At 44.0% G+C, this 72,089-nt stretch overlaps 1 protein-coding gene across 4 annotated transcripts; it reads left to right on the top strand.

Moving 5' to 3' along the window:
* Window positions 1-23,939: 23,939 nt before the first annotated feature.
* LOC147631980 (pentatricopeptide repeat-containing protein At3g53360, mitochondrial-like) lies at window positions 23,940-68,892 on the top strand. 4 transcript variants are annotated; one of them, XM_086808516.1, is made up of 4 exons: window positions 23,940-24,101; window positions 27,423-27,516; window positions 27,634-30,069; window positions 68,573-68,892. In XM_086808516.1, the coding sequence occupies exons 1-3, from the start codon at window positions 24,086-24,088 to the stop codon at window positions 29,720-29,722; spliced, it is 2,199 nt and encodes a 732-aa protein (XP_086664642.1). In that variant the 5' UTR covers window positions 23,940-24,085; the 3' UTR covers window positions 29,723-30,069; window positions 68,573-68,892. The 4 variants fall into 4 exon arrangements, with proteins under 4 accessions (XP_086664642.1, XP_086664645.1, XP_086664641.1 ...); XM_086808519.1 differs by having other exon boundaries at window positions 24,009-24,101; window positions 27,639-30,069; XM_086808515.1 differs by lacking the exon at window positions 23,940-24,101 and having other exon boundaries at window positions 27,252-27,516; window positions 27,639-30,069.
* Window positions 68,893-72,089: the final 3,197 nt, after the last annotated feature.

Raw genomic sequence — 72,089 nt, 5'->3', positions numbered from 1 at the left:
CTGCACGCAAAACTGAGAACCCAAACGTACCGTCTGATGCACACAACTTGATACACGCAGTCGCTGCGGCACAGGCATTTCAACAAGTGCAAAAACGTATCAAAAAGAAGCATACAAGCATGGACAGAGAGGTAGAGACCCGACAGGAAGATGTACAGCCGGATGTGTTTTCAGGACTGGACAATATTGAGGATGTCTCCAAGCAGCCTGGAGACACCGGCTCATTTAGAGCCACGCGTACACCATTCCCCCGACCTCTCTCAGAGGCTGAGCAGTAGGAGCGTGTGCTGGAAGAGCAACAACGCCAGATAGATGAGGAGGAGCATAGAAGAAGAGAGCAACAGCAAGCCCTATTCTCTCAGCAGCTAGAAGAGGAGCTAAGGGTCGCATTTGAGAAAGACTAGGAAGCACTTCTGTGTATTGAGCAAGAGCAGTATCAACAGGCTGCTAACTTCTATGAAGCAGAGGAAATAAGCCATCGTGAAGAGCAGGATAGGCTCTTAGCACAAACACTACATGAGGAACTTGAGAGGCGTCAGCCCCCGTCTCCACCTAAAAAACAAATAATAAAGATTCGTGTCAAGAGAAAGAAGGAACGTGCAAACATGCAGAAAGAGGTGGAGATGGAAGAGGAGGATCGACGACAAGTAGAGGAGAAAAGGGAGAGGGAAAGACTGGAGCAGGAGGAGCAAAGGGAGAGGGAAAGACTAGAGCAGGAGGTGTAAAGGGAGAGGGAAAGACGGGAACAAAGAATTCAAGAAGCACGCAGATTAAAACAAGAACAAGAAAAGAAGAAGGCATAAGCAAGTAAAAGAAGACTAAATCTAGGCCCCTTTTGCAAGAGTTGTAAAAGAAGTCATCGATAAGTACAGTGACAGGGTCACTCGGGTACAAAGTACGGCACTGGAGGCCCTACAAGAGGCGTCCGAAACAATTTTGGTCTCTCTGTTTTAAGATTCGGTGCTGTGCCATGCTCATGCCAAAAGGGTGACCCTAAAGCCTGTTGACATGGCACTTGCACTACGTTTACGTCAGGATAAAGCGCTCCATATAAGGAAGGCTTTATAGGATAGGATTAAGCTTTTAGGCGGCGGCCTTTGTGCCTTTTGTAATCTCGACATTGTAATACATTTTTCTGAATCTATAAGATATTGTCAATGACTCGTTAGCCAACGTATTCATTTGTTTCAACTGTGTTATAAAAGCAGACATTTCATTTCTTGTACTATTGTTTGAATGGGTAAAACTGTTGATCATGTATTAAGAGCCTTAGTTAAACAGAAACAAAATTTATATTATTGATAAGGTGATTGTGAAACATTATCTTGTTATACGTGGTATTGTTGTTGGCATTGAACAAAGGATCCTTACAAAGTGCAGAAACAAAATTAAATTAAATTTATTTTAGGTCCCAAAAAAAGGCTTACAGCTCAATAAGGCCTTAGAAAAACTCAGGGACAAAAAAAAAGTTATTTGGGGCTCAAAATCACCTGGTGAAGTCTGGCATTGGATAGAACATTTTTAAAAAAAGCAACAGTTTTCTTTTTTTTTATGTTTCTAGGCAGAGTAATCATCAAAAAAAGTGCACACAATGCATTAATTTGTGAAAAAATGATCAAAACAAGGCTGTGCGCGCTACGGCGCGAATTCAAGCCTGGCCTGTACTTTGAAAGGCATAAATTCGCGCTGTAGCGCACAGCCTTTTTTTTTTAATTTTTGGACTCTTTCCAGCATTATGTGCACTTTTTTGATGAAAAATATGCTTATAAACATCAAAAAACATAAAAAAATTTTGATTTTTTTAAAATTGTTCAGATTTTGTACTGCCAGATTTCAGCTGGATGTTAAGTGACATTCAAAGAACAAATATTTGATCATTATCAATGAAATTTCCTACACATTCACATGCTTGCCAAAAGTTTATAGGGCACAGTGCTGACACAACAAATAAACAAGAGAAATGGTTCAGACTTCTTAGAAACATTACAATTAAAAAAGTATACATTTTGTATTGATTTCGTAGAAAGAAAATTAGAAGATTTCTGAGAGCTTCTTTAGCTTCATCACTCTGCGTGGCTTTCTCACCTAGGCTATTAGCTATAATAATAGGATTGGTTACACCTTTCGAGATTGATGTAGCATAATGGCTTAGCACATGGCCGGTGTAGTTGCCTACAAATGTATAGATAGCTGCCTCCCTGCTAATAAGTATACATTTGTTTGCATTATTTTCTAGCCCATCTTCGGTGAGAACCCCACTTAGAGCTTTACACTTGATGAGCTCTGCTTGTGCCTCCTCAGAGTACTCTAAATGGATTACTCGAATAAATGATGGAGAGAGGCTAGGAAGGTAATGAATCAGGGAGGTGTCTCGTCCATCGGACTCCACCTCCATGTGCAGCAAACTTGTCAAAAATATAAGCTTTCTACAAGAGAAAAAAATCAGGTGTTAGTAATAACTCACTTATAAATACGAAGGCACAACTTTGATTTAACCCCACCTCAATGTCATCATCACATTGGCTAATGCGTGGGTTGCATATGTCTATACTGCTTCCACGCTGCTCAACTGATGTATCTACATGCAAGCGCTTATGTGGTTGAAATGCTTCTTGAGGGACACTTTCATACTCTGCTGCTACATTTTCTATAGCAACAAGAGCATTGGAAACAGTTTCCTCAATTGTACGTTCTGTATCATAACCTTGGAATGCTAGCGCTTTGGTAAGATCATGGTCATCAAAATCAATCAGTACACCTGCAGTCTGTTGCTCAAGTGTGTCTTCTTTGCAAAAACCAGACCCAATTGCTAATATGCTTAGGGCCTCATCCTCCCTTAACCCCAAGGATTTACAAATGTCATCAAGGAAAAGAAATTCCTTGTTATCCATGATGATGGGATTCAAAGTGGTTACATCCAACTCAGGGATCTCTTCCACAATTTCATCCCCTTCGAGGTCACGATGAGGCTCTTCATCCTTAGTTGACCCTTGTTGGAGAATCACCAAGGCCATGGACGCTTCAGCTTCTTTTGAGAGAAAACCTCTTCCACCTCGCCTTTGGATTCCTTCACAAGAGCTACTTCTTTACCTTCTTTTTTTCTGTATCCCTGGCTTCTTGCAGAAACAGTGCTAAGGTCATATCCCATGAAAGGAAGGTGGTGCCTACATTACCAACCTGCAATTCATAAACGGTGTCATCATCTTCGACCCTATAATTGCTAGATGTAATCCCTTTCAAAAATCGGTTGAGCCTGAATCGGAACGACTTGTCACCATGGTACAAATGCCTGATTAAGTCCACTGGAACCCATTTAGTGGTGGATTCAGGCAATTGCACGACATATTGTGCCACTACATCATTCATGTACTGGACCTGCTCTTGAAAAGCCTCTGCATGAAGGTCTATAGTTTTTTGCATATCGATCACCCCCTCAAAAATGGCGATGTTCTCACCTGCACCTGCTGAGAGCCCAATTTTCTCAAGCTTTGCGCGTAGCGAGTTAGAGCTTGAAGCCATGGCGGGATATTGAAGGGAAATAGAAACTGCAAGATCTTAAGAATGAAATGAGCTTTATAGAGCAAAACCTATTCTTATAAAGCATTCCACTATAACATTTAATAAATTTATAGAACATACTTAAAAATTTTAAAATTAACAAAATTAAAATCCAAATTGCAGTGAAATACAGAGGACATTGGGACTATGGTGCAATCAATAATTTTGTATTCAAAAGTACACCGCTACAAATTATCGCCCAAAATCACTCAAAATGTTACCTAAGTCTGCAACTTAGCAGTCTTTCAAGCTAAGGACCCTAGGGGGCTCTAATGACACATAGAGTGTATGTTTCTCTGACCTGTGACGCATGGGTCGATTAGAAACAACAAACTTGAATTGGTTCCTTACATTAAAGGACATTACAATACGATCTCTCCATTGTGGTGGGGTCTGGAATGGGCCATTCCGGGCTATTTAGTGCAGGAGGAGAAATTGGCTCAAGTGCTCCAAACCTTCCCCTCTGTGGCACAACATATGTTGCAGCAATGAAAAATACTCCTCTATTTGCAAGTTCGGAACTTGTTTCCCCAGCATACATAAGCCTACCTAGATCAACATGACATGCTTCGAAGGTCCCTGTAAAACATTCTAGAGGCTGCCATTCCACACATGTTTGAAGGGAAAACATCTGCATACAATAGAATACATTGGAGTTCTTGATATTCACATAGTCTTCATGCAAGCATTTCTCTAAAGCAAAGAAACATTAAACAAGTTCTGAAACTTACAGTTGGTTGGGAACCGTGGTGAGTTCTCATCTTCAAGATGTATTTGGCTTGAGGTGTAAACATGTTGCACCTTTGCAAGCCGCTTTCCATCCTTGTTGCAAACTTTGAATTCTAAGATCCTTCCTTTCCAGTGATGGCTTGTGGAAGCCATGTGCCTTCGAGGAACCTTGTGTGCACCCCTCAAACTGGGCTGCATTGTTATCCACATGGACCGCTTAAAAACGATAGGAATCCAATAACCTTCATCATCCTGTACTTTGGAAATAGCCATGGACTCAATAGTGGATGATGGCCTGCGTACACACTGAAGAGCCATAGATGGCCCAAAATGAAAAGAAAGTGAATGTTAAGAATATGGCAAAAAAACAAATACCTGCTCAGAAAGAGAGAGAGAGAGAGCTAGCTAAAGCTTCAAAGAAGTTTGCTGCAAATCCATACACACACACACAATACACACACACACACACACACACACACATGCACACACACACACAGAAAGCTAAACCTTCAAAAGAAAGCAAATGAGAGATTGCATTAGGTGCCTGCTTGCACACATAGAGAGAGAGAGAGAGAGAGAAAGAGGCTGATAACAGAGCTTTCTCTGAGTAGGTGGTAGCAGAGAGCTTTCCTCAAGTTGGAGATGAAGATAGGGCTGCAAGTGAGGGTGTAGTGAGTGGTAGATGGGGAAAGTGGGTTAGTCTAAAAGGGAGGAGAGAGAAACACGCCCCTGCTTTTGGAGGGAAGAGGGAAGTGAGGGGGGGGTAACTTTTTGAAACTTTTCCTTTAAAAAAATATTTTAAAAAAAGATATTGAAGATTTTCTTTGCTGGCAGATCTGAAAAAGGTAAGATTCTACCTTTGACCACAAGATTTAGGGTCTTAATCAACCCAACGTTTTTGTACACATGTATTTTTCCTATTGGCCTTCACACTAATCATCTCCTTAATCTCATGGCAGCTTAAAGGGTCCCCATAGACCTCAACCTTCCCCTAATGATCATTGACACATGCATGTATACATTCATAATCCATACCATGTGCCATTAATACTATCCTAGCATGCGCCCTTGTGTTTGGCATCTTGTCTGAAGAAAGCACCTTTTTCATGAGTCTACAAAGTGATCGAACCATTTGTCCTACTATTGGGCAACATTGTCCCTTTTTCTTTTGTTATCTCTATTTTGTTTTGAAGTGTAAGCCATTGGAGTATTGATCCTTTAGTATTGTGCTACTCCCTTGGTTTAAGGTACTTCTTTCATATGGCTTGTTTATTACAGAGTGCAGTTTGGACTATGAGTCCTTTGTTGGGCTGTAGTGGTCCTTGCTAGTGGTGGTGATTCATGTCCTGTTCATCTTTTTTCTAAGGTATGTTCTTATTTTTTATATGTAGTTGGACATGTATGATATACTTTTGTGTTATATTATCTTACATCTTAGCTATATCATGCTGAAAGAGTTTTTTAATTTTAATTGATGAAGAGCATGTATTATATCTATGGAAGTTCTTTAAAGGTATAAATGGTAACAGTGTTTTGTTACACAACTTACATCATTGCTCTTATATTTATAACATGCATATTTTTTAGTAAATTGTGCACCTCTTACAAACGTGAGCACATATATCTAGTAGAAAATGGATTGTATACAACACCTCAAATCCACATGTGTCACAATGTGAGGATTCTCCAATTGATATACCTACGTGTCTAGACAGAACATCTGCTCAAGTGCACAACATTGGAAAAAATGTCCTAGACTCGAGTGGCCATTTTGTAATAATTTGTGTGGAAAATTCATAGAGTCGGAATGTAATTATTATCATGCACATAAATCAGGAGGCGCCCCACGTATTTGGGACCATTTTTTGGAACTTTAAGAAAAATGTGATCATCCGATCAGTGCATGAAAATGACTAAGACAATTGATAGAGGAGACTGTCAAGGGAAAAAGACTCAAAGTGTCCTTTGCAAATTCTCATCCTCTTTCACATACACCTCAACCTCCTTCTAAGGCTTTTTCGCCAGCCATGCTCTCAAAATGCTAGATATGCAAAACAAGAAGCTATAAATGTGAATGTACGTGGCCAAGATTAAAGAGAATGTAATAGAAGAATGGAGAGAACAACATTATCATAGCACTTTGGGTCACATGGTGCTAGTAGTAGTGTTTGTGTAACAAGAGGCAAGCTTCGGGCAGTAACGCTTTCCTGCAATGGCGCTAGAAGAGGCTCAACTATCATTGGCCAATGCAATATATTTACTGGACCTTCAATGTCTGTGGTTGATCTAGAGGAGTGGAAATTAGCATGGAAAAAGATAAGAGAGTATGATGGTGGTTTTAGTCCTCCCTCATGTAATGAAGTAGGTTTGGGTGCACATGCACATGGGAAATGGGGCCTAGGCACTTAGTCTTAGGGACATTTACATATGTACTTTTAGGGGGGCCCTATATAAGGCATAGGGTTCATGGACATTGTACCCTTTTTTATCATTATACTTTCATGAGTACTCTTACTCTTTGGAGCTCTAAGCTTTCATGGTGGACTTCTCGGGCTCTTGAGAAGCTATGTGTGTACTCCATTATGAGCTCAATAGGTGCTACTCGCTATGATGAGTGGGACATGTGTGTACTCCATGCTAATGAGTGCAATCCTTAGACCCGAGGTTCTAGTATTAGATGTGCTGGGTTACTCCTCTAGATTTGTTACATGTGGAGAGATTTCGGATATGACCATCACTCCTAGTTTTCATAGCATTCCTGGCAACATTCGGGTGGATCGAGTTGTTGTGATTAAGTAATCCAACATAGTGCATGAGAGTAGAGATTAGTTCATAGAGGTGAGACATTGTAGGAGTATGCATATCGATCATATTTGTATCATATCCTATGACATTTACTTCGAGAGTTTTACAGTTTATCTAGGTATTTCTTTAGATCCAGTGCTATCGGAGATTGATCTATCATGGGATTTAGCTCATATAGGGACACCAGTGATGGAGTTTGTCTATACCTTTGGGGGATGACCTTAGTGGCCTTGGTGCTTCCATTGATAGAGTGAGTTGACTGATACCACTTATATCTCTTATGTAAACACCTTGTCAATGCTTAGTGATGATGATATTTACGATGATCCAGCTTTTATTTTAGAGGGACACACACATATAGAGTGTCTTGCACATAGAGATATTGTGCATGGGATGGATCATACTCATACATACATTGATATGGTGGATTATGCATTCGACTTTTTGAGAGTGGTGCTACATGTGACGGTGGCTTGAGTTCACATCTGCTACCACCGTTCTACTGCCATAACCACCCCAGGCTACAATCCATCTTAGGCTCAAAGATCAATTAGAACTCCAAAATTTAGGTCTTAATGAAAATTCTAAGGTATTTAGTTGTCTCAAAAAAAATTAACTTTAAGGATTTTTATAGTTAATTAAACAATCATAGAGTAGGACCAAATCCTGCACACATGTTTTGTACAATGTTATGCTTTATTGGTGCATTCTATGAGAGCCAATCACATATACACCTATCATTTTAGACACTTTATTTTAGCTAAAAGTTTATAAGTTTTGAACCGTATTCATTACTATAGAATAAGAGACAACTCCATGTATTTTAAACATCTCATAAGGCTTTAAGTGGAATATCTAGTCATTTTATATAATACTATTTTCATAAATTTCTCACTAGATGATGCAGATATAAGCAAGGGTTCATATACGATGTTTTGTTATTATTGTAGTTTTGAAATTTAAGGCTATCACTTTGTTTTCTAACTAAATTAAAATATTTAGATATGAATTCTTGACTGCTTACTAAATTAAAATATTTAGATATGAATTCTTGACTGCTTACTTTAGTGGAGACATTGATTTACTAGTATAACTTAAGTAAATCAACATATAAGCTCACACTATTATCATATTTTGGGTGTCAAAGACTCAACAACTAAAATGAGATTCTAAGAAGAAAATTTAATTGAATTAAATTATTAAGTGAAATATCTAGTCATTTTATATAATGATAAATACTATTTTCATAAGTTTTTCACTAAATGATCCAAATATAAGCAAGAGTTCATATACGATGTTTTGTTATCAATGTAGTTTTGAAAGTAGAGACTATCACTTTATTTTCTAACTAAATTGACATGTTTAGATATGAATTCTTGACTGATTACTTTGATGGAGACATTGATTTATTAGTATAGCTAAACTACATTGATTTATTATTATCAATGTAGTTTTGAAAGTTGAGACTATCACTTTATTGTCTAACTAAATTGACATGTTTAGATATGAATTCTTGACTGATTACTTTGATGGAGACATTGATTTATTAGTATAGCTAAAGTAAATCACCATATAAGCTCACACTATTATCGTATTTTGGGTGTCAAAGACTTAACAAAACTAAAAAGAGATTCCAAGAAGGAAATTTTATTGAATTAATTATTAATATAATAATTTTTTTGTCATGAAAAATATCTCTCTTATCTCTTAAACATGATGTAAGGTTTAGGAGAAATTTATAATAAGTCGAGATCATTAGAAACCTACTTTGTAAATTTGTAACCTATCTAGATTATAATGCTCAATATACCTCTACTAATGGTGATTTATCAATTATAATTAAGATTATTTTTCTCATTTTAATAATTTTCTATGGTTTGCCACATGCATGAAGACATGCCTTAAAAGAGAAATGCTAAAATATTTCTCCCATTCACAAGATATGATTTTTTATACAAAGTGTTAAGCTTATACCTGAGCTACGTATATACATATTCCGTCTTATCTGGCACTAATAGACATGTCATGGGATCGAGTAGATTCCATAATCAATTTTTAGTCAATGGTGTGGTTACAAATGGTAGAAATAAGTGACAATAAAAGCATGCACTAGAAGTAATATTAACCAAATATGGCTAACACATTGTCTCAATAAGCACCCAAAAAGCTTTTTTCTTATTACTGAATTAATTTGGGTTTATAAACCATAGGAGGAAAGTTTTTTTTCTAAGGTGCATTAAGCGTTGTTAGCTAAGGATTATTTGAATGAAGTTTTCTTAAAGACATAATTAGAAAGAGTTGAGTTTGGTTATTTCTATAATTAGAAAGATGGGTATATGTGGTAGGCATGCATCTCTCTCCCACCATGCTCATCGGCTGCACCTTATCAAGATCAAACCCTCTCAGCTTTTTACAAGCTGTATAGGAGAGTTGTTGAGTTTTGTGCCTGATGTGGTGCACTCCATGCCCCCCCAGTTTTTAGAGCTCAGGGTCATACACAACCTCGTGATCCATACTCATCAACAATATCCCACTTGGATTCTCGTAGTACGAGCCCGGCAAATACCTCAGTGCGCACAGTAGAGACAGTTTGAAGAATTCTGTGACATAGGAAACCTACATCACCAGTCCAGAATCTATTTGAAAGAGGTAGAGAGAAAGAGACAGAGATAGCACCTCTGAGGATTTTTTGAACGGGGTGGTCTATTGGTTCTTCCAAACTTTTAAGTAGGTTACAAAGAAGGATCAAAAGTTTTATAGGAGAGAAGAGAGAAAATCTGACCTACAAGAAGTATGGCTTTGTTTGCTAAAGTTCAAGCTCAGTAATATTCAATGCCCGGCTGAAGTGGACAACGAATTAATATCACAATTGAATAAAAGCGTCAATATCACACATCGTCTCACTAACCTACCTAAGCCCTAACTAAACCTAACTGCTCACACCGAGTGCATTGACCCAACCACTCCAACCTATTGACTGGATCCACCTCGGCCCCCTTCTACTTTAGATCCAACCCCTGCCTTAGGATCTAGCTACCCATCGCCCTCGTGAGCAGGTTATCGCAGCCCAGAACTGCCTCAAACCTGCCACCTGCCCCCGCGAGTGGGTTGTGGCATTGCTTGTCTATCAATCTGCTCCCACACCCAAACTCATGCCCCTTTCAATCCCACTTTTCCCTCTCAAATGAATTGCTCCCCTCATAGACCCACCATACCCCTGTCTCATTACAGAGCAACACGGATGGCAATGTAGCAGATGAGCACATCGATGAATCTCAAGCAAAGAGATCCTCCAACTTGGACCAAACTTGATGAGCAGTAAGAGTTTGCATGGCCGGTGATACCTCCTTTGTAATGGTCCACACAAGCACTGAATGTGCCTTCGAATCACAATTCTCCCAATCTTGTAATTCCGCAAGGAATTCATCCTCTTGAAACTAGGTCCAGGTCCTCAAGTTCCGGGCTTTTTCTCATTGCCCTGAACAATCTCCCATAAACCCTTATGGGTAAACCAAATCCACGTATTCAGCTTCCAATAGACATAGTTGATTCCATCCAACTTGTCATCCTTGTTTGTACAAGGAAGGAGCCATATCCATAACAACAAAGCACACAAATCTCAGCACTCCAAGACTCCCCTCGAGCACTTTCCAACGAAATGAGGCACTAGGACCAATCAGCCCTCTCTCAAATCTGTGAGAGAAAGAGACTGGACAGTAGCAAAAGAGTTCACCAAAACTCACCGAAAACACCCAATCGAGAGGGAGGGAAAGCCGGGGAAGAAGAAAAGATTTTGGGACCGCTTGTCAAGATGCACCACATGCGAAGAAACACCTTCCACTGCAGTATGAAACAACCTTCACACCTCACACTACTATTGTAAATGCATGTAGAAACAAAAATGCAGCCAATAGAAGCTTGCAACTTGATGCTTGGTAACCAAGCAGAGGAGTAGGGCAGCCTAAAGAGGAAAACACAGATGTGAGATGCCTTCAAGAGAAAGAAAACGGAGCTCTGATGAGAAAATGCAGCCACTGTTTTGATCACAAGAAAATGCAACAGAGGGAAGGATCAAAATCGCAATGTAGAAGGCCGCTGGGTACCTAAGCGACTGATACCATGTTGGAGTATGCACATGCGAAAGCATAGACAATAAGAGAGAGGGAGGGAGCCAAGGAGATAGAGAGTTTGTGGACAAGATCACCTTTTATAATAGCATGAAGCTTTACAATGGCAATAGCCAGCACAAGAGGGGAGCTGTACAAAAGTGCAAGGATTGGATGGATCAAGTGAATAGAGGAGGCCTCTTTATATAGTGATGTAGAGTAGTTGGCCGACTGCTCATAGAAATAGGCTGACAGCCACACAACCTACGCATGGAGGAAAAAATGAATAAAACCTCATAAATAGACATTCCCCGATACACTGAGATGCACAATTTCTAACAAAGCAGTGACAATGTAGTACATGTTGTGTAGTACATTTTTTGTTTTTATATCAACCAATTTCAACAAGAGGATATGTTTATTGTGAAAAGTATACATATTATAACTTTCCAACTAGTAATAAACATTGTCTTCATGGTAGTAGAAACAGTCCTAAATGGATATAAGCTTTACTATTCCTATTTGAGAAAACGATGATGACAAATGATGTCAGACTCAAATTCTTGAGCATTACTTTGATTTGCATAGAGTTTCTATTTGAACTTTAGCCCATAGGTGGGAAAGAAAGAAAAAAAGTTTGTATTTGAACTTTAGCCTATAGAGTTTGTATTTGAACTTTAGCATAGAGAGTTTGTATTTGAACTTTGATTTGCATAGAGAGTTTGTATTTGAACTTTAGCCCATAGATGGAAGAAAGAAGAAAGAAAGAAATCTATATTAATGTCTACAAAAGACCTCAAGGGTCTATCAGACCAAATGTAGTCTACAAAGACCTTAAGGGTCTATGCATAGTCATAGGGGATGCAAGGGACGGGAGCTTGGGACGCGGGGACGCTGTCTTGGGATGCAGCAGCAATGGGGATGGTTGGATGTCCCCCTAGAGGCGTCCCTCACAAGAGATGGGGGACGGAGACGGCTACTAGCCCGGGACAGTGTGGGGGACGAGCTTGTGCCGTCGCACCCTGCAATGGTCTTTTTTGGCCATTTTCTACCCATTTAGGTGGCCGTTTGAGGACGCCTTTGGCCTTGGCCTTTGAGGCTTGGCCCTTGCCTCTCTCTCTTGCCTTGGCCTTTGAGGCTTGGCCCTTGGGCCTTGCCTCTCTCTCTTGCCTATCTATATAAGAACAAGCACACACACACACACACACACCTTTAAGCAACTTTCAAGTTTCAAGTCTCTTGAGTCTTTGGCACTTTGCTCATTTCTCAAGCCTCAAGCTTCAAGCGGCAAGCCACACTCTATTGACTAGTCTCTAGTATCTACTCTCTCTAGTCTGTGTCTCTCTCTCAAGCTTCTTCCAACTTCCAAGTTCCAAACCTCTCACACAAGGCTCAAGCCTCAACCACTCTAGTCTCTACTCTCTTAGCTCTACTATCTAGTCTCTACTCTCTAGACTCTCTCCCTCAAGCCTCTTCCAACTTCCAAACCTCTAGGCTCTCACACAAGAACTCTAGTCTCTCTCCCTCAAGCCTCTCTCCCTCTCCCTCAAGCCTCTCTCCCTCTCTCAAAGCTCAAGCCATCTTCAACCATGGCATCCTCCTCACGTGTCGGGGTTTCCCGTAGAAGGAAGATAGGATGGACATGGTGGGAGGAGATTAACTACACCCCATCCGCTCATGGAGGCAGTTCTCGGCCATGGGCATGCAAGCTTTGCTCATACCGGTGAACGGGTGGTGCGGACAAAGTGTAAGCCCACCTCTTGCTTGAGAGTGAGCATGAGGTGCGATTTTGCACAAATGTCACGCCTGAAAAGAGACGGGAACTTCTTGACAAGCTTGTCATCTACGAGGTGGTCGAAGCGGCAAGGACACCACGAGTGGCCGTGGATCCTGCAACGATGGGGAGAGGAACTCAAGCCTCTACGATGGAGTCATGTGGTGGATCGGGAGCATGCACACCATCACCTTCACCATCGAGTCAAAATGTTGCTCCATCCATGACACCGGCACCCTCCATCTCCACGGCCTCTCAACCCTTGTGTGGCCCACGGAAACAATCTACATTTGGAGAGAATTGGAACCCCAAGTTGAAGGAGGAGGTGGATATGGTAGTGGCCTCCTTCTTCTTCCACGACCACGTTGCCTTTCAAGCAGCTAGGTAAGTGCAATCGATCATTGCCAATTCATCATTCATATTTTCATCATCCTAGTCCACTTCTCATTAGTAAATTGCTTTCTTGAATAAGTCGGAATACTTCAAGGTCATGCTTAAGAAGATTGAGGAGTATGGCTCAACCTATATGCCCCTCTCATCCGCCGAGAGCTTGCACACTACATTGCTCGAGAAGGAGAAGCACATTGTAGAGCAAACGGCTGACAACACAAAGTGGCAATGGGAGAAGAATTGAGTCTCCCTCATTGTGGATAGATGGAGAGACACGCGCAAGAGGAGTATTCATGGCGTGGTTGCATATTCCGTGGAGAGATGTACTTCATCTCATCTCATGATGCATCCGGCACCGGGAAGAGTGCGGATGTACTTGCAACGGAGTGGGCTACCACCATGGAGATCATTGGCCCCAAGTATGTAGTGGGCTTTGTTGTTGCGGATGGGGAGCCTTCCAATAGGGCGGTGGGAGCTATGCTCCAAGGTATGAATGGACATGTCACGATGTCCTTTTGTATGGCTCATTGCCTAAACAACCTCCTCAAGGACATAGAGGCATTGCCATGGATCAGCCTGCTCATTGAGGAGGCCAACACCATGGTCTCCTTTGTCCTCAACCACCAAAGACTTCAGCATGAGTTCAACAAGAGGTCCTCTCTCTCTCTCCTCAAATATTTCAACACCCGGTTTGCCTACAACTTCCTCATGTCCTCATGTTGGGCCGATTGAAGGATTGTAGCAGTGCTTTAAGGGGGCTTTTCCTTAGCGAACGAGTTTGTCGGCATGCAAGAGTCCCGTACAAACACTGGCCAAGAGTGTAGGTTACGGGCGGATGACAGCTCTTGGTGGGAGAGTGTGAAGACCACAGATGCTATGGTGAGGCCCATAGTCCACCTATTGAGGATTGTAGACGCTATGCAACCATGCATAGGCAAGGTCTATGAGGCCATGGATCACATGATAGAGAAGTTGAAAGAATTCGTGCTTGACAAAGACAAATATGAGGAGATCCATGTCTTGTGTCCAGGAAGGTGAAATTCCTACTACTCTCCATTACATGAAGTAGCTTATGTAGTAAACCCAGAATTCGAAGGCAACAAGGAGGAGAGTTACCGGGAGGTGAGCGCTGGATGGAGGATCATCTTAGACCATCTTGTGCCTGATGCATTGGTTAGACACAAGATTAGGGACCAGCTTTACATGTACATGTCATTTCATGGCTCCTATGGCTGTCATGATGCACATATCGACTGCTCCAAAGTTGGTGCTGCTCTATGGTGGGAGGAATTTGGTTTGGATGGACCAGAGCTACATCAACTGGCCATCTGCATACTTAGCCAGGCCGTGAGCTCCTCTTGCTTGGAACAACTTTGGAGCACCTTCTACAGCCACATTGCCTCTAAGAAGAGGAACCGACTCGGGGTAGAGCATGCCAATGACCTTGTCTTCGTTAGCGCGAACTTTCAAATGCTTTGCAAGAGCATGACTAAGGAGGCAGATCCCTTCATCAAGTGGGAGATAAGTCAACAAGAAGAGCAATGAGAGGATGAGGTGCAGTAGCAGCATGCTAGTGAGGATGAGAGTGAGGATGAGCTTGATGCTCCTTTGGCACAAGCATCCATGACCATGAGGTGAGCACTTCACGTGGATGATCGTTCATGGATCATGATTAATGGCCTCGTTCATGGATCATGATTAATGGCCCACGGGCCTTACTACTTAGCTCTAGCCTCCTCTAGGCTTTATCACTTTTTGTCATTGACTCATTTGAGTCCTTCCATGTATTGTGCCTCCTTAAGGCTTAGTCCTAACTCTTGAGTCTGAGTCATAACTCATTTTGTATCTACTTAATCATTAATACAATCAACCGTCAACGCCTTCACTGTTTGATCGGCGTATTTTGTTAATATGACTCAAAAGCTTACCATTTTAGTGTAAATTTGTGCTCATTTTGATGAACTTCCAAGGTAGAATAAGTGTAGAGTAAGGTATTTTTTAAGTGTCATTCCCTGCCCCGTCTCCCTGTTCCCTACTTATGGCCATCCCCCATCCCGTCCCCATCCCATCCCCGTCCCCTGTCCCTTGTGACTATGGGTCTATGAGACTAAATGTAGTAAAAAGTATCCACAATAAATAATCAATCGTGGAAAAGAAACAATGTGAGAAAAAAAAGCTACGTAAGTGTGGGTAGCCATGTGGTGCTACATGATGCCGATGTGTGGTCACACAATGTTGTAGAGCCATAAAAATGATAGCAACTTGGGATCGAACCTCTCTATGTCAACCATATCCATGTCGTTCCCTTCGTACTTGATATGTGGGCCCGATTGTGTCAGCCAAATGATAGCATGAAAAGAAATGTGAGCATCCTTCCTCATTCTTCCAAGGAGATGTGCTATCGCAGTCGAAATCCTATGTGCTTCCCTACACTCCCATAAGCAATGGTAAATTGTCTTTGAAGCTCCTGCACATCTCGGGCATGATGGGCTAACATCAACAACCGATCTCCAGTGAATGGTGGCAAAGCCACCAAGCAGATAAAGTAGGATATCTATGTCCTCATATAAGATTGCCACCTCCTATAAGATTGCCACCTCCTCCAAGAAGTCCTATGAATCTTTGTTGTGATACCATAGGCCTCCCAATGAGGTCTAAGAGTGGGGAATCTTTGAATGTGTCCTTGAACAAGATGCTTGGCGTTCTACATGATGGTATAACTAAAGAAAGGCATGATTTTATCAGGTTTGGTAGCATCCCTCCAAGGTCCCAATGTAGGTACTAATAGGGAAACCACCATAAAACCAAAGGTTGCAATCATCTAAGATTATCCCTAGGGAGAGGATCAATTTAAAAACACTTCCCTACTCTGCCAACTACTCTCACATGATGCATCACCAGAACCTTGATATTATCATGCATATCACATCTCTCCAAATACCACCATCCTATACAGAGAAAAAGATAGGTGCATCATCTTTCCCTAGAGTGGGGAAGCTCGGAACCTGAGGACGTACACCTATCCCGGAGAAAACTCCAAACCATGAGTGATGAAGCTCTTCTAAGAGGGTCCTTGTAATCCAATGGTTGGGTATGGCAACATCAATCTGCAAAATCCTCTGACCCGTGCCCCTCAAATGTTGTATAAGCACCCCTTTCTAATCCTCCGTGAGGCTTTTAATCCTCTTCCAATCCAACACTATAGGAAAGAGAGTCTCCCATCTAGCCCACTGAATATGTGTGACTATCCCAAGAGGTCTACCATACACATCCAAGATCAAGTCATTCCACATAATGAGTTGTCTATTTAGCCTCCTCAGCTAACTACGAAGGTATGTGAACCAAGAACCTCCTCATGCAATCCCAAGCCGAAGAAAGGATCTAACCAAGGGGAAGGATGGGGGCCGATGCTTTGCCTCTGAAAGGATAAATGTGGGATGCATATCTAGTCACCTCCCCTAACTAAAGTACACCTCGTAACCTGCTCCATGAGAAATTATTTCCATGGCTCAAAGCTAGGAAGAAATACTTTAAGAATCATCTTACAAAGTAACGCCTCTTAGACTGCACCTTTAGGTTTATGATGTTCAGTCCCCCCTCTTTCTTGGGTAGAATAATGGTTTCCCAAGAAACTCTGGCCCTGGTGTGTACTATGTCATCTAATCCCGACCAAAGAAAATTCCGAATGAGGTGACGTAATTGGTAGCACTTGGTCAACCACCAAGTCTCTAGATGCCAAATCAAGCTTCTTGCTACTCCAATGCTAATGTTTTCTTTCAATGCTCATGAGCACATGTGTAAAGTGTTGCGCCGGGGAGATGTCAATGCTAACCTAGCAACCAAGGTATCTGGCAGTGCATCCTCTCTCAATCCACGAGAACCCCACATCCACACCCCAATCTGCCTATGGAGAATCCTTGGATCCAAAATCCCATAGACTTGTGCCAATTAATGGTGGCTCTTGTAGCCAAATAAAAAACCTCCAAGGCTGTCAAGAAGGTACAAAGACAGGCATGTGAGGCCTCCAAAAACATCACGGCATCATCAGCTACCTATGAGTCCAATAACTCTTTCTTTATACATAGAGGCAAACTGAGGCTTGAGACTCTTGGGGTAGCTTGGATGAACCTACTTATAGCCTCCACTACTATGAGGTATAGTAAGGGAGCTAGGGGGCATCCCTACCACAAGGTGAATAAGACCATCCATGAGAAAGGGGGGCATCCCTATAAGGCAATGGTGATCTCATCCCCAATATGGTCCCAAAATTGTATAAAAAAGGATGGGGAGAGACCATCATCTCCTAGGCACTTTCCTTTTCAAAAAGCTTGCAATGCATGTCTGCTCATCTTTCGAGAAAGGGGCATCCAATGAGAGACACATCATCTGTAATAAGTGTAGGCATGCACTCCTAAACTTTTTGTTGCACAATATCTCTCTATGGAGAGGGAGCCTTTGTAGAAAGAAAAACCCTATCAAAATCTGATGCAACACTCCTCACCTTATTTGGCTCAGCTTGAATCTCACTGTGTGAGTCTTGCAAGTATCTCACACATTCCCTACTATGGGTAGGCAAAAGTACTTGTTGCATCTGCCACCCAAAAGACCTTGTTAGCATGAAACAAAAACTCAGCTCGCCTATCCATGGCATCTACAACTTTGCTTTGACAATGGACAATGGGATCCAAGGAGGGCACTAATGCTTCCTGCGTTCCCTCTAAAGCAAAACTATCGTGCACCTGATAGCATTGTCCTTGTTGAGGGATTCATGTTTCTTGGCCAAAGCAACACTGATAATCTATGATCTCATGTGGAGTCTGCATCCAAATAGAGAGAATCAGGGACACAACATAGGGAGATGCCATCAGAGTCCCGAGCTCCCTAAGGCACGCAACAACCGTGCAGTGATCTGATACCAATGGTTCCTCCCCTATCATCCACATAAAATATATCCAATCATGCCAAGATACAACCATCCCCGCTTCTGTGGTTATGCCAAGAGTAAGATAAAGAGCTAGGCCACCTCTAGGAGTCATCCTCTATCCAACAATCCCTACAATATAAAGAAGCGTGAATATTTCCCATGAAGATCTCTCCAAGGGGTGTGTTCTACACTCACGGCCACCTTTTTGCTCGGGGGGTTCACCTTTAAAAAATGTTGCATATCACGTGCGTTCAAGAGGTAATAAAAAACCCCCTCTACTTACATGTCACACGCTAATAAAATGACCCCCTCTTTCTTAAGAAACTTACAACTTTTTTTCAAAATTGGATAAAAAAGCCCCTCCTGTATATGTAAACCTGTAACTTTTTGGAATTTAAATACCCCTCTTAGATGAACTGACGTGCTACACTTACATACTTTTAGGTGAACCCCCCGGGCCTTTTTGTCACAGAGCTGCTCAACCATGTGAAAATCCCCTCCAACTATCCAATGGATTGTCTAGGGAAGGAGCTTTGTGTGATGGTGCCCCATAAGGCCACCCTCTCACATTAGGTGCATAAATATTCAAAGTGCCCATTTTCTGACCCTTATGCATGACCATAATCCATTGCGTCCAAAAATTAATCCAATGGCCTCCAGAATCAACTAGAACGCATGTGGAAGACTTGGGAATCTGAGTGTAAGAGGTAAGCGGTCTTACAGGGTTGAAATAGCTAGTATATGGAAGGAAAAACATCTTTCTTGGGCCCAATAAGAATGGGCTGCCCTTCAGCACCTCTGAGGCTGCTTCCTTAACATCGAAGCCCACTTGGAAGAAGCCTCTCCTAAGCAATGTTGTTATAAAAACTGGGATAACACGAAGATCCTCTATAGCATGCCCCTCCTCTCTCAACAGTGCATCCACAAGATTAAAGACACTAGCCACTTGATTCAGCCAGACCCCAACTGTATTGAAGACAACACATGCACAAGCCACTACAATACTGGAATGATTTTGACTACAAAGATGGATTGCGAGATCATATTTTAATCCAATACATATGACTTGTGTGATTTCAAGACCAAGCACTAATGATAAAATCATGATTCAATCACAGTACACAAGGGAGCAAATAGGGGATATCAACGACACAAAGATGATTTTGAATAACACAATTCAACAGCTAGGAGATCCTCCTTCTGGCAAAATGATTATGCGTTGATTGCACAACCACGTTCAAGCCAAATCAGATGAAGATCCGGCTCCTCCTCCGTATTAGTTATCACGAGCCTCCCTCTGGCTTCAAGTCTTCAAAGTATGTAAGAATCCCTCAAAGATGAGAGAGAGATTCTCTCAACAACAACTGCAAGCTCTGAGACGGCCTGGCATACCCAGCACCTTCCCTTCACAGATGAACTTCTAGAATATCAATAGCAAAAATGAGCTAATAGACCATACCTCACAAACACACACGATGAGAATCTGGCAGCCTTCTTGTTCTTCCTGGCAACTCTTCTCTTCTTCTTTTATAGCTTCCAGTCGGCCTTGCAGTCGTCGATTTCCCACCACTTCTTTTTCTAGCATGTCGTCCCTTCACGGCCTCACGATTATTCTTCAACTTTATCACTGCATGCTTGTCTGTCACCTTTTATAGCTTCCAGTCGGCGGCCTTGCAATCGTCGATTTCCCACCTCTTTTTCCAGCATGTCGTTCCTTCACGGCCTCATGATTATTCAACTTTATCACTGCATGCTTGTTAATTGTCACCTTTTTATAGCTTCCAGTCGGCCCTACAGTTGTCGATTGCCCATCCCTACAAGGCCTCACGATTATTCAACTTTATCACTGCATGCTTGTCTATCACCTTTTCTCCATATGCTCAACCACATTCATGGTAAGCATGCCATGCCATCACTGTCTAATCTCCTCTTCTCCCTCCATCACTGCATGCTTGTCTCGCAATCTCCCTCCACACCCATGCACATCATAAGTATAATTAGATGCCTCACTTAGATAGGAGTAGGTTCACATACACACACACATACCAAACACATATAGTTTAGGCACTTAATGCTATTACACTCAGAATAGATAAGTGAATACTAACGTGGGTAGGTATGAAAACAAGTATAGATAGCATATTATCAAAATACTAACATCAAACACCTTCAATATATGCAAAGGAAAATGGCTACCAAAGGTCTGGGCATCTTGTCTCAATGATACAAGGGCCAACGCATGCCCCACATTGGATCTCACTTTCCACAAGTGCTATATCACTCTGTTTTGGGTTCCGTGTAGCACACCTACTTTTCAAAACTCTATTCAAACGGGCTCCGATTTGTGCATTCTTTACACCGTAGCATAGGGCCTGGTCAGTAGCTTAAGGATCTTCAAAAACATATCAAAAAATTCAACACCTTGTTGATAACAATTGACTTTCAAAAGAGTCAAACTCGAAAGGGTTTAACCAAGTTACCGACCTCTAATTTGAATGCCTAATGGCTTGACAGGTAGCCCTAAGTGTGAGGAACAAGATTCTAAGCTTGGTTTCAAATCATCCATTAGGGGATTTGACTGAATCCGGGTTTACTACTAAAAAACAATCAAAGAAGGATTTTGTCAAAATTTGCCATGGCCTTTGCACCCAACCACCAAATCTCATCCCCAATGCCTTTGCAAAACCAATGCACCACTTCTTGTCCAATAAAACTTGAATTTGACCTCAATTTGCAAAACAATTTCCATAACCTTGAGGCATTTGCACCCTTGTGCAATCCATCACATCATTCACATTACTACAATCCATTGCATCATTCACATTACTACAATCCATTGCATCATTCACATTACTATAATTTCCATAACCTTGAGGCATTTGCACCCTTGTGCAATCCATCGCATCATTCACATTACCGCAATCCATCGCATCATTCACATTACCGCAATCCATCGCATCATTCACTATACTATAACCTTAAGGTATTTGCACCCTTGTGCAATCCATCGCATCATTCACATTATCACAATCCATTGCATCATTCACTATACTATAATCGGTAGAGAACCAAATGTATCCAAAAGTGTCTCTACATTGCCATTAGCATGTCCTTTGTGTTGCCAAATTGGTTGTGTATGATGTTAAAGAAAACATGTTGGAGAAGAGCTTTATTTGCTTGCCGATCTCCCAGCCAACAAGCCTTCCCACCCTCTTTTATGGAGGTTATATCCAAGACAAGAGTTGGGGCCAATTCTTCACTCTGGTACCTAATCCCCTTTTTTACCGCTTTACTAAAGCACGACATGAAAGGTTCAAGCCATGCTCTCCCTTGGCCTCTTCACCAATGCCAAGGGTACTCTCTCATCATACTAGATTCTACAAGCATTTTGAAATTGAAATTAGAATGTGACTAAGAGCTTGCAATCCAAGTATGTGAGAGAGTTCACTTACAACATAAGGCATTTATACAACATGCCATCACAATTTTCTCATTAAATACTTTCCAATTCAAGAATATGCCTTACTAATTAACCAATACAATGCATCCAACTCAAACTCCCATTAGTGTTAGGTCTTTAAAAGTATCAAATGTGAATCCAATGCATTCCATATGCAATCAAACCCATTCACATTGCCACCAATTCATTCTTAAGCCCTTCATTGATAATCGTGGCATTCCCATTGCTTCAACAAAGAGTTTGCAAGCTAAATGACCTTGCCAAGGTTGCCACTTTCTCATGGAAGATGCATGGAATAAGAGGAAATAGGATTAAAATGGAAAGATTTATTGCATTCATGATACATGGTGATTAAGCTTGACCAAGGTTAGTGCATTGATAATGGAAAAGATCTAAAGTATGTAAAAATGCTGAAAACTTACAAAAAACCTTAGATTTTCATTAATGCAATCAAGGAAGCACATATGGCAACCATTCCAATGAAGTTTTTTGCAAAAAAGGTGAGATAAGACATGATTAAGGCTTCAATTAGTGTAAAAATTGAAGATAATCCATGATTTAAAGGAAATTCCCCCAAACTCTTATGCATTTTGGTAAGAGATGATACAAGGCAAGCATGACATGCATCACTAGCAAGTAATATTGTATGAAGTGGTTTTTTAATGCAATCTTGGAAGAAGATTTATGAGGATTAGCATGTGATTAACCATAACCCTAAAATTTAGCCTATCTTGTTCCAAGAGCAAGAAATACACAAGGTTTTGAAGAAGAGAGTCCTTCATTCATTGTATGAGGCATTGAGAACAAAAGAGAAGTAATGGAGACCTTTAGACTTCATGTATGAGGCATTGATCACAAAAGATAAGTAATGGAGAACTTAGGCTTGCTCAATGAGACGACCGTTAAGCACACACCATGTTCAATAAAGAGTGATGTTTTTTATTTACTTCATGAAGAGTATATCGCCTATGCCTTCCACTTGCACACACACATTTCCACCCGAGTGCTTGTGCTGAGACTAATGGAGTCTTCGAGTTGTCAAGAGGGACAAGCCTTTTCCATGATTAACCACATTTGCATCTCTTTGGATAGTCACTTTCTGCAATGGAGCTTGTTGCTTGTGAAAGGACCCCTATTTGAAGGCTTTTAGCAAAGATATATGGGCCCGATTCATGCTCTAAACCAAAATATCTTGGTTCTTGTTCATACTTCCTTCCCAACAAACTAGTTTGTTGACATTGATTCTCCATCAAAATAGCTTGACTTTTGTTGACAGTTTCAAGCATTGAACGCATCATTCCTGCCATAGTTTTCATCTCATTGCTCACTGGTGCCACTTGTATGAGCAGACTAGTATGTACTACATTCAAACTGTCATTTGTAAATGGCCTCACATGAGTATGCATCAACTCTTCATCAACATCAATAAACTCTTTTAGCATAGTTACATTTTCCGTCATTTTCCACATCTTCCATTTCCTCAAGCATTGCGTCTTTTCCTTTGCGGGGTCTTTCCTTTGGCATTTTTGCATTCAGATGCAATCAAACCCATTCACGTTGCTACTAGTTCATTCTCAAGCCCTTCATTGAGAATCTTGGCATTCCCATGGCTTCAACCAAGAGTTTCCAAGCTAAATGACCTTGAATCAAGAAAGCACATATGGCAACCATTCCAATGAATATTTTTGCAAAAAAGTTGAGATAAGACATGGTTAAGGCTTCAACTAGTGTAAAAATTGAAGAAAGCACATATGGCAACCATTCCAATGAGGATTTTTTGCAAAAAAGTTGAAATAAGACATGATTAAGGCTTCAACTAGTGTAAAAATTGAAGAAAGCATATATGGCAACCATTCCAATGAAGAGTTTTTTTTCAAACGTTGAGATAAGACATGATTAAGGCTTCAACTAGTGTGAAAATTGAAGAAAATCCATGATTTAAAGGAAATGCCCCCAACCTCTTATGCATTTTGGTAAGAGATGATACAAGGCAAGCATGACATGCATCATTAGCAAGTAACATTGTATGAAGTGGTTTTTTAATGCAATGTTGGAAGAAGATTTATGAGGATTAACATGGGTTCAATTGATATTAACCCTAAAATTGAACCTATCTTATTCCAAGAGCAAGAAATACACAAGGTTTTGAAGAAGAGAGTCCTTCATTCATTGTACGAGGCATTGAGCATAAAAGAGAAGTAATGGAGACCTTTAGACTTGATATATGAGGCATTGAGCATAAAGGAGAAGTAATGTAGACCTTTAGTCTTTTTCAATAGTCATTAGCAACATCAGGCGACCTTTAGGTTTTGTAAAGAGTGTCGTTTTTTGCTTACTTCATGAAGAGTACATCAGGTACGCCTCCCATCTCTTGATTGATCATCCCGTGGTCACAATGTTTGACAAGGAGCCTCCAAATGCTATCCAAACCCCTAATAAACTCACAGAGACCAGGCGGCAGTTTTTCCACGCTTTATCACCATTTTTTGACCTTCTTTTCACACCCACTTGGCTAAAATGAATCCACACCCATTTTCCCCATGTCCAGCATCCCCAAATGATGAGAATTGGCCAATTTTTGCTTAATTTTGGCTCAAATTTTAACCCGTCTGATGCTCGGTTTGTTTCTAGGATCCCCATGGTCATGAATGCAATGTGAATCAGTGTTTCTATAGGCCCATTTTATGCTCGGTTGGTTTCCAAAATCCCCATGGCCATGAATGCCAACTAAATCAGTGTTTCTATAGGCCTTAGCATCTCATGAAGTGTTTTCATGCTTGAATCAAGAAACTAAGAGGAAATTTCAAATAAATTAAGTAAAGTTGGCACTCCTATTATTCTCATCATTCTCTAGGCATGGTAGCAGTTAGTCGATTCATGATTTCCATATCTCCTATGTAATACCCATAACACTAATTTTCTCTCTTAGAACTAGACATTCATGAGTTGTGCGGTTGCTTCTACAAACAACACACCACATCATTTCATGTCTAGGAGCTAAATGAGGATAGCCCATCTCTCTTCGAGCAGCTTTGAATACACCTTCAAATCCTTTGATCATAATGTTTCCTATATCTTCGGCACTGTAGGGTGCTTCAATCTTCTTTGAATCATGGCTCGTAAAGCTAGGCTCACTTTTGGTCAGTGATTCTAACCTTAGACTATCTGTGGTGGATGGGATGCCCATAAAGTTGTCATTAAAGTCTATAGCATCCAAGCAACACTCCACTAGCGTTTGATGCCTCTTGGTGTACAACACATCATGTAGTTGCTTACTTAATTGTTCCAAGGGTAACAAAATTAGCATGGTTTGGCTTGATTTTTCCTTAGCAGATCACTTGTTACTATTAAGTTCTTGGGATGATTGATACAGTCCCTCACTATTTAATGTTTAAACTGTTTGAATTGATATAGTTGAGTTATAGAGCTATACTTGACACTTGTCTTAGAGAATCCTGTTAAACGCTAGCTCCAAGTCTTCCATGGTTTCTCTTTCTCGTTAGAATTGCTTGAAAGTAGCCAAATGGCTATAGGGATCTCCCATTCCGTCGAACTTCCAAATTAGCTTGGCTATGAGAGAGGGTCTTATCTTGGGATGGCCATATTCCACTTCCTCTCTCAGTCCTTTTGGATGTGACTAGTGTCGAGAATGACGTCTATAGTTCTTCTCATTTCCTCAGCTATATGAGTTCTCGATCGTATTTATTTCAGTTAGTTCTATTATATTGGCTTAGAGTCCATTATGGCCATGTGCCTAGGTTCCACTCTGGGAGGTACCTGAGTATAGGATGGTCCCATATAACCATAGGTTGGTATCCCAAAAGATGCTTCTTTGGGTCGCTTAGGGGTTACAAAGCCTAAATGCGTCATTGGGTATCCATATACCGATGCTCCTAGAGCTACTAGTACCTTGAGGCTCTATATTCCTAGTTCTCAACTCTTGCGGTTCCCTATCTTAATTAGATTGGTACTACTAGCTCAACTGGGGTTATCAAAGGCTCTCGCCTTCTCATCTCAATGGAAGCTAAATGGGTCTAATGTGGAGAGAAGCCTTCAGCTTTGATATATGGAGGTCGTTTCCCTCGTAAAATAGAATGAAAATTCTCCTCTCACCCATAGAGCTTCCTGGTCTTGATGTAGATCAAGCTACCCACTATGTACCTATACATAGTGGGATCCTCCAAAAGCTCACATGTATCTCTACACAGTGGGAGAGGTTCTCACTTCACTTGGCCTTGAAGTTCTATACTCTAGGTCTGTTAATAGATGGGAAGATTCCCCCTTGCCCACAACTTTTCATCTTGCTCACTTCATGGCATGTTCTTGGGATGTATGTGTTACCATCCTCGTCCACATATATTGTTTAATCACTAGTTGGATATGATAACACTTGTTGACTAGGGGTATGTATGGAAACTTGTGCATGTCCCTCTGTCCAAGGGTAATATTAAAGAGGTTGCCTAGGGCATCTTCATACATGCCTATATCACCTTGCTTGGCTTGAACTCTCCTAAAAAAGAATCTATCTATCACATTTGGAGGTTGAGCCTCGATCGGCTCTATGCGAGCTCTTGAGATTTCGTGGACTCTATGTGGTCCTCTAATTGGCATGTTCCAGTTGACATACCAAAAGATGGGATGCTAGACGAGTTTTGTGTGGGGATATATATATTTCACTCCAGGTTTACATAGAATTCATGTCCATCCCACGAAGTGATGATGACTTTTGGGTGGTCCAAGACCTATGGTTCATGCCATGGCAATGCTAGAAGTGAACATCGCTCCAAGGGCACCCCGTTTTGGTTATAACCATCAAGGTTTCACTGGCTGTTTGTGTTTGATCTCGTTCCCCTACATTCTCACTAATAGCGCATCTCTCTCCAGTTTGGTGAGCTACTTGAGCCCTTTTAGCCCTTCTAGCCCTTCTTGATGATTCACCTATGAATACTTGGCGCTCACTAGGCTCAATACTCACTTGCGGAATCTCTTCAGGCAGCTTTTGCAAGCAAGCCATATTTGGCATACATACCAACCAATACAATGCCAACAACCACATCTCTTTCTAGCAAAGAAAGTAATCTCAACATATATTTCTTTAGTGTTGTACAAGGCCTTTATGCTACCAGAGGGTTTGTGAAAATCGCCACTACAATCCTCACCATGCATTGCATTACATTGTTACCGAATCCACATTTGCATTACCTGCCCATATATTTGGGCAGAGCAAGTGCAGCCTCGAAAAGGCTCCGGTAACCCTATCCCTGGGCCTCTATGAGGGCTATTTCAGTTAGGTTTTTATGAAGGTCTCTGACATGCTATTCTTCTAATCACAAATCATACGCTTGAACCACCTTAAAAAACAACCTGATGGCAACATCCTTGTCAAAAACAAGCTTAGACTTTCCATAGAGTGAGTTGATAATGTTGGGGCAAGCAAGTTATAAGTGATGGGTACTGTACGTTATGAGTAGCATCACACAACATGAGCTGCCATGGCAAAAAAACATCGTGGTTCCACAAAAGTGTGGTTTGCTTTACAAGTGAACATGGCTGGCATGGTTGCTACCCATGTCGAGCGTGTACCTCAGTTTATTGTAAAGGAAATTTGTTCAGATTGCGAGTTTTTACAATTCTTGATATATTATGAAAAAACGTAACGCTGAACCTTGGAAGCAGCGTCGTGTGACGAGGGCAGTAGGAGCTGTTATTCAATGGTCAGACAAGAAGCCAGCGGAAAACTCCTACATGCTGCTGCTGCTCATTCTGCAAGGTAAGGCCCTCTCCATGGCTGCTGCAGAATTCCATTTTGATTGATTGGCCCTGTCTAATATCTTAAGGGTTAATTTGGTTTGGTGGACATGCCATTGTTCTCCTTTCATGACAACAGCACAGGTTGTGAGTCTGCTGTTATCAGAGGCACCACACAAGCTATCCCTTCTGATCTTAGTGAATCCATTGGGGATTTCAAGGCTCACTGTACGCAAGGGCACCTTCAAAGGGCACTTCACATCCTTCACAAGTTGGAAGAACAGGGTTACCAGAGGAGCTCCTACACCTATGTATGCCTCCTGCAAGGATGCATCCAATCAAATGCTTTGCAAGAAGGGAAACTTCTTCATGATCACATCTTAAAGAATGGATTGAAGCCCAACATCTTCCTCTCCACTACCATTGCTAACATGTATGCAAGATGCGGAAGTATAGAAGATGCACAGGTCGTTTTTGACAGCATGTCAGAACGCAACCTAGTCACTTGGAGCATGATGATTGCAGCTTACTGCAAGCACGAGAAGTTCGAGGAAGCTTTCCATGTCTTTTGGAGAATGCAAACGGAAGGCCTGACACCAGATAAGGTCAACTTTGTTAGTGTTTTGAAGGCGTGCGCGGGGCTAGGAAGCTTGCAACAAGGCAAAAAAGTTCATGAACTTTTAAAAAAAAGTGAAATCAAGCCAAATACTACGGTGGGAAACTCACTTCTGAACATGTATGTTAAGTGCGGAAGCATGGAGGATGCACAACAAGTGTTTGACAACATGGATGAAAGGGATGCAGGCTCATGGAGTGTGATGATTGCAGGCCATGCAAAGAATGGCAATGTCAAAGAAGCAATGCGGCTCTTTTGGAGAATGCAATCTACTGACGTCGAACCAGACGATGTCACCTTTCTGAGCATCCTAACTGCATGTGCTGGCCTAGGAGATTTGGAGCAGGCCAATCAAGTCCATGTCTACATCAAGAAGAGTGGAGTAAAGCTAAGCAATTTCACGTGGAATACACTAATTGACATGTATGCAAAGTGTGGAAGTTTGACAGATGCATGGGAGCTGTTTGATGAAATTCCTGAGCGGGATGCTGTCACTTGGAATGCAATGATTGCAGGGTTAGCCAAGCATGGGCATTATGAAGAGGCTCTCAGACTTCATGAGCAGAAGACTACTGAAGGTGTCCATCCAGATCAGGTCAGTTTTGTGAGTGTTCTCAATGCATGCACTGCATTGGAAGATCTAGAACATGGCAAACGGGTTCACTCTCAGATAGCTAAAACTGGAGCTTTTCTAAATATTTTTGTGGAAAATGCTCTGATTGACATGTATGCAAAATGTGGAAGTCTAACCAATGCACGCCAATTGTTTGATCAAATGTCGAAACGAAATGTGGTCTCATGGAACACAATGATTGTCGGTTATGCAAAACATGGGCTCAATCAAGATGTTTTGGAACTGTTTGAGAGAATGGTTGCTGAAGATATGAAGCCTGATGAGGTCACATACGTGAGCCTGCTCAATGCATGCGCCACTATGACAGCTTTGGAACAGGGTTTACAGGTGCATCATGATATCCTTGTAAGCAGATACGAGTTTGATATGTTTGTTGGGAATGCTCTCGTTGACATGTATGCCAAGTGTGGGAGAATCAGGGATGCTGGCAAAGTGTTGGACAGAATGTCTAAACGGGATGTTGTGTCATGGAATGCAATGTTAGCAGGATATGCCCAGCATGGGCATGCCCAAGAGGCTCTTCAGTTGGCTGATCGTATGCTGCGTGAAGGTGTGCAACTCAACCATGTCAGCTTTGTGGGTATTCTGTCAGCATGCAGCCATTCAGGACTAGTGGATGAAGGCCGGTACTATTTCAGTTTCATGACTCGCAATCATGGTGTCCCTCAAGCAATAGAGCATTATGGGTGCATGGTTGACCTTCTTGGCCGCTCTGGTCATCTGCATGAGGCAGAGGGGCTCCTCAAAATGATGCCACTTGAAGCTAGCATGGTGCTGTGGAGGGCTTTGTTGGGTGCATGTAGAATTCACGGAAACATTGACTTAGCAACTCATGCTGCAGAACGTGTTCTTGATATGGATCCGCATGATGGTGCAGTTCTCCTACTGCTATCAAACATTCATGCTTCAGCTGGTGGATGGGAAGATCAAGCAACCGTGATTACTATGATGAATGATGGAGACCAAGAAGAAGTATGATGCATATGCTTGATATGAACAGTTGGCTGCATGTTTTTGATGGTTCATCCAGCTCCAAGTGGGATTCCCATGCTTTTGATGGTCGCCTTCTTTGGCTACAGAGCAGGTCCAGCCTAATTCAATGATTCCCCATTGGCACGCCATAAAGGATGTGGAGAGAATGGCATGGTATTGGCAAGGAGGATTACACAATGCTATCTCTTGTCTATGTGGAAGGACATGCTCAGTATACATTTGGAAAGAATGGCATGGTATTGGCAAGGAGGATTACACAATGCTATCTGTTGTCTATGTGGGAGGACATGCTCAGTATACATTTCTCAAAAATCACCTCTGGCATCTTTCAGGTGAGTTTGTATGGCTTCAGTCTTGTTAAATGCAAGTGTGAAAACACTGTTAATTAACATTTTAATTTGGAGGAGTCATGCCACCCCACCTCCCACCTTCCACACCCACCTCCCACCCCCACCCCCACACCTCTTCTTTCCTTTCAACAAAAATGCTTCTACTTTTAGCAGTACTTAGCCCATATTTTTCATACATTTAGAGTCGCCTAGTGAAACACTCCAAGTAAGGAGTCCACTTGTCTGTGTGTGCCTAAGGTCCATACAGGCATGATCATTCTTGTGTAGCACATTCAAGCATTTTCAATCCATTGTCATCTAAACATAAACAACAAATACAATTATGAGGACAGAGATGGGTTCAGCTAGCACTCGCTACCTAACCATAGGCTCCAAACCGGATATGATGGTAAGCCGCCCCCAGCTAGAGACCAATGCAAGCCCAATGTAGACCACACCCTAAAGGCATACCACACATCCCCAGTTGCTATCATTGGTGTGACTAGCGAGTGCATTAACCAGTAGCTGGGTCCTTGGAGGTCAGAGTCCTACCAAGGAACTCTCTCACAAATGAGCCATAAACCTAACTATATAGCCCATAATTGAGTTCACATTGTAATGAATTAACTACTAAGAGGTTTTATTGGGTTTTTTTTGGCTCAGGCTTGATAGGGAGAATGCTAGACTACTTTGTTCCTGGGACATGGTCGCTGCTGCTACCAAAGTGACATCTGAAGAGGGTGTGATAGTCACAAAGTTGAACTTGAGAGGGGGTGCGCCGCGCCGGGGGGAGGGGGAGGGGGAGGGTGGGGTTCTCAACTGTGAACTCCATGGAGCTCGTATCCATCACACGGGTTGCTGGAGGTGTTGATGGGGTGGCAAGTGTTAGAAGTCATCTCCTGTCTTTTATGTTGACACCAGGGCCTTTGTTGTGGGTGTGCCCGCCCTTGTAGGTGTTTTCTCATTTTTCCTCACTCCCCGTATTTTTCCCCCATTTTTCCCTATTTTTCTTGGCATGGGTGGCTGCCTTGTGGTGGCAGGAGGACCCTGTTGTTGGCCGATTGCATCAGTGTACATACTGGAGCTGGCCGACTAATTTGCATGAGTCGTGGAGTCTTGTGGTCCTGCATCAGTGTACATACTGGAGCTGGCCGATTGCACTATGGGGGCCATATAAAATGGCCCCACACCCCTTGCCAGTATTGTATTGGATTGGATCAGCTCATCAGTGTACATACTGGAGCTGGTCGATTGCACTATGGGGGCCATATAAAATGGCCCCACACCCCTTGCCAGTATTGTATTGGATTGGATCAGCTCATGTGCCAGTAGAGCTATGGTGGATTGGATCAGCTCATGTGCCAGTAGAGAGTCATGAAACATTAAAGTGGCTCTTTTCACATACAAGCAGAGTTACACGCCTCTATCTCTCTCTCTCTTGTGCTGTTATTTTCTACATTGCGTTTTGCTCTTGTGTTCCTAGATCTGGTCATCATCTCGGCTGCGTATTCTGACATGGTATCAGAGCCTAGGCTCTAGATAGTTCTTGGGATTTGTGTGAGCAAGAGGGGGACTGTTGTGTTGTTGATTGGTGGACTGTACGGGACTGTTTGGGAAGAGGAGAAGCAAGAGAACGGCGGGCTGATTTACTGGATAGCCACTTGCAGGTGTAAGTTCTTCTTTGTTCCCACCCACCCACCCTTTTTTCAGAGTACATCCCCGCAATGGCAGATCTGTTAGAGATGGCCGAGAGGCATGTGAAGATCCCGACACTCCCCACGTTCCCGGTGGACCGTTAGTTGGACGAGAACAACTACGGCATATGGAAGGTAATGATGGAATCTGTTCTGGAGTCTTATGACCTCGCTGATTTCGTCGTTGTTGGGGTTCCACGGCCGGAAGTAGAGGAAGGGGAGTTACCGTTGATCCGAAGGGACCGGGAGGCACAGGCACAAATGTGGGATCGTGTCAACGCTAGGGTCCGTTCGTTTATCTTCCTCAACTGCACACCGCAGGTAATCAATCATGTAAAGCATCTGACGCTGGCCAGAGGTACATGGCATCTCTTTACAACAGGGTATCGCCCATGAAGAGGATTTCCTTGGAAGTACAAATGCGGGTTATGAGCCCTGCAAAGTCGTCGACGATGCGGGAGCATATTAACAACCTGCAGGCTCCTCAGGAAGTTCTTCAGACTAGGAAGGAGATATCGTCAAAGGACATGGCCATAACGTTGCTGTTGCATTTGCCCTCTCAGTACTCAGCATTTTACTCGTCTTTGATTACCAGTGGCAGGCTCAGCACCATCACGTGGGAGGAGCTTGTGCCCATGGTCTTGGACCAGGAGGAACGATTCACGAACCCTCCTGAGGGTGGAGGTTCGGAGGTCTTAACTGGCCAGCGGTCGAAAGGCCGTAACATGGGCAAAGGGAAGGCTTCATCGGAGAAGTCTTCTGAGAAGAAGTCTGTTACTGACCGCGAGAAACTAAAGGCAGAGAGGACCTGTAATGATTGTGGTGAGAAAGGCCACTATTGGAGGCAGTGTCCCAAGCGGAAGACCGAGAAGGGTGAAGATTCCTCAACAGCAATCATGAAGACTTCGGCTTTTGTGCACCTGGAGGTGATGGACACCGATGTTTCATTTTCTTCAGGCAGGGAGGAGATTGGAGGATTCTCCGCAACGGATACTCGGGAGTGGATACTAGACAGTGGTGCTTCCAGGCACATGACTCCTTCCCGTTCAGATTTACAGGTTCTCTGCAAGTATTCTGGTCACATTCTTACTGGGGATACATCCACTATCCCAGTTCACAGTGAGGGCAGGTTGGAGATAGTTCCCGATGGCAGAGGGGGGAAGTATTCCTCCCAGGTGTTGTATGTTCCGTCACTTGGTTTTCACCTGTTGTCAGTGCATCAGGTTTGCAAGACTGGCGTACGGGTGGAGTTTGATGAGCATTTTGTTGCTCTCCGGGACAAAGCAACAGGCTAGGTGGTTTGGGAAGGCAAAGTGGAGAATGGAGTTTACAAGCTTTTAGCACTCTCTCTCCCAGGTCCTCAGGTTTGTGGTGAGTGGCAGTCTGGTAATGGCCACTTAAGTGTGGATACGCTGCAGGTGCAGGCTTTCCGGGACCAGATGGTGGATAGCTTGCCAGTTGATGGTAGCAGTTGGCAGGAACTTTCCAGTACTGATGTTGGTAGTTCTTGTGTTCGTCAGTCAGAGGAAACTGCACAGGTAACTTATGCTCTAATGTCTCGTAGTATTCGGGACAAAGAAACTCCTGTAGATGAGGATGTTCTTTCCACGGGGACCTTTCAGAAAGCCAGGCAGGTGGCAGTTGATTACTTGCAGAAGGAGGTGCATTCTCCAGGCTTTGTGGTTCCGGATTCAGAGGGGGTGGTTGACAGGTTTCAGAAGGCCTTGCGTGGTCTTCAGTAGGTTTCCAGGACTTGGCTTTGCACCGTAATAACAGGCGATGATCCTTGTGAGCAATGTGATGCCTCTTTGACTCAGAAGTAGAATGGTTCATTGATCTGGTTGATGGACACTAGATTGGACGGGAGCTTCCTGATGAGGCAATTGAGCTCATGGTTGCAGATGACTCTTTGGGAGACAGGATTGCGTATCCTGTGGTTTCCTGCGGCATGCGAAGGATCATGTTCTCTTTTATACAGCAGGGGGATTGATTGATGGAGTCTGACTCCACGGTTGGAGTGACTCAATGTGGGGAGGAGATCCGGACACGAGGGGATCTACTTCAAGCCCAGGAGCAGTAAGAGGCAGTCATCTTTTGCCTTGTCATCGACAGAGGCAGAGTACCGGGCTGCTTGTGAGGTGGTGAGGCTGCAGAGGCTGCATTGCAAGATTGGGGTTCCACTGGAGGAACCCCTGGTCATCTAGAGTCACTTTGTTCGTGAACAGATCGTTGGCTGATGACATTTTGCTAGAGTTCTGTTCGACGGAGGACAGTACGGTGGACCTCTTCACGAAGTCGCTATCTCAGGATTTGCTTAGGCGGCACCCTAGCTCCCTGTGGTTGGTTTCACAGCCAGGAGCTGAGAGGGGGTGTTAGAAGTCATCTGCTGTCTTTTATGTTGACACCAGGGCCTTTGTTGTGGGTGTGCCCGCCCTTGTAGGTGTTTTCTCATTTTTCCTCACTCCCCGTATTTTTCCCCCATTTTTCCCTATTTTTCTTGGCATGGCTGGCTGCCCTGTGGTGGCAGGAGGACCCTGTTGTTGGCCGACTGCATCAGTGTACATACTGGAGCTGGCCGACTGATTTGCATGAGTTGTGGACTTCACAGATGCTGGCCGACACCCCTGCTGCTGCTGGCCGACTGTACACATCAGCAAGTCGTGGAGTCTTGTGGTCCTGTCGGCTGCCCTACAGCAGGCCAACTGCACTATGGGGGCCATATAAAATGGCCCCACACCCCTTGCCAGTATTGTATCATTCCGGGATTCTTTTTGTGTATATAGAGCGCAGAGTTACACGCCTCTCTCTCTCTCGCTCTCTCTCTCTCTCTCTCTTGTGCTGTTATTTTCTGCATTGCGTTTTGCTCGTGTTCCCTGATCTGGTCATCATCTCCGCTGCGTATTCTGACAGCAAGAGGGTTGGTGACTTGGTTTTGGGGAAGTCTGTGCCATTGAGGTAGTGTTGGCATGGGGGTGATCCTTTAAGTAGGAAGCTCTGGTTTCGGTGAGTGGCTAGAGTTGCATGGGCGGTGAGCTAGGGTGGCAGCATAGGAGGTTTGTTTTGACACACCTTACTTGCAGGTACACATGGCTGGCCTGTAGGAGCCTCGCAGCAGCAGCATATGTAGGCGCAGCCTGTGGGCAGGCGCACGTGCCATATGGCGAGTGATGACGTGCCTGGCCTGTAGGAACCGGGCAGTAGCAGAAAATGTAGGCACAGCCCATGGGCAGGCTGTCATGTGCATCACAGATGCCATGGACATTCTCAGGGCTAGATCCAGAAGAGGCAGCCAGATAAAGAGCAGAACCAGGATGATAGAGCATAGAGCACCTTTAGCAGTGTAGACTGGAGAGAGGCATGGATCAGATGGCTGTCGGCTGCAGGACAGGTGGTGCTGGCTGCCAGAAAGGCTGTCGGCTGACGTCAGCAGCGTGTGAGCAGCAGGCGCATCATGATCAAGGAGTATAACCAGTCGGCTGCATTAAAAAGGACATTAATGAATTTAATACTAGCCGACCAGCAGTCGGCCAGTTCCCCATGTAGTCCAAGGGACCTATAAATAGGCCCAAGTGCTCATCATTGAACTCATTCACTCCCTCTAGGGGTGTGAGTCATTAGGGGTCCCATAGGGGACTGTTTTGGTGAGTTACCACCTTTTTATGTAAGGCAGCCCATGGCTGCAGATTTAGGTACCTTTTTGTACCATAGAATATACTGAATTTCCAGCACTTCTCTCTCTCTCTCTACTCTCCCTCTATATCTGCGTTTTGCATCAGATGGTTTCCAAGAGTGTTTAGGGCTGAAAGAAGACTCTCAGAGCTTCCGCGTGTTACATTGGTATCAGAGCATCAGGCTCAGCGAAGCTAAACACTGATTCAGTCCCAGATGATGGTGTATAGGTCCAAGGTACAAGAAAGTACACGGATTCAAAGCCCAAGGCAAGGAACACAGATCGGGAAGAACTCCCAGGAGGTAGGTTGGTGGTGTTCCACAGTGCCAGAGGGGATGGCAGTCGTGTGAGCCAGATAGGTTCTGAGGCAACGGTCCCAAGGGAGGTTGATCCTCCAAGGGTGATGTGAGAGTGCCAGACTCAGTTCCAAGAAAGAAGACCAAGATGGTGTTCAGAGTCAGGGGCAGGAATGGATTGTGGACTAGAGGAAGACCAGATGCATAGATCTTCGTCTGAGACAGAGTTGTTTGGAGAACAGGCCGGGTTTTCAGAGAAAAAAGGTTTGCCAGGGATGGATGATGACAGAGGGACTTCGGGACAGGATTGGGATGATGACAGTCATCCAAGAGCAGGTTGCATGGATCAGATGGCTGTCGGCTGCAGGACAAGTGGTGCTGGCTGCCAGAAAGGCTGTCGGCTGACGTCAGCAGTGTGTGAGCAGCAGGCGCATCATGATCAAGGAGTATAACCAGTCGACTGCATTAAAAAGGACATTAATGAATTTAATACTGGCCGACCAGCAGTCGGCCAGTTCCCCATGTAGTCCAAGGGACCTATAAATAGGCCCAAGTGCTCATCATTGAACTCATTCACTCCCTCTAGGGGTGTGAGTCATTAGGGGTCCCATAGGGGACTGTTTTGGTGAGTTACCACCTTTTTATGTAAGGCAGCCCATGGCTGCAGATTTAGGTACCTTTTTGTACCATAGAATATACTGAATTTCCAGCACTTCTCTCTCTCTCTCTACTCTCCCTCTATATCTGCGTTTTGCATCAGATGGTTTCCAAGAGTGTTTAGGGCTGAAAGAAGACTCTCAGAGCTTCCGCGTGTTACATTGGTATCAGAGCATCAGGCTCAGCGAAGCTACACTGATTCAGTCCCAGATGATGGTGTATAGGTCCAAGGTACAAGAAAGTACACGGATTCAAAGCCCAAGGCAAGGAACACAGATCGGGAAGAACTCCCAGGAGGTAGGTTGGTGGTGTTCCACAGTGCCAAAGGGGATGGTAGTCGTGTGAGCCAGATAGGTTCTGAGGCAACGGTCCCAAGGGAGGTTGATCCTCCAAGGGTGATGTGAGAGTGCCAGACTCAGTTCCAAGAAAGAAGACCAAGACGGTGTTCAGAGTCAGGGGCAGGAATGGATTGTGGACTAGAGGAAGACCAGATGCATAGATCTTCGTCTGAGACAGAGTTGTTTGGAGAACAGGCCGGGTTTTCAGAGAAAAAAGGTTTGCCAGGGATGGATGATGACAGAGGGACTTCGGGACAGGATTGGGATGATGACAGTCATCCAAGAGCAGGTTGGAATCCCGTCATCAAGTTTAGCAGAGGGGGATGTCATGTGCATCACAGATGCCATGGACATTCTCAGGGCTAGATCCAGAAGAGGCAGCCAGATGAAGAGCAGAACCAGGATGATAGAGCATAGAGCACCTTTAGCAGTGTAGACTGGAAAGAGGCATGGATCAGATGGCTGTCGGCTGCAGGACAAGTGGTGCTGGCTGCCAGAAAGGCTGTCGGCTGACGTCAGCAGTGTGTGAGCAGCAGGCGCATCATGATCAAGGAGTATAACCAGTCGACTGCATTAAAAAGGACATTAATGAATTTAATACTGGCCGACCAGCAGTCGGCCAGTTCCCCATGTAGTCCAAGGGACCTATAAATAGGCCCAAGTGCTCATCATTGAACTCATTCACTCCCTCTAGGGGTGTGAGTCATTAGGGGTCCCATAGGGGACTGTTTTGGTGAGTTACCACCTTTTTATGTAAGGCAGCCCATGGCTGCAGATTTAGGTACCTTTTTGTACCATAGAATATACTGAATTTCCAGCACTTCTCTCTCTCTCTCTCTCTACTCCCTCTATATCTGCGTTTTGCATCAGATGGTTTCCAAGAGTGTTTAGGGCTGAAAGAAGACTCTCAGAGCTTCCGCGTGTTACACAGGCGCAGGTGACATGTGGTAAGTGATGACATGGTGATGATGGCATGGCAGGTCGGGCAATAGCATATATGCTGGCCGACCAGTAATAGTTATGCATATATATACATATGTTGGAAAATCATCATAATCATCTGCAGTCCTCAGTAATTAGCCTACAGAGCATCTCTCTGTAGTATAGGCTGGTCAAGGAGATCTTAGGCAGTGTGTGGGCTATGACATCATCCTAGAACGTCCCTACATGCACGAGTCTCGACTGATCCATGATTGGGGCACTGACCACATCTATATTTGAAACAAGCTCAAAATATTGAAGGTCAATCTGTGCACATGGAAAGCACGCCCCATGGGTAGACACTTTCAACCCAATGAGCCTATCACGACTACAAGGACTTCAACTAAACACACGAAAAGAAAGCGAGCTCTGATTAGCTCCAAAGCTAGCCACAACTGTATGTCATGGGAAAACATGGGTATCCCTAGGCCAACCCTCTCTTCGTGTTGTGCACAGCAATGTCCGAGTGGATGGTGAGCAAAAGGTTCAAAACTTGGGGTGTTTCACACAAATTGTTCACCCCTTGCTGTGCAAGTTTTGTGTAGTCCCTACAGGTGTAATCAAAGAGTCATCCTCAGAGGAAGCTAGGTCAGCAAAGCTGAATGCACAATTAACTCTGCCGACAAAACGGCAATCCTAGAGCTCTCCGTGGGAAAAGTAATAACGCTCCTCTGGGAAGGGGGAGCACAACAAGAGTCAAGCTTCCCCCTCTCCTTCTTCGGAACATGTACATACGCGTCACTCCCAAAGACACGGAAGTGCGAGACATCGGGTTTCCTGCCAAAATATGCCTCAAATGGAGTCATATGGGGTACAGAAGTCGTCGGAGAGCGGTTAATGGTATGGACAGCGTTGCCACAGCCTCACCCCAAAGTGGACGAGGAAGATCACGATGCTCCAGCATGGTCCTCGCCATCTCCACCACAGTCCTGTTCTTACGTTCAACAACTCCATTCTCCAAAGGCGATCCGGTATTGGCCAATTCCCTTTTGATGCCATGGTTTGCACAAAACCTAAAAAATACAGTCGAGGAGAATTCACCTCCTTTATCAGCCCTGAGAGTCTTAACCTGATATCCAGACTCTTTCTCCACCATCACGTGCCAATCCTTGAACCGAGCAAAAGCCTGGTCCTTCTGGGAAAGAAAGTAGACCCAGGTGAATCTGGTACAATCATCAACAAGCAGCATGAAGTAGAGAGATCCTTCCAAGGATGGAATCTGCTGTGGTCCACACAAGTCAGTGTGAATCAACTCCAATGGTTTCGAAGCCCGCCTGGAAGCCTGCTTCGGAAAGGATTCCCTGTGCTGCATACCACATATGCATGAACTGCAGCGTCCTTGCCTATTACCAACATCTGGCAAGCCAACCACCATCTGGTCCCGGAAGGCGCGCCGCAAAGCATCCACATTTAAGTGGCCAAAACGAAAGTGCCACAAATCTTCGACCTGAGAGCCTGTCAATGAGGAGAGTGCAGAGAGCTTGTAGATGCCATTCTCCACACCGCCTTCCCAAACAACTTTGCCTGTCTCACGGTCCCTTAGAGCAACTGAATGCTCCTCAAATTCCACCCGAAAGCCAGTCTTGCATACCTCATGCAGTGACAGAAGATGAAAACCCAGAGCAGGGACATAGGGACATAAAGAACACGGGAAGCATGCTTGCCCCCCTTGCCATCGGGAATAATCTCCATCCGGCCCTCACTATGAATCGGAATAGTGGAGTTATCGCCAATAAAGATACGACCTGACTGCCGTTTCAGATCCAGAAAGAAGTCACGGGATGGAGTCATGTGCCTGGAAGCACCACTGTCGAGAATCCATTCCCGGGTATCCTTCGCGGTGAAGCCAACTGCCTCCTCGCTCGAAGATGATGAATCATCGGAGTCCACCATCTCTAAGTGCACAAATGCCGGAGTCTTTGCAGCTGAGGCTGAGGAATCAACACTCTTCCTTGTCCGCTTAGGGCACTTCCTCCAGTAGTGGCCTTTCTCGCCACAATCATTACAAGATCTTTCGGCCTTCAGCTTCTCTCGTTCTGGATCAGGCTTCTTCTCAGAAGACTTCTCCGGTGAAGCCTTCCCTTTGCTCTTGTTGGAATTCCGGCCTTTTGACCGTTGGCCAGTTAAGGCCTCCGAACCTCCGCCGTGAGGAGGGTTCGTGAAACGTTCCTCCTGGTCCAAGACCATTGGCACAAGCTCCTCCCAAGTAATGGTGCTGAGCCTGCCACTCGTGATCAACGAGGAATAGAAAGCAGAATACTGACCAGGCAAGTGGGAAAGTAAAGTGATGGCCATATCTTCGGATGATATCTCTTTCCCAGCTTGAAGGACTTCCTGCTGAAGGGCCTGCAGCTTGTTGATGTGTTCCCGCATCGTCGAAGACTTTGCAGGGTTCATAACCCGCATCTGCACTTCCAAGGATATCTGTTTCATGGGTGACACCCTGTTATACAAAGAAGCCAAGTGCTCCCATATGCCTCTCGCCAGCGTCATGTGCTTCACATGATTGATCACTTGTGGTGTGCAATTGAGGGAAATAAACGACCGGACCCTGGCGTTGACACGATCCCACATGTGTGCCTGTGCCTCTCGGTCCTTCCTCGTCGATAATAACTCCCCTTCCTCAGCTTCCGGCCGTGGCACCCCGATGATAATAAAATCAGCAAGGTCATATGATTCCAGAACTGACTCCATCATGACCTTCCAGATGCCGTAATTGGACCCGTCCAACTGACGATCCACTGGGAACGTGGGGAGAGTCGGAATCTTCACGTGCTTCTCAGCCATCTCTAATAAATCTGCCATCGCGGAGAGTAACCTGAAAGGGTGGGTGGGTGGGAAAAAATCTGAAAATCTGCAAGTGGCTGTCCAGCACCTTTGCCCGCCTTCCTCTTGCACCTTCTCTTCCTGTTCAGCCCGAAACAGTCCACCAATCAGCAACCTGTTGCTCCCCCTCTTGCTCAGAAAAACACCCAAGATCTCTTAGAGCCTAGGGCTCTGATACCATGTCAGAATATGCAGCGGAAATGATAACCAAACTTGGGTAGACAAGAGCAAGTAGACTGCAGAAAATAAACAGCACAAGAAACACAGAGAGATAGGTGTGTAAACTCTTCTCTATACACAAGATCCCGGAAAAACTGAATGAGGAAGTGGTGGGGGCTGAGGGGCTATATATACATCCCATAGAGGGCAGTCGGCCAGCAGTAAGAGTGCCCACGACTGGAGAAAAAATCCCACGACTGCATAAATGCAGTCGGCCAGCATACAGATGCCCACGACTGAAGAAAACCAGTCGGCCAGCAGCCTTGTAGCCCACGACTGATGAACATCCAGTCGGCCAGCACTGGGGTGCTCCTGGCATCATCTGGCAGCCCTCCCACCACTAGGAAAAATGGGGAAAAATACGGGGAGTGTGGAAAAATGATAAAACACCTCATAAGGGCGGGCACACCCACAACAAAGGCCCTGGTGTATACAAATAGACAGGAGATGACTTCTAACAAATTCATCGTCTGAAGATCATCTTTCTCCTATTGTTGGAGAATCTTAACCCCATACAATATTTTCATCTAGCGTACCTTTGGTGGATTTTGGAGTTGCTACCTCTGCGGTTCCTCCGGTGGCTGCTCTATTGGTGGTTGTTCCTAACCCTTCTCTAGGCAATTTGGTGTCGCCGACTCCTACTTCACAAATCGTTTCTTCTTCAGAGGAGTTGTCGTCGTCGTCTACTACGGTACCAAATTCCAATACTCGTTGCATATACAGAGGAGGTGCCATTTTCCTTGGAGCTATCCGTGTCTCCCTTTCTTGAGAACAACTTCTTTTGGATTGATCCCGGTACTGCTTCTACATCACCTGCTTTGGATGTGTCCATTACTGCAACTTGTACCTCTTCCTTCCGATTTGAGAGGAGGTGGTGTTCTTCTTCGTCCAGTTTTCGTCAATCCTTTTCAGTCTTATAAGCTTTACAGGACATTGATCAACCAAAAGATCCCCCGGACCGAACTTCAACTACTTTTCGAGTTCTTTCTTCAGCGTGCTGGTATTGGACCGACCCTCTGGTGCTAAAGAGGAGGTGTTCGATTATATATCATCTCCAGATGGTCTACTGCATCATTTTCATGCTTGTACTTGCCATTTAGGCCCTGTATGTGCATATTTATTTAGGTATTTTTCCCTACTTTTTATGCTTTTATAGCATTTTTATGCTATTGTGATGATGTCGGCCTACTACAGCTAGCCAACCAACTATCATGGGGAGTATATAAGGGCTGTCCCCCTTTCCCCCATTTTCATCTCATATTCCTGCATCCACTTGAGGTCATTAGCAGTTGCTTCTGCTTCTTCTCATTGTACAGCACCGCTTCTACTTCTTATCATTGTACAGCACCTACATGCTTCCCTCATGCTCAGTTTTCAGCAATAAACATCAATTTCCAGCATTTGCAGGTCTTGTACCTGGACCTACACCTGTTTTTTCTATTTGCTTCACTTTCTTTCAAATACCTGGCTGAGGCACAAATCCTTGAGTAGGCATATAAGCTGGTATTAGTGTAGTGTCTGTGACGGGTTGGTAAACTACATACCCCGAAATGTTGGGTGGCAACATAGTGCCGGTGGGCATAGTGCCAAGAGATCCCTTTGTTGGGTAAAACCCATATGCAGGGCCCTGTGGAGGTGCGGCCGATAATGGTTGCATGCCAACACCAACAGAAAGAAACATGGGTTGGGTGGGAGGATTTTGTGCTTGTCGTTGTGCAGTATTCCAAAACAAATTAGGAGCAGGAATAGAAGGTGAACCAAAAGAGAAAACAATGTTACCTCCTTGTACATCAGTAGTCTGGGACCGTACTCAGCTCCTAGACCCTCCTCTATTCGGGTTCACATTACTCCAGGGATCAAGGATAGAAGTTGGTACCATCTGCTACACCTATGCTGCAGAAGTGGACACCCAGGTAATGTTAGGCACATAAGCACTCAGGGGTACATATGAACCTGACACTGTCTCCGGCTGAGTTGATGACGATGGATCTCCGGACAACCATGGTGGTACCTCTCCTCCCTGAGAGAATGTCCCAAACTGAAGTCTAGGTTGTCGACTCTCTAGAGGAGGCTGGGTACCGGGTCCAGTACTAGCACGTTGGCTGTAGGCATGTACCCCCCTCTGGAAGCAAAGTCTGATAAGCTCAGAGAGGAAGGGCGAGATGCCAAAGGTGTAGAGGCCCGAGGGTGAGTAGGTGTAGACAGGCTAGTCGTCTCCCAATGTAAGACCTTGAACGCGGCTCTCCAATGAGTAAGAAGTCCCATCCTCCGTGTGGTCTAGATCTGAGCAAGGAGAATCAACTTCTGGTGAGAAAGGTTTGTCCTCCGGAATCACGGGTAGACAATCCATGTTGTGTGCTCTCGAGGTCTTTGTTCCCTTTGCTCACAATAGCTCTGATACCATGTGAGGGAAAAAGGATGAAAGGACCAGATGTGCGAGAGATCAGAGCAAATCAACACAGCATGAAATGGATGAATGAGTGTACGTATAATGGTGAAGTAATCCAGTACAAGAGGCCCTTTGATGTGAGGTGACTCTAAGTAGTAGACCGGCGAAGAAGCAAAACAACCAATTCAACATTTGTGCATTTGGCACAAGATATGGTACAGTAGGAGAATTATATCGTAGGTGTTTTGGCTTGGGCACAGTCTTGATAGGAACACTTTCAAAGGTCATTTATGACGAGAGTGTTCAAATATCTGATGGTTCTGTTGTTCTCAGAGAGGGAGGGTAATTTTTTTAATATCCCCTAGGTACGACGAATTACCTGTCCTCATAGGATAGGTAATTTGATTGGCTACGACAATTGTCTCTGTGATGTCCGATTATTCGGGAGTTGGATTGAGAAATTGTTGTGTTCCTCACGACTCTGGTTCAAGTTGGTCTGTTTTTAGTTCCACTGAGGTAGTTGTAGGAACAACCGTTGCAGTTTTAGCCAGTTTCTATGGCAAAGTTATGGGTGAAAAGAGTAGACGTGGTGAACTACATTATGGAGTCAATTACCAATTGTAGTTGTGTTTCCCTTGCTTATTTCCAAGAGTGGAAATGTCTGAGGGGAAGTATGTTATTTACATGGTGCTAATCTTTAGGATTAGTGATCTAATCCAACAAGGTTAGGGGAGCCCTCATATTAGAGGAAGCAGGTTGATATAGGCGGCTAACGCTCATGGTTAATAATACCAAGTATATTGGCTATTTATGATTGAACATTTATTTATAGCAGCAATAGCCACTATAGAAGTCTGCACCCCACTTAAGGGGTTAGTACTAATCACTCGTGTTTTGCGTTTAGGAGATCTGTGAGATTGTAATAACAGAGATCAAGGTCGACCTCTACAAGAGTAGAGGCTTGCCCCAAATGCTCTTCTTCGTTTCTCAACTCCACTACTTTATCAAACAAGGCAGCCCCTATCACTTCCGATTTGGGTGTTAGTCCTACATTTGCAACCACTTGGTGTTTAGCATCAAGGTTTTGTTGGCTAGTGTCTAGAGTGCAGCCACACAATAGTGGGGAGAAGAGGGAGAGAGACAATAATCAACAAGAGAATCAGCACAAGATTAAAGGAAGATGTAGTGGAAAGCATAAATTCATTATAGAAGTAGGTCCTTTTTATAAGAGAGACCCCATTACATATTCTAAGCATATGCTAGATGTGATGCCACCACATATGCTTAATATGATTCCACCACATATGCTTGGTATGATGCCTATATATATACCTAGATGAATCCAAGAACATGCCCAAATTTTAAGAGGCTATTCCTACACAAGAGACTTATACATACTAGCAGTTGTTCACACACATTGGAACCGCTTTATTTAAGGCTTACATTCACTGCTAGTTTACTCAACCACCTAGCACTTGTTTATTCCCACATTAATCACTACGAATATTTAACATTCCCCCCCCATAGTGATAATGTGGCTAGAAAGCCCAGACATCTTGGACTAGGTTCAGTTTATCGTCTGGCTACTGCTTCTTGTCGTCAGAGGTAGAAGAAGCGGAATTTGCAGAGTTTTCATTAGCTTTCAGCTTTGCAAGCCTCTTCCAACACTATTCGATGTAGTGCCTTGGCTTGTGGCAATAGTGACACTTTCCTTTCTTCTTCTTGGTGTCACCCTGTGAGACGAGTCCACTTTGCCTTTGTCCCTAGAGAAGTAGGCTTGGTCTCCTTTGCTTGCATCACCCCCGGATGTGTTCTTCCTTGTCTGCTCCTCTTGGAGAAGTAATCCAACCAACTCCTCGAAGGATATAGGATCGCCACCTCCTCTCATAGAGAGATTCAGAGAAGTATAGAAACTCTGATAGGACTCAAGTAAGGAGTTAAGAATGGTGGTGACCGATTTTTTGTTATCAACTACCTCATCTATATTCAGCAGTTGTTCTTTTAGGTCTGTTATCTTGGTAAGATGATCTACAATGGAATCACCTTCGTTCATGGTCAAGTCGTCCAGCTCCCGCATCAGGTACATGACCCATGCTTCATTACGGAACTAGAACATGGTCTCGAGGACCACCCAAGATTGGATGTGAGGTACGATTGAGCGTTTGACCGAAAGAGCAATCATGGCCATTGCTTGAGCATCACGGGCATCCCACCGTCTTTGGTCTTCAATGGGAAGGCGGTGCTATAATGCCTGACACAACTTGTGCCACTGTCTGAGTCACCCTTGATGTCAAGGTGCCAAGAGTTGGTGCAGTAGGATGAGGCTCTTGCCCCATGACAATCTCCCATAGCCCCTTGGCAAGATTCTTCAGCATGAAACTCCATAACGAGTAGATGGGACCATCAAGCCGATCTTCAGTTGTCATGAATACACCAAATTTGGAAAGCTCAGTGGAAGAAGCTCTTTGCGACATCCTCAAGGTAGTGCGAGATTTCCCAAAGTTGGAGGGTGAACTAGGAACTGGAAAGCCCCCCCTTGATGTGAGCTATGGGAAAATACGAGAAAAAGAGAGCTACGGGAGAGTGCACACAAGGCACCGGGATATGACGAGATTGAAGATGTGATCGCTGAAGTATACCAAAAACAGGGTGTATACTTGAATGAGCTAACACAAGACTCCAGGAGTATTGCACACGAACAAGAGTGCCTATGGATGCCTCCACCTTAGAAAACCTCCCCTTGCGAACAAGAATCCTCAAATATGCAACATAGAGCCCTTGAATTTGACAAAAAAATGTATGAAAAAGAAAGTCCCAAATTTGTGTACCTCTGAGAGGAAGATGCTGGTGTGAGTTGAGCTGCTTCTTCTCTCTTTTCCTCCCTTAGACACCCAAGCAACCGTGCTAGAGCTGAGAACTAAGGCGAGGCAGTTGCCTTGGGCAGTGGGCCGAGCAGGTCTAAGCGGCGCACGAAGGCAGAGCTGAGTAGGACGACGGCGGCGCATGCAGTCAAACAGAGAGGTGGCAGTGGACGCAGGCGCTAGCGCCTCCGCCCGGCGAAGGTGGTTCGCTAGGCACTAGCACCGCCCGGTTGGCCAATGGGTGGTAGGCAGGCTTTGGAGTGGCAGCGCACGGCTCTAAACGGCGACAAACGGCTCTGAACGAAGATAAGCAGAAGGGCGCCCATTGTAACTTGGTTGAACACAATGCTAATCAATACACTTAAATACACTAAGATTTGATGGACACTTGTTCAAATACAAGAAGTAAATTGCTGAATTGACAAGAGACACACAATGAGCCGGAACGGCCGACCCCTTGCTCAAATAAAGTATATTGATCTTGGGAGAATCAAGTACATAGTGTCATGGGCATTTCTGACCAGATTTCCATACCAATGCATATGAATACAGTATTGCAAACAAGTGGTTGTCGATGTAGACTTGCAACCCACACTACCCTCTCAAGTGCCCATGTTCCCTACCATCTTCTCTCTATTGTTCCACCAACACATGGTAGCAACAATCTGCAAGAGAGCACGTAGGACAAGAGAACACTACACAGGGTATGTGATCTTGTAATCCGGTTCCTCCCTCCTGCTACTTGCTCCCATATTTAAGCATAAAAGCTTACCAATAGCAAGTAGAGTCGATGACAGCGGAAGTCTTCGCGATGGAAGTCCTTGGAGTGTTGAGATCTTTGATTTGTCACCTTTCTTCGCGACAAAAGTCTTCAAGAGGATGAAGGTAACCTTCCCCTATGGTTCAACTTGAGAAAGGAAGGCTGAAATTAGGGTTTTCAACAAAAAGACCAGAAATTACAGCAATAAAGAAAGCTGTTTTGCTGAATTTCAGTCATTGGGAGTGAGTAGGAGAGTGATTAGCACTTGGAAACACTCTTGGAAGCTTGGAAAACACCCTAGCAAGTTGGGTATGGCTATGGAGAGCTTGGAAATGGAGAGAAATGCTAAAAAATTAGAGTTTTTAGCCTCCAAAAATCTTCATTAAGAGAAAACACGAATTTTCTCCTAATAAGTAAGTGAATTGGTGTCCAATCAGGTGAAGGGACACATTTATGAGTAAAAGGGGAGGATCAAGTCCTGGACATTGAGTGTTGTCCGCCTCGGGACTTCAGTGAGTGTGAACTTGGAAGCGGTCATAATTTATAAGTGACTTTTGGGTGCCCAAACTTTAATGAAGTGGGAACGCACTCACTTATAAATATTGGCTAAGTCCTAAGGGCTATTTGAGCCTAAATTGGGTAATACTTACCACCTGTTCACATGCCACACAACCATGTCAGCAGACAGTTTCACACGCACGGTTCACGAGCGGGCGTCCCCTTACCCGGAACTACACATTGGTCGAGCAAGCATGAAAATAGCATGCAATTTCAATTGCAAGCAAGCACATAAAGATGCTATGCAAAGCATCGGTATGGACAATCCCCGTTCATGAGACTATACCAAAATATACGTGCTCCAGGCAAGTACACGAGGTACCAGACCCAATGGAACACCAATCCACCAAGCATTTCCGGGCATGTACACGGAGGCACAAGTCCCAACGGAAAGCCAGGTCTACAGTATCACATGAGTGGCATCAATCCCCGCCATAAACAACTGCCATGGACACCAGTCCAATGTACATACATGATAAGAAAGCACGGGTGGACCAATTAGGTGGCCAAATGGTGACATCCCCCCTGGCTTCTAAACAGTTGTCCGCAACTGAAAAGCATTTAAATATGTCTGAAGCACATGCGGGCAATCTTTGAAGAACTCTTCATCTACCCATTTAGCATCAATGGGAAGATAGTTCCTTAACTTCACAAGGTAACGCCTCACAACTTTGCCTGCAGAGCAAGCTTGCGTTCCTTGTGATACACAATCTGCTCTGGCTGCAAGATCTCCTCAAGCTCATCCACTTCTGGTGGATCCTCAATGACCATTTCATTGGGCTCCGGCCCTACATACTTGCGAAGGAGACTCACATGAAAAGCATTGTGTATGTGCTAATGACTAGGTAATGCCAATCTGAAAGCCATTTCATTGATCTTCTCGATCACTCGAAAAGGCCCATAGTACCTGGTTGCAAGCTTAGGATATGCACCCTCTTTGCCAGGCCTTTTTGCAAGTCTTGCTTTCTCAAATTTCAGCAATACCCAATCATTCTCTTTAACATCAAATTGCCTTCTATGCTTGTCGGTAGCCTTTTTATGCTTGTCTTGTGACCTTGCAATGGCTGTCGGCACCTGAGCAAAAGCAATATCGAAGTCTCTTACATACGCATCAGCTGCAAATATCTCATCCTTTGTGCGAAGGATGGGTGGCAAAACTACCTTACCATAAGCAATCTCAAATGGGCCTTTCCCGTAGATGCATGCACGGTGTTGTTGTATGCAAATTCCACAAGCGGTAAGTACTTTTCCCAAGAAGACTTCTGATCCGCCACATAACATTTCAAGAGATCCAACAGAGCTGAATTTGCAGCCTCACTTTGCCCATCCGTTTGAGGGTGATAAGCTGATGAGAAGTCCAATTTGGTGCCCATATTATCAAATAAGGCCCGCCAAAAGAGACTTGTAGTCCTGGGATCTCTATCCCCCACAATGGACTTCGGCATTCCATGATGTTTAAACACTTGTGCAAGATATATTTTAACCATATGCTCAACTTTGATGGTCTTTTTGACCGGCAAGAAATGAGCTTGCTTGCTAAACCTGTCCACAATTGTCCAAATTGCATCATTACCCTGTTGGGTACGTGGCAAGTCCATAACGAAATCCATTGTAATACTTTCCCATGGCTGCGTGGGAATAGGCAATGGCTGAAGCAAACCTGGTGCCTTTTGCCTATCAAATTTGACCTTTTGACAGGCGATACATGCACGTACATGTGCCTCTATGTCCTTCCGCATACCTGGCCAAAAGAAATACCGCTCAATCATGTACGTAGTAGGCATTACACCTCTATGACCAGCATATGGAGGAGCATGGCACTCATCCAAAACCTTTTGTCTCATGTCAGACACCACACATAGGCAATTATCTTTCACGAGATAACCCTCTTTGATCACATATGAGGCATGTGCATGACCAACCATCAAATCAGCCCAAATAGTGGCAAAATCAGCATCCGTATGATACAAATCACGCATAGTAGACAAGTCCCCATGAGAGGCAACCGAGATAGCTGCTACATACGGCTTTCGTGACAATGCATCGGCCACTACATTCTTCTTTCCCGGGGTATGCAAGATCTGAAAATGAAACATAGAGAGGAAATTGGCCATCCTCATATGCTTTTCTTCACATCTTAGTTTGAGTAAGAAAATACCTCAAACTCTGGTGATCTGTCTTCACAGTGAAATCAGCCCCAAGAAGGTAATGTTTCCATATAGTAAGTGCATGAATTACAGGCAAGAGCTCTTTCTCATAAATGCCAAGAGATAGCTCTGCATCATGCAATCTACGACTCTCATAAGCCACGGCATGTCCCTCTTGATTAAGGACAGCTCCTATGCAATTTCCAGATGCATCACATTCCACAAAAAGGCTTTTGCAAATCCGGAATGATCAACACTGGACCATGAGTAGTTGCATCTTTCAATTTGAGGAATGCATCTCTCTCTACATTAGTCCATTTGAACACGGCCTTCTTCTGATGTAAAGGAGAAGCAATCCATGCAAAGTGCCGAATGAACCTGCGGTAGTAAGAGCATAATCCAAGAAAACCACGGATCTCATGCACCGAACTCAATTCGGGCCAATTCCGAATTGCATCAATCTTTGTAGGATCCATCCGCACCCCATCTTTGGACACAATATGCCCAAGATAATGTATCTCTGACAAGAAGAACTCACTCTTCTTTGCATTTATGAAGAGTTTATGCTTATGGAGCTCTTAAAAAACAATAGCCAAATGAGCTTTATGCTCTTCTTCGGTCTTCGAGAAGACTAGGATGTCATCAAAGAAGACACCTATAGATTTCCTGTACCCACGGAATATGCGATCCATCATTCTATTGAATGTAGCCGGGGCATTTGTAAGACCAAAAGGCATAACAAGATACTCATAAAGCCCAAATGCTGTCCTGAAAGCAGTTTTGTGTACATCTTCAGACACTACACGCACTTGATGATACCCACTCTTGAGATCAATTCGGCTAAAGCATGCCGATTCATCCAACTTGTCAAGGATGTCGTCTATGCGTGGAATCGGAAACCGATTCTTGATGGTAAGCTTATTCAAAGATCTATAATCCACACACATACGAAAGGATCCATCCTTCATTTGAACCAAGAGGACGGGTGAACAATATAGGGAAGAGCTTGGCTAAACCAAACCCTTCTCAAGAAGCTCATTCACTTGCTTCATGATCTCGGGATGCACTTACACGATAGGCTGGCCTATTAGGTGGTGAGCTACCCGGCACAAGATCAATGCGATGATCTTCCGGTCGTACAGGTGGTAACTCATTTGGTAACTCATCAGCAAAACAATCATTGTGCTCTTGCAAAAATTTCAGCCTATCATTACTAAGAGTGTTTACATGTACATTATTAACCTCAACATGATCTCGTACAAAAATCAAGAACGCAAAAACACTCTTTTTCATTACTTTCTGAATTTGTACATGAGATACAAGGGGAATGGTATCACCCTCTTCACCAGCATCAATTACATGTTCTCGGCCTTTATGCATGAAGGTGATCCTGTTGGTCTTGTAAGCCTTGCACGGATCAATACGTGTATGCCAAGGCTTTCCAAGCAATACATCACAGCCATTCAAAGGCGCCACAAGAAAATCCTCATGATCCACAGCCTTGAATGTGTATGCGCAACTTGCCAAAAATAGGCATGACCTGCACTTCTCTACCAACAAAGGCAGCCCTGCTTCAATTTGAGGACCCATGTCCTCCACTTCAATACCCAAAGCAACTGCCATCTGTGTGGATATGAAATTTTCAGATGCACAATCATCAAACATGAACAAAGCGGGCTGATCTTTGAGCTGTCCCCAAGCTTTACATACAACCCTATCTTTGCTATCATGTGATCCACAGCCTTGAATGTGTATGCGCAACTTGCCAAAAATACAACCCTATCTTTGCTATCATGATCCACAGCCTTGAATGTGTATGCGTAACTTGCCAAAAATAGGCATGACCTGCACTTCTCTACCAACAAAGGCAGCCCCTGCTTCAATTTGAGGACCCATGTCCTCCACTTCAATACCCAAAGCAGCTGCCATCTGTGTGGATATGAAATTTTCAGATGCACAATCATCAAACATGAACAAAGCGGGCTGATCTTTGAGCTGTCCCCAAGCTTTACATACAACCCTATCTTTGCTATCATGTGAAGTATTGCCCTGCACATCCGGAATCATATGCACATTAGGCTTTGATGCATTTGCATTATCACGCTTCTTCTTGTTTGGACATGCCTTTGCAATATGCTCGGTGCTACCACAAGTAAAGCATTTCCCCTCACTCATATATTGCTTTTTCTATTCCGGAGTGAGAGCATAGTCTCTCAATTTGAAGGGACGCTTCTTGGTAGTGTTATTTTGAGTCTTTGGACCATTTTTATCTTGGTTTTGGTCCTTATAGGTGGCTGTCCATCATTTTGCAGGTTTTGGACAGCCCTCTCATTGCCTTGAAATGAGGGTTTAGCCTTATTGGATCGACTCAATTTGAGTTCCAATTGCTCGGTGTGGCGGTGGCGGCTGCGATTAATTGGTGTTAGGTATGACCAGGATACATTTGTAGTCCCGCTTTGTACATGGGTTGCAATCCCGATTGAAACCTTCTCTTCCTTTCCGCCTCGGTGACATGCATAAATGGAGACACCTCCAAGAGCACTTTCCAAAACTTTTGTACATATGCATTTACCGATTCCCCCTCATTTTGCTTTACCCAATCTCACTTCATTGTTATCTCATTCAATGCATTGGGAGGCAAGAATTGAGTATAGAACCTCTCCTTGAACTCTTCCCATGATCTAACAGGATTCGGTGAGAGCTTCTCCGTGAGCCACCAATGGGCAGCAGTGCCTTTCATGAACATGCTTACATACCGGATCATGGATTTCTGAGTGAACTCCTCATCACTGAAAGCAATATCAAACTGGGCAATAAAAGCAAGTGCCTTTGATGCATCATATTCCCCATGATGTGTGTCAAACTTCACAGATTTGTCTCCGGCTTTGAAGTCATGAGACTTTGATGCATATGTGTGCATCTCAACATGTTTTCTCCCATGTTTGTCGTCCATTGGGACAGCCCCTGTGACTGGCATCATTTTTGGACCAAAAGGTGATGCATAAGGCATAGATACATGTGCCCTGTAAGCATGAGGCATCGCTGGCCCCTCAACATGCATTGATACATTTTCAGCCATAACTTCTCCCTCACGAGCACACTTGAAGGCATGAGTGGCATGAGAGATACGTGGAATACCTGCACCAACAGAAAATTGCAGCCCATGATGCATGTGTTGTGCATGCACATTTTCAGCCGGCAATGGCATTTGACATGCATTTTGACCACTGCCATAAACATTGTATCCTTCACGGGCTACATTAGGTGTTCCTGCATGGCGTGAAGTCACTGATTGTTCCTCTCCCATAGCATGGAGATTCATCCTCTTAGACATAAGTTCCAAGACATGTGGGATGGTTGCCTTTTCTGCATAGGCATCCTCGGTACGAGCCAAGTATGCACGTGCTGCATCCCTCAGTTGCATGTGCAACTCTTGAGCAATCATTGCCATTGCATGATCCATATAAGATTCAGCTTTCTTGGCCTTCAAACGGTCATGTACCAATGGATCCTCGCGGCGGTAGAGATTCAATTCTTCTTGTTGTGCATGGAGAAGAGCCTGCATACGAGTAAGTTCAGCCCTCAAGACTATGGACTCTTCTTCCTGCATCTTCTCTTTGCCACGGGACGACTGTCCCACATATTCACGTTCCCTATTGTGCACCACATGAGTTTGCTCATCCTGTAAGCATTGGAGGCATGCATTTCATTGTCCCTGCCTCTTGTATTAGCATCTCCAACATTCATTGTATTGCTGTCTATAATGTTCTAAGTGTAGAGATAGCTAGTGTTCACGGCGATCGTCTCTCATGATAGAAGTGAAAGAGAACCGTATGCTCTGATACCAATGTAACTTGGTTGAACACAATGCTAATCAATACACTTAAATACACTAAGATTTAATGGACACTTGTACAAATACAAAAAGTAAATTGCTGAATTGACAAGAGACACACAATGAGCCGGAATGGGCGACCCCTCCCTCAAATAAAGTATATTGATCTTGGGAGAATCAAGTACATAGTGTCATGGGCATTTCTGACGAGATTTCCATACCAATGCATATGAATACAGTATTGCAAACAAGTGGTTGTCGGTGTAGACTTGCAACCCACACTACCCTCTCAAGTGTCCATGTTCCCTCCAACACATGGTAGCAACAATCTGCAAGAGAGCACGTAGGACAAGAGAACACTACACAGGGTATGTGATCTTGTAATCCGGTTCCTCCCTCCTGCTACTTGCTCCCATATTTAAGCATAAAAGCTTACCAATAGCAAGTAGAGTCGATGATAGCGGAAGTCTTTGCGATGGAAGTCCTTGGAGTGTTGAGATCTTTGATTTGTCGTCTTTCTTCGTGACAAAAGTCTTCAAGAGGATGAAGGGAACCTTGGGAAAGCTTCCCCTATGGTTCAACTTGAGAAAGGAAGGCTGAAATTAGGGTTTTCAAAACAAAAAGACCAGAAATTACAGCAATAAAGAGAGCTGTTTTGCTGAATTTCAGTCATTGGGAGTGAGTAGGAGAGTGATTAGCACTTGGAAACACTCTTGGAAGCTTGGAAAACACCCTAGTAAGTTGGGTATAGCTATGGAGAGCCTGGAAATGGAGAGAAATGATGGAAAAGTAGAGTTTTCAGCCTCCAAAAAACTTCATTAAGAGAAAACACGAATTTTCTCTTAATAAGTGAATTGGGGTCCAATCAGGTGAAGGGACATGGAGAGATGCCCATTTATGAGTAAAAGGGGAGGATCAGGTCCTGGACATTGAGTGTTGTCCGCCTCGGGACTTCAGTGAGTGTGAACTTGGAAGCGGTCATAATTTATAAGTGACTTTTGGGTGCCCAAACTTTAATGAAGTGGGAACGCACTCACTTATAAATATTGGCTTAAGTCCTAAGATTTGAGCCTAGATTGGGTAATACTTACCACCTGTTCACATGCCACACAACCATGTCAGCAGACAGTTTCACACGCACGGTTCACGGGCGGGCGTCCCCTTACCCGGAACTACACATTGGTCAAGCAAGCATGAAAACAGCATGAAATTTCAATTGCAAGCAAGCACATAAAGATGCTATGCAATGCAGCATCGGTATGGACAATCCCCGTTCATGAGACTATACCAAAATAGACGTGCTCCAGGCAAGTACACGAGGTACCAGACCCAATGAAACACCAATCCACCAAGCATTTCCGGGCATGTACATGGAGGCACAAGTCCCAACGGAAAGCCAGGTCTACAGTATCACATGAGTGGCATCAATCCCCGCCATAAACAACTGCCATGGACACCAGTCCAATGTACATACATGATAAGAAAGCACAGGTGGACCAATTGGGTGGCCAAATGGTGACATCCCCCCAAGCTTCTAAACAGTTGTCCGCAACTGAAAAGCATCCAAATATGTCTGAAGCACATGCGGGCAATCTTTGAAGAACTCTTCATCTACCCATTTAGCATCAATGGGAAGATAGTTCCTAAACTTCACAAGGTAACGCCTCACAACTTTGCCTGCACAGCAAGCTTGCGTTCCTTGTGATACACAATCTGCTCTGGCTGCAAGATCTCCTCAAGCTCATCCACTTCTGGTGGATCCTCAATGACCATTTCACTGGGCTCCGGCCCTACATACTTGCGAAGGAGACTCACATGAAAAGCATTGTGTATGTGCCAATGACTAGGTAATCATTAATGCCAATCTGAAAGCCACTTGATTGATCTTCTCGATCACTCGAAAAGGCCCATAGTACCTGGTTGCAAGCTTAGGATATGCACCCTCTTTGCCAGGCTTCTTTGCAAGTCTTGCTTTCTCAAATTTCAGCAATACCCAAGCATTCTCTTTAACATCCAATTGCCTTCTATGCTTGTCTGCAGCCTTTTTATGCTTGTCTTGTGACCTTGCAATGGCTGTCCGCACCTGAGCAAAAGCAATATCCAAGTCTCTTACATACTCATCAGTTGTTGCAAATATCTCATCCTTTGTGCGAAGGATGGGTGGCAAAACCACCTTACCATAAACAATCTCAAATGGGGCCTTTCCTGTTGTCACCAATTGGCCGACCATTTGGTCCATCTCCAGATTTGTGTCTCGTTCACTTGAGGCCAGGCCGGTGTCTCATGTGAAGGGGCCAGTATTTTTGCATAACATGGACGGGAGCCAGACTGGTGCCACCCGTGTATGACCTGGACTGTGTTCTATCCATGGGATTGTCAGGCCATGGAAGAGCCAGTATTTGTGCCGTGTCTTGCCTATGGGATTGACACTCCATAGGCAGGCTCGTGCCTGGATCTGTGTCTTACCTATGGGACTGTCACTCCATAGGAAGACTGGGATTTATGTTTTCTGTCGTGCCATCATTGTGCCCGACAGAAATGTTAGTACTTGTTCCATGAACGGGAGATATGTCCATGATACTGTTTGCACATACATTCATGTTTTCCATGTTTGGAACTGTTTTCGCATGACTTGTATTCTTGTGTTTGCCTGTTTGACGTGCCACTTACTGAGCGGGGACGCCTGCCAGTGAGTCGTGAAGTTTGCTCTGTCTTCTGACGAGTTTTGTTGCATGTGAACAGGTGGTAAGTGTATTGCACTTGTTTATTTTATAGCATTCTTTTTAACCTTTGTTTTTATAAGGTTGCAGGTTCACACTCATTAATGAGTGGACACCCTCCCCAAATATTTCTTGGTGTCCTTGGTAGGGTGGGCACCCATTTTTGGGCACCCACGTTTGGGTCATGGAGGGTAAAGGGAAACCCCTCGTGTGTGGGGGTGGGTGCATGGCCACCTACCCACCCCCCACCTTTGGAACTGGCCACCTCCATGCAAATCTGGTGGGCCGGCCAGCTGTTTGTTGGGTGCTTCTCCATCGCTCAGGAGTGAACCTCCTCTTGCTTATAATCAGCTGCGCACAGGCCTCTTATCATCTTGCTAGATACAGCTGCGCACAGGCGACCCATCCCTATCTTGCTTCACCTCGCGATTGCACCCGGTTTGCGCCTCTTCTTCGCTTGCCCTCAGGTTGCTGCACGCCGGTGGACTGCGCAGGCCTCTTCTCCACTTGCCCTCAGGTTGCTGCACACTGGTGGTCTGCGCTGACCTCTCTTTCGCTTGCTTACAGGCTGCACACAGGTGGTTGCGCAGATTTTCTCCCTCTCTTGCTTTGCAGGCTGTCGCGTACAGGTTCCCCACCTCTTACCTTGTAGGTGGCTGCACACACAAGTCTTCTATCCCCTGGCGCTCAGGCGACTCCAGCTCTCCCTATCATCGGCTGGCGAACCATCATCTATCTCTCAAGCTGGCTACAACAGCAGTAATAGAGACTTCTTCTTTCATACGGATACTCTCTGCTGCTAACACCCGTTCGGTGCCGGGTAGTCCAAGCTTCTGGAGAACCACGGTCCATGGGTGCTGGGATCGGGAGAGCCAGGCGTTAGTACGGGAGCGCCTGTTTGTGCATGGTCCTGGAACACCAGTGGGACGCTGTCTACGGATTCCAGTGAAGGCACGGGACCGTAGAGACTAGACTTCTTCAAGTGGATTGCTCTCCTTCGAACAACTACTCCAAGTCTCTTGTTTGGTAACTGTTCTCATTTCAGTTCTACATGGACATCATCTGGTTCGTTGAACCCATGGAGCATTGTATCACTTAAATACTCCCAATAATATATCATATATTGAGGGGGGGGGTCGGCCCGTTCCGGCCCCTGTGCTGGTGTCCATTGATCATCATTTCATTTCATTTCAGTTTCAGTTGTTATTAAGTTCTCCATTCAAATTGTGATATTTAAGTTGTGCTATTATGCATGTGGGTGTCCAACGGAGTCTATTCCCACTGGACGGGATCGGTTTCATTGGTATCAAAGCACGGTTATTTCCCTCTTCTTAGTGGGGAAACGAACCTGTGTATTGGACACCCCGCTTCTAGCACACTTAACACAATGGACAACCAAGGCAACCCTTTGGAAGTGCCTAATTCGAGGGGCCCATCAAGTGCCTAACGTGGTTACGATGCTTTACAGGGAAGGCACAAGCCCCTTGAGAGGGTGAATGATAGTGATTCAAGGGGACAACTGTCTCGAGGAAAGACAGTTATGCAAGAAGAAGAGCCTGATGCAATGAGGGCTGAATTGGAGCATATGAGAAAGCTTTTGCAGGCACAAGAGCAAGAGCTGAAATTTTTGCATGAAGATCCCCGTGTGCAAAGTGCCATTGAAGCAAGGAAAGCCGATGCAATGGTGGACATGACTTTTGAGTCCATGGCACGAGAAGTGGGCAAGAAGCCAACGGAGTTGGCAAAAGAGAGAACCATGAGCCTCATCCCAGAAAGCTCAAGGAATTTAAAGCAGGTGACAAGTCCGTTAAGTTTGATGTTTTTCATGGAGAGCATGATGCTTCCAAAGTGTTAGCATTTGTGGCACAGTTTGACATTGCTTTTAGCGATGAGGACTTCACTGAGAAGTCTAAAGTACGCCATGCTAGCATGTTCTTGAAGGGGGCCGTTGCTCATTGGTGGATCACTGAAAAGATCACCAAAGTCCCCATTTGCACTTGGAAAGAGTTTAAGGACAGATTTTATGCCCAGTTCTTGCCACCTAATGCGGAGCAAACTCTCACCCAAAAGTGGGATAGACTTGAGCAAAGAGATAATGAAAGTGTGCAACAATATGTCAATAAGTTTTGGAAAGTGTTGCTTGAGGTAACTCCTTTTATGCAAATCACTGAGGATGAAAGAAAGAGGAAGTTTCGCTCCGGATTGCAACCAGCTTATCGTTCGGGCATTGAATTGCACCCGAAACATACTTTGCAATAGCTTATAGCCTCTGCTCTTGCTACGGAGCAATTGGTGCTCAAAATTAAGCAAGATCAAGGCGGTTCAAAGGGCAAAGATAAGGCTGTCCCAAATCTGCAAAAAGGTGGACAGCCACCTAAAAAGAGCTTCCGGGAGATCCAGAAGGTAGGTAAAGCTGAAAATACCTCATCTAAAGATCATGGGCCAAAGAAGAACAAATTTGGCTTGACCCCCGAGCAAAGAGAGCAATATGCCAAAGAGGCGAAATGTTTTTCTTATGGCAGCAAAGAGCACATGTTTAGACAATGCCCTGACGGCAAACCAAAGCATGAGGACAAGCAAACCAAGGCTAATGTGCATGCAGTTCCCGATGTACAGGGAAACACAAAATATGATGCAAAAGAACGGATGGTATGCAAAGCATGGGGTCAAATCAAGGATCAGCCCGCCTTATTCATGTTGATGATTGTGCAACCGATAACTTCATCTCTGTTCAAATGGCAGCTGCCTTGGGTATTGAGGTTGAGAACATGGGACCTCAGATTGAAGCAGAAGCTGCCTTTGTTGGTAAAGAGGTGCAGGTTACCCCACTAATAGGGAAGTGGCGCATACATATCCAGGGTTACCTTGATAATGAGCATTTCTTAGTTGCACCACTTAATGGATGTGATGTATTGCTAGGCAAGCCATGGCATCATAGGCTTGAGCCCCACAAAGAGTACAAGACAAACATGATTTCTTTTATGCATAGAGGCCGCATGCATTTCATTGATGCCGGCAAGGAAGGGGATTCCATCCCACTTGTATCTCACATCCAGATTAATAAAGCAATGAAAAAGAGTCTTTATGCGTACTTGGTTTTTGTTCGTGATAGCATTGTACCAAGTCATCAAAATGTGGATGCTTTGACTCACGATAGGCTGAATTTTCTTCATGCATTCAACGATTGTGTTGCTGATGCATTGCCAGGTGAATTACCTCCCCAAAGGCCCGAGGATCATCGCATAGATCTTGTGCCAGGCAGTTCTTCACCTAACAAACCCGCATACCGTGTGAGTGCCGCACAACAAGAAGAGATCATGAAGCAGGTAAATGAGCTTTTAGAGAAAGGTTTGGTTCAGCCAAGTTCCTCACCTTATTGCTCTCCCGTGCTTCTTGTTCAAAAGAAAGACGGGTCATTCCACATGTGTGTGGACTATAGAGCTTTAAATAAGCTTACCATCAAGAATAGATTTCCAATCCCGCGTATTGATGACATTTTGGATAAGCTTGATGGCTCGGCTTGTTTCAGCCGTCTTGATTTGAAGAGTGGTTATCACCAAATACGAGTGGTGCCACAAGATGTCCACAAAACTGCATTCAGGACAGCTTTTGGATTATATAAATTTTTGGTGATGCCTTTGGTCTCGCCAATGCTCCTGCCACATTTAATTGTATGATGGATAGGATATTCCGACCCCATCGCAAATTCACAGGTGTATTCTTTGATGACATCTTGGTTTTCTCCAAGAATGAGCAGGAACATAGAACTCATTTGGTCACAGTGTTCGAAGAGTTGCGGAAGCATAAACTTTTCGCCAAGAAAAGGAGTTCTTTCTTTCAGAGATACATTATTTGGGTCACATTGTATCCAAGGATGGAGTAACAATGGATCCTGCAAAGATAGAAACCATTCGGAATTGGCAAGAATTGCAAAACGTACATCAAGTACGTAATTTTCTGGGATTATGTTCATATTATAGGCGTTTCATAAGGCATTTTGCTATGATAGCCACCCCTCTACATGATCTCACAAAGAAGAAAACCACTTTCAAATGGACCCCAAAAGAACAGGATGCCTTTTTGCAGCTCAAGCATGCTATCATATGTGGACCCGTATTGATTGTTCCCGACTTATAAAGGTCATTCATAGTGGAATGTGATGCTTGTGGCGACTATATAAGAGCTGTCCTAAATCAAGAAGGACATGCAGTTGCATATGAGAGCCGTCGTTTGCATGATGCTGAGCTTCATATGGATATCTATGAGAAAGAGCTCTTGGCTGTAATTCATGCCTTAAAAATATGGAAACATTTATCTTCTTGGGGCTGAATTTGTAGTCAAGACAGATCATCAAAGCTTGAGATACTTTCTATCTCAAACAAAGCTTTCGGAGAAGCAGATGAGAATGGCAAACTTTCTTTTCATGTTTCATTTTCAGATTGTACATACTCCGGGAAAGAAAAATGTGGTGGCAGATGCATTATCCAGGAGGCCTTATGTGGCTGCAGTTTCAGTGGCCTCTCATGGGGACTTATCTGCTATGCGAGATTTGTATCATTTGGATGCTGATTTCTGCCATATATGGACTGATTTGATGGCTGGTCACTCACATGCCTCTTATGTGATTAAAGAGGGTTATCTTATGAAGGATAACTGCTTATGTGTGGTGAAGGATATGCGTCCAAAAGCTATGGACGAATGTCACGCTCCACCTTATGCTGGTCATAGAGGTATCATGCCTACTACATGCATGATTGAGAGATATTTCTTTTGGCCAAGCATGCGTAAAGACATTGAGGCATATGTACGTGCATGTATTACTTGCCAAAAGGTGAAATTTGACAAGCAAAAACCTCCAGGTTTGCTTCAGCCATTACCTATTCTCTTGCAGCCATGGGAAAGTATTACTATGGATTTTATTATGGACTTGCCTAGATCCCAGCATGGGAATGATGCGATTTGGACCATTGTGGACAGGTTTAGCAAGCAAGCTCATTTCTTGCCCGTCAAGAAAACCATTAAAGTTGATCATATGGTAAAGCTTTTTCTTGCTAATATTTTCAAACATCATGGTATGCCTAAATCCATTGTTGGGGATAGAGATCCCAGGACTACGAGCCTCTTCTGGAGGGCTTTATTTGATAACATGGGCACTAAACTTGAGTTTTCATCAGCTTATCATCCCCAAACGGATGGCCAAAGTGAAGCTGCAAATTCAGCCGTGTTGGATTTGTTGAAGTGTTATGTGGCAGATCAAAAGACTGCATGGGAGAAGTATCTTTCACTTGGTGAGTTTGCCAACAACAATACGATCCATGCCTCCACGGGAAAGGCCCCGTTTGAGATTATTTATGGCAAAGTGGTCTTGCCACCCATCCTTCGTACAAAGGATGAGATTTTTGCAGCTGATGAGTATGTTCGTGACTTGGATGTAGCCTTTGCTCAGGTACAGACAGCCATTGCAAGGTCACAAGATAAGCATAAAATGGCTGCTGACAAGCATAGAAGGGACATGCAAGTCAAAGAAGGTGATTGGGTTTTGCTGAAATTTGAGAAAGCTAAGCTTCGGAAGAGGCCAGGACGAGAAGGATCATATCCTAAGCTTTCTCCTCGCTATTATGGACCCTTCAAGGTGATTCAAAAGATCAATGAAGTGTCATACAGACTTGCTTTACCTAGTCATTGGAAGATTCACAATGCGAGTCTTTTGCGGAAGTATGTTGGACCAGATCCTGACGAGCCTGTCACAGAAGATCCGCCAGAGATTAATGAGCTTGAGGAGATCATCCAGCCAGGACAGATTGTCTTTCACAAGGAGAGGAAGCTACCTGCAGGAAAGCTTTCTAGGCGATACCTTGTGAAGTTCAAGAATTATATCCTAAGCTTTCTCCTCGCTATTATGGACCCTTCAAGGTGATTCAAAAGATCAATGAAGTGTCATACAGGCTTGCTTTACCTAGTCATTGGAAGATTCACAATGTGAGTCCTTTTGCGGAAGTATGTTGGGCCAGATCCTGACGAGCCTGTCACAGAAGATCCACCAGAGATTGATGAGCTTGAGGAGATCATCTAGCCAGGACAGATTGTCTTTCACAAGGAGAGGAAGCTACCTGCAGGAAAGCTTTCTAGGCGATACCTTGTGAAGTTCAAGAATTATTTACCCATTGATGCAAAGTGGGTAAACGAGGATTATTTTGTTGATTACCCACAGCTATTGCAGGCATATCTTGAGGCTTTTCAGTTGAGGACAACTCTTTAGAAGCCCGGGGGGATGTCACCAATTGGCCGACCATTTGGTCCATCTCCAGATTTGTGTCTCGTTCACTTGAGGCCAGGCCGGTGTCTCATGTGAAGGGGCCAGTATTTCATAACATGGACGGGAGCCAGACTGGTGCCACCCGTGTATGACCTGGACTATGTTCTATCCATGGTATTGTCACGCCATGGAAGAGCCAATATTTGTGCCGTGTCTTGCCTATGGGATTGTCACTCCATAGGGAGGCTCGTGCCTGGATCTGTGTCTTACCTATGGGACTGTCACTCCATAGGAAGATCGGGATTTATGTTTTCTGTCGTGCCATCATTGTGCCCGACAGAAATGTTTAGTACTTGTTCCATGAACGGGAGATATGTCCATGATACTGTTTGCACATGCATTCATGTTTTCCATGTTTGGAACTGTTTTCGCATGACTTGTATTCTTGTGTTTGCCTGTTTGACGTGCCACTTACTGAGCGGGGACGCCTGCCAGTGAGTCGTGAAGTTTTCTCTGTCTTCTGACGAGTTTTGTTGCGTGTGAACAGGTGGTAAGTGTATTGCACTTGTTTATTTTATAGCATTCTTTTTAACCTTTGTTTTTATAAGGTTGCAGGTTCACACTCATTAATGAGTGGACACCCTCCCCAAATATTTCTTGGTGTCCTTGGTAGGGTGGGCACCCACGTTTGGGTCATGGAGGGTAAAAGGGAACCCCTCGTGTGTGGGGGTGGGTGCATGGCCACCTACCCACCCCCCACCTTTGGAACTGGCCGCCTCAGCTGCTGGCGAACCATCATCTATCTCTCAAGCTGGCTACAAGAGCAGTAATGGAGACTTCTTCTTTCATACGGATACTCTCTGCTGCTAACACCCGTTAGTCCAAGCTTCTGGAGAACCACGGTCCATGGGTGCTGAGATCGAGAGAGCCAGGCGTTAGTACGGGAGCGCCTGTTTGTGCGTGGTCCTGGAACACTAGTGGGGCGCTCTCTGTGGATTCCAGTGAAGGCACGGGACCGTAGAGACTAGACTTCTTCAAGTGGATCGCTCTCCTTCGAACAACTACTCCAAGTCTCTTGTCTGGTAACTGTATTCATTTTAGTTGTACATGGATATCATCTGGTTCGTTGAACCCATGGAGCATTGTATCACTTAAATACTCCCAATAATATATCATATATTGAGGGGGGGTCGGCCCGTTCCGGCCCCTGTGCTGGTGTCCATTGATCATCATTTCATTTCATTTTAGTTTTCAGTTGTTATTAAGTTGTCCATTCAAATTGTGATATTTAAGTTGTGCTATTACGCGTGTGGGTGTCCAACGAAGTTATTCCCACTGGACGGGATCGGTTTCACCCGTAGATTAGTCCTGGGATCTATATCCCCCACAATGGACTTCGGCATTCCATGATGTTTGAACACTTATGCAAGATATATTTTAACCATATACTCAGCTTTGATGGTCTTTTTGACCGGCAAGAAATGAGCTTGCTTGCTAAACCTGTCCACAATTGTCCAAATTGCATCATTACCCTGTTGGGTACGTGGCAAGTCCATAACGAAATCCATTGTAATACTTTCCCATGGCTGCGTGGGAATAGGCAATGGCTGAAGCAAACCTGGTGCCTTTTGCCTATCAAATTTGACCTTTTGACAGGTGATACATGCACGTACATGTGCCTCTATGTCCTTCCGCATACCTGGCCAAAAGAAATACCGCTCAATCATGTGCGTAGTAGGCATTACGCCTCTATGACCAGCATATGGAGGAGCATGGCACTCATCCAAAACCTTTTGTCTCATGTCAGATACCACACATAGGCAATTATCTTTCATGAGATAACCCTCTTTTATCACATATGAGGCATGTGCATGACCAGCCATCAAATCAGCCCAAATAGTGGCAAAATCAGCATCCGTATGATACAAATCACGCATAGTAGACAAGTCCCCATGAGAGGGAACCGAGATAGCTGCTACATACGGCTTTCGTGACAATGCATTGGCCACTACATTCTTATTTCCCGGGGTGTGCAAGATCTGAAAATGAAACATAGAGAGGAAAATGGCCATCCTCATATGCTTCTCTGACAACTTAGTTTGAGTTCAAGATGCAGAGGGGGTGTTAAAATATTGCATCTTCCTTAATGCTATCGTGGAGGTCCTATCGGCCTATTTTCTATAGCCAATTGCTTCATGCACAAGTATATAAGAGTTGCTCTCTTTTATTCATTCAATTATCTTACATTGCCCTATTTGTTGGCTCTTGTACTCTGTAACCTCAAGCTAATAAAGCTCTTGTTCTTGCAATCTTTCTCTCTCTCATGTTCTTGCTTGCAATCTTTCTCTCTCATGTTTATTTGCTTCCGCTTGTGCACATTCTTTCAATACCCCCTTGGATGGTCCTCGTTGGTCCACCAAGCTCAATCCTCCTGCCTTTGTGTTTTCAGCAGACTATGTGGCGCATGATGAGTCAACATCGTGGAAAGAGGCAATCATACATCCCGCCTGGAAATAGGATATGGAACAAGAACTGGAAAGCATTGACCCTAATGGCACGTGGTCCCTTGTGGATCGCCCTCGTCATAAGAAGGTCATTGGAACCAAATGAATTTTCCGCACCAAATTCAAAGCCGATGGTACCTTAGACAAGTACAAAGCCCGGCTTGTAGTGCAAGGCTTCGTCAAAAAGAAGGTATTGACTACAACGAGACCTTCGCACCTATAGCACGAATGACGACCATCCGTCTCTTACTCAATATGGCCGCACACCACAAATGGTCAGTCTACTAGATGGATGTTAAGAGTGCCTTCCTAAATGGCATTCTCGAGGAGGAAGTCTGTGTTGACCAATCTCTGGGCTTCCTGCTCCCTGGGCATGAGGACAAAGTCTTCCATTTGCATAAAGCTCTTTACGGGCTTAAGCAAGTCCCCTGAGCGTGGTATCATTGCATCGACAAATTTCTACACAGCCAAGATTTTCAACCATCCCACTCTGATCCCAATATTTATATCCACATAGATCAGGGGATGGTGCGCTACCTAGTGTTGTATGTCGATGATCTTATCATCTCTAGTTGAAATCAAGCCAAAGTGGCTAATATCATGGCACAGCTGAGACGAACATTTGAGATGATTGATCTCGGTCTTCTCTCATATTTCCTTGGCATCGAGGTGGTCCAACATCCTGATGGTATTTTTGTGTCACAACAAAAGTACTGTCTTCAACTCATTACTTCCTATTTTCCTGATGGTGCTATCCTTGTGGCCACCCCACTGGATCCAACCATCAAACTTATAGGGGAGACAATAGAGGTACTGCCAAAGAGTTGGGAGACAAGCCTACGGATTCACCTAGTCAAAAAAGGAGCAAAGATGCATGGTTTTCCCTAGTGCTCCAAGTTTAGGAGGGGATGTCACTTGCAGACCTTAATCTGGTGCCACATATTCCTTGCGTCTGCCTAAAGGGCAAAGTTAGAGGTTGTATATGTGCAGTTTGGACCAATTTTGACACCCCTATAGGTGCCCAAGACATGCACCAATGGTTGGGACAAGTATTCAATATGAACACATTTTATGACATTTTTGATGATGTTGTTGTATGGTCTGAAAATGGCTGGCTGACCTGAATACACTTGCTATCAAAATCCCTGTATAAAGGCAGATCAAGGGTCATTTGTAGGCATTTAGGGATAGATGTTGCAGAGCCAAGGCCAAGGTCATGCAGTCACAACATTTGGATCACTCAAGTACACCTCCAAATCATTGTTTCCATTAACACACAGAGGAGGACAATAAGCATTTAGATTATGCATAGCATGCAAGAGTCAATTTGATTTTGATATGCAATTATTGTAATTACTCATTCATTTAATTCTATACAGTAGGAGTAGATTAGGTAAAGAGTCTCTTTTTTCTCTTTCTCTCTACTTCTCTGTGTCATAGTTGCACATGTGATTAGTTTTAATCTTTATTGCGTAGCATTAAGCATCATTAAGCATGCCTCCACATCATGTTACAGTAGAAGGGGATGTCGCATGCATCCTGCACTTGGTTGCCATGTGGACATGCTGTGCAGACAAGTGCAAGGACCTAAGGCTAGACACTGAGCATTTTGTGAGTCCTTGTCTAGGGATGAGTCACTGGTGCACCGCCAAGGGTAGCCAAGTCAAGTCGTATAGAGTCTCGACTCCGGCAGTCTGGTTCTGCTAAGTCTAGCACAGTTCATTTAACCCACTTGCAAGGTGTAATGATGTGTAGGGTGTCCGGATGCTTATTAGACATTTGTTGGGCACCAGACAACCCTGTCAAGAGTCATTTAGGCCTAGCCCAAGTCAGACTGGGTATGAATATCTCTGGAGTCACTTTTGTGAGCCTAGGAGATGGTGGAGCAAAAGGGAGGAAGCCTCGGGCAGTGGGCAGCCCACTTGGGTGCCTAAGATGCAGGCAGATGGCTGAAGGGCTGGCGACCCACATGCAAACCAAGCGCATGGGGTTTTTGGCCATTTGGCACTGCATGACCAGGTCAGGCTGGTCTGACCAGCAGGCAGACCAGCCAACCAGCCCCTTAAGCCACTGTAGAAGGGCAGATTTGGCCCTACTCTCAGCTCAAGCCATCTCAAGTTAGTGTTAAAGAGCCTCTTTGGCAGCTTTGTTGTGCTAATTAACCAGCATGCTGGACAATTCTCTTAGCCGACCAGTTTTCTAGGCAGCTAGATGGTTCAAAGACTTTCCTGCATGCAACATATGCCCAGTCGCTAGGGCACCAGAGAACCCAGGTTTGGCACTCAGCAGCAGTACATATCTGCAAAACTGATATCACTCTGCAGCTATCTCCTGCAGAAAAACCTGGCTGTTAATAGAGGACTACGGACAGAGCTCTTCCTCTCTTCCCAGCCACTTTTTGATCATACAGTGTGCACATCTTAGATATATCTTTTCAGCCATTTATGGTCATTCAAAAAATAATGCACCAAGGGAAGTAGGGGCCGTGCACCGGGGGGTGTTGGTGTCGTTTGTGTTTCTAGCCCTTGGGACCTAGTGCTGGTGTACTGTGGCTGCTTTGGTTTCCTCTTCTTTTTCTGTTCGGTGAAGTCAATCCTATCAAAACAAGCAAAGTGCTTCAGCAAAGCTCCCTTAACACTGTTCCAACAAGGCCAAAGGTTCTGTTGCAGCATTGCATGCCTAAAACAGGGGTTGAGGCTGCCTCAGTGACAGCCTGCCCCTAATTGCTTGTCTCCCATCTGCTTTCGATTGCTGCTCAGCTCTTCTGCTTGCTGCTCACCTAAGTGTGCGGTCTATATGGTTTATGTTACTTAAAAACTTTCAGATTTGTGGTTTCAAAAACTTGTGATATTCTGTATATTCCAATATAGGCTTCGATGTTTTTGGGTCCAAAGGCATTATATGCATCCGCTGTTTGTTTATCAAATGAACATGGAAGAATGGTTTTAAGACGTACAATTTTCCATGAGGTGTGTGTGAAAAGCATTTTCGATGTCAAGAGTGCCAGCATTAGCTTGTTTGATACTGTGTGTTTAACTCCCATGGATACTATGCAAAGTTGAAATACATACAATTTTTTGTTGACCGGGGAAGTGCATGGTTTTGGTGGCTGGGGAGGTGCATACTTAGTGTTGTCGGTGGCTTCACAGGTTTGCATAATTTGGAAAAAACAATTTGCTAAGAATCCTTTAGAATCTGCTTTCAAGCTGGCACCAATTTGTCTTCCATGTCTTTTAATGCTTTTGGTGTGCAAGAGTGGGTTTTTGCTGCTATGTTGTAGCTTCTCAGAGTCCATGTATATTTTATTGCTTTTTATTTGTATGTTTGCTTATTTTTGTGTGTGTGTGTGTGTGTGTGTGTGTGTGTGTGTGTCTGTGAGAGAGAGAGAGAGAGAGAAAGAAAGATATATTAACGTCTCCTAAAGGCCGAAATGGCCCATGAGACCGAAGCGAGAGAGAGAGAGAGAGAGAGAGAGAGAGAGAGAGAGAGATACACATTCATCCATCCACCCATACATTGGTCACTCTGCAGGCACATTATGCATGTGCACATTTATTGGATTGTTCATTGTTTGCAGTTACTACATCAAGTTCTGGTTTGGAATTGCTTGGAGTCCAAGAACTTATAACATGCATCTTTGTCCCATTGTGTGCATGGTTTGTTTGATTGTGTATTTGTTACAAGTCATAACATTATGATTTGGAGAAAGAATGCTAACTTTGCATAAGAATTCTTCTAGAAAACCCTTAGAGCCAGCCAACAAGGAAATAAATTGAATCTATCTTTTTGTAGCAGGAACTCCAAGCTCTTTCTATAATGGTGGCCTCTTCTGATAGGCTGGGGCTACTTCAGGATCCAAGTTGACACCAATGCAACCGTCCACACTCATGGAGATGAGAGTCCTATTTGCATATGGTCCAAGGCACCTTAGAAATAGGCATTAATCTTTAAGCTCTCCTCTTAAGTCCTATTCATACTATGCAAGTAATTTATTTAATGTTTAATATAAATGGCAATTCCATGCAAAACCTTTATAACTTACTTCATACACTTTCATGGCTAAGTTTGGCTTTGACTCTTTTTGCTTTCCTAATAAATGCTTAGAGGGCTTGTGATTTTTTTTTGTAAGTGTTAGGAGTTTCATGAAGGAGCTTGGGCTTGTGATTTTTTTTTGCATGAGGATCTAAATATTTATGTTTCCTAACACTTACAATTTAAAAGGAAAACCAACTAGTTGTAAGAATGAAAGAGCTACAAACACCTATGCTTTAGAGATGTGGTACTAAAGCTCTAGTGCGAAGGCAAAGCCGGTTTGTTCATATTCGTATACTCTATGTAATGTGTGGAAACCTAAGAAGGAAGGATTAAACAACAAGGCATGAAAGATGGAGAACAAAAAAATCAGATTTGTGAAGAAAGGTAAAAGTCCAAGATGGAGCGAGAGATGCAAGATATTAGTAAAGAAATGAAGTCCCAATGAGAAATCGTCTTGAAAGTTGTGCATGTTGGACATGTCATCTCTAGCATTTAATCTCCTTTTTCATCCCATTTTGTTTTTCCTTTTATGTAGATATTTATCTAATGTAATAAGGGAATTTTCAGCTATTTTAGGCATTTTTATCAATTGTAGACATTTGTCCTCCAGCCCTATAGGCTGACTAGTTCTATAGATATGTATATGCGCATAGACATTGTTCATCCATAATCCAGTCAATACATTTAAGATCTTGGTTGTTTACTCTCTCTTGTGTAATCTCTATTTGCTTTTGCTTCATATTCACATATTGTCACGTAGTATCAAAGATCTTGTGCTTCCACAGTAAGCAAGAAGAGTTTTTAGCTAGTGTTTTTTTTGGCACTAATTTGAGGTTGTTTTTTAACCTCCTAGATGGTACTTCTTTGCTTTTGTATTCTGTCTCTACCTCGGACCAGTTCTCACATGGTATCAGAGATCTTGTGCTTCCACAAATCAGCAAGAGTTTTCACTCTGTGTTTTTCTAGCACTAATTTGGGGTTGTTTTTTGCCTCCTAGAGAGCACTTCACCTATCATCTAAGGAGTAGGACCTACTTGTAGCCTTTCCACTGTAAATTCAAGAGGAGGATTTCATGGCTTTTACACCAACTGTTATCTCTTCATCCATTCCTCAACTTCCCAAGGAATCCATCTTAGATGGAACCAATTAACTTGATTGAGCACTACAGATGAAGACTCTCCTTCGGTATCATCGGCTATAGGGTATTGTTTTTGGTACTGGTACCTCTCCCAATTACTTCTCCTCATGTTAAGATTGATGCTTGGGTTGACAAAGATGCGAGGGCTCATGCCTTTATCTTCCTTAACATAAAACCCTCTATTGCTCGTCAATTTGGTGACAATGAGAAGGAAACTACATAAGAATTATGAGATACCATCCAGAGGAGGTATCACCGTGAGAACTCTACTCAAAAGGTAGCCTTGGAGAATTAGCTCTCCAACTTGGTACTTCTTTTATCATGGATACTGTTATACGGAGTTCATAACCATTTAGAAGCAGTTGGTCTCTTTGGGGAGCAAAGCTACTGACGAGGACTTTGTCAATCGGCTCCTTGCCAAATTGCTTGAGACTTTCTTTGCTTTTTGTGATACTATATCACTTTTCTCTTCTACTCTTGATCTACATATCTTTGTTGGCATGCTTCAGGATACGGCCATGAGAAAGAAGACTAGCCAGGGTACTTCCGAGACCCTTCTTTGGGCTAAGGGCAAAAGCAAATGGCAATCGAAGGTTTCCTCCACGAGCAACAAAGATGACTACAAACCTGCCAACAATCCTACTCATAAGGAGCTTACTTGTCATCATTGTGGTCTCAAAGGTCACATTCAGCGCGATTGTTGTAAGAAGAAGGGGGACGATGGTTCTACTAAGAAACCCCCCAATTAATCCTCTTCCACCAAGGATATTGTTTGAGTAGCTTCGCTCTAACTCTCCTATTCCTCTTCCACCTCACGTCTTACGGATTGCATGGTTGATAGTGGGTGTAGGCTTGTCGTCATGGAAAGCAACACCAAGATGTCTTTCCTCACAAGTCTACTCATCGGGCTTCTCATATTCTGGAGCTCATTCATATAGACATGTGCGGCCCCATGCGGACTACTACCCAAGGAGGAGCCATGTACTTTATGCTTATTATTGACGATTACTTATGCAAAGTTTGGGTTTATCTCTTGGCAAAAAATTCTCAAGCTTTCTCTTGCTTCCAAGAGTGGGTGACTTTGGTCGACACTACGACCACATAGAAGGTTTGACAAGTCCACTTTTGATCTTAAGTCCAAGAAGCGAAAATTCCTTGGATATAGCTCTTATTCTAAAGCTTACAGGTTATGGGATCCGGAGTCATAATGTTTACTTTATCGAACCCTCATCGAATGATTCTCGCTCTCATCCTGAACCCTCCTTTCTCAGCTATCCGAACTCCACCCACTAGCTTGTCCACTCCCCTTAAGAAGAGTTTTCATCCACGAAAACGAAGTTCAAAAAGCTCTTGGTTAGCGTACTCAAGCGCTCCCATTTGGATGCCTCATCCTCGCGATCTTTCCACTTAACAAGTGCCTCTCGGTACGCAGTGTGCCTCGTGTTCCGATCTCTACATCCGAAAATCCTCTCGGGTTCATGTGGAAGAGATGGTGGTTCTATTAACTCCACCAAAACACTTAAAGAAACTACATTCTACTTATGATCAACGATTTTAGGATCTTAAAGGGACTACAGTATCTAGGTGAAAGTTTTTGACACTTTCCTGTCTTCAAAGTCTCTGACTTGCAGCAGGGACTTTCAAATATACGAAGTCACCTTCTTCAAAGGCTACTTCTCTATAACCCTTGTTTGCATACGTCTTCGCACGATCTTGTGCACTACATATGCTATCTTTTGCTGCATGTAGCATATCTTTCATGTCTTCAAGCAACTCCTTGACATATTGCAACTTCTCCTTCTTTAGCCCTATGACGACAATAGGAGATCTCGGCCGGAAGCCATTCAACATGAATGGGCTAAATCTAGTCGTGGAATATTTCGAACTATTATAAGCAAACTCCAAATGTGGCGGGTACTCCACCCAATTGGATTGCTTTTTACTGACATACGCTCGAAGCATGTCCTCTAACACTTGGTTGACTCTCTCGGTCTGACCATCAGACTGTGGATGGTCAGTCATACTCATACTCAAAGTAGTGTCCACTTTTTGAAGACTTCCCTCCAAAAGTGACCATTAAAATTCCTATCTCTATGAGAGACTATATCTACGCGGGCAGGCTATACAACTTGTAGATGT

Source organism: Cibotium barometz, chromosome 14, assembly GCF_041138505.1.
Source record: "Cibotium barometz isolate CiBa-2024 chromosome 14, ASM4113850v1, whole genome shotgun sequence".
Taxonomy (NCBI): domain Eukaryota; kingdom Viridiplantae; phylum Streptophyta; class Polypodiopsida; order Cyatheales; family Cibotiaceae; genus Cibotium; species Cibotium barometz.
Note: the sequence above shows the minus strand (reverse complement) of the source record. Positions and strands in the feature narration are given on the sequence as shown.

Bases quoted from the DNA above. Each gene is read 5' to 3' on its own strand.
- LOC147631980 (XM_086808515.1), top strand. From the start codon at position 27,390: ATGAAAAAACGTAACGCTGAACCTTGGAAGCAGCGTCGTGTGACGAGG. The intron at 27,517-27,638 runs GTAAGGCCCTCT...ACAACAGCACAG, and splicing joins GCTGCTGCTCATTCTGCAAG to GTTGTGAGTCTGCTGTTATC.